Here is a 67,637-nt window from a genome sequence, read left to right on the forward strand (position 1 = left end):
CTTCAACTTGAACGTTTTAGGAGCGTGGACGAGAAGTGAAGACTGAGTAAATTACTTCGTCCGTAATAGTAGGAATTCTAGTGAGCACGTGTTATACCTGCAAAAAAATAGATTAGAATTGACTGTTGAGGATCCTTGAATCACAAAGGATCCTTATTTCCGCTGATTGTTGCTAATGATACTTGACTTCCGAGAATCAAAGATCCTGGTCCCAACAATAGGTATTTTTGATTCTTTGTTTTATTTAATTGACGGAAAAAGACTAATTAATGAAATACATATAACAAAATTGCCTACAAGTGATTTCAAGGGTTAGGGGTTAGGTGCTGTTTGTTTTTTATAAAAAAAAAAAAAAAAAAAAAAAAAAAAACAAAAAAACAAAAAAACCTCTGTGCAGGCTCTTTTGCCATTTGCAGACTATTTTCTCAAAGGCGTTCATTAAAAAACGTCTGCACAAGCTCTTCTTGGTGCAGACTTGACTCATCCACTTATGAGATCTTCTAAGATCTGCAGAGGTTCACACCCTACCAACACCCACTGTCCACCACCACCCCACCCATTGTTCGCCACCACCATCCACCACCCACCCACCATCCGACACCACCCCCATCACCACCCACCGCCCATCGTCCGACACTCCCCCACCCACTGTTCGCCACCACCGCCCACCCACTGTCCTCCACCACCGTCCGCCGCCACCACCATCGTCCACCACCACCCACCATCTCTTTCTACCACCACCGCCGCCGCCACCATACACCACCACTGTCCGCCACCACTACCACTGTCACCATCCAACACCACCACCACCCACTAGCACAGTTTGTACACCATTACCGGTTTATTTTAGCAATCTACAGACGTTAAAAAATTAACAAACAACCTTCTTCTTGCATACTGCAGGTTTGGTCCACCTCTTCTTTTACGTATGCCTGCAGATGTGGTCTGCCGACTGCAAACATTTTACCTCTTAAAAAACAAACAACACCTTAGTGCACAATAGACGTGCGAGTCATAATAATAGAACCAATTAACACAAGCACTATACAAATAATATATGTGGGTATATGTATATATGTGATGTATGTGTTACTGTGTATGTGATATATGTGTGTGTACATGTATTTTGTATGTGATATGTATGTATATGTGATGTGTGTATTTTTATGTACGTAGATGTGATATATGTGTATCTTTTTTTCATTTTCTGTATTTACAGAAGAATTAAATTATATTTTTAATTAGTTATTTGTAAAAGAAAATTCATTATCCACATACTATTTTGTAGGTAACATGTCAAAAATCTCCATCACTGATCCATCTCCAATGCTCTTTGCTGATCCATCAGGACTATTGCCAGTTGTAAAAGCTACTGACTTCGTGTACACTCCGTCTTTGAAACTCTAGTCGGTGACATATCGATAAATTCATCGGTCAATATTTGTCATTAAATGCATTATCGATGCCATGCATGTTTACAACCGGAGTATCCTCGGCAGGAACCAATTTCACCGGCAAATTAAATAACGAGTGATTTGTCTCTCAGTAAAGTCCTTCGTTTGGTAGGTAATTAATCCAAGTGTTGGCTTTGAAAGTCATAGGTATTAAGGGCTTTAATTGTAAAAAAAGTTAAATAAATAAAGTTAAGTGTTATATATATATAAGATTAACATATTTGACAAACGTCAACGACATTTTTAGATGAATACATACTGTGAGATCCATGAGTTTACCGTACCACAATTATCAGGAACAATTTATGTCATAATTTTTTGTTAACACCTCAAACAAACATGTGAAAACAATTAACATCAACAACCAAGATTTAATTGTATATAATTAAATAAACTCCTCAAGGAGGATTAACATTTTATAGAATACAGAATATAACCAAAGCTTTAATTCCTTACAAATTTCTTCATAATAAACAATTAAAAGATTTATTTTCCAGTTAACCATAACAAGCTAACTTAATGATGCATAAGTCGAACGAAGCAACGACGATAATGTATTAACATGAGCATTAGAAGAACCCGATAATAGCAAGCAAGAATACAAGAACGCCAACGATAAAGAGTTGAACCGGAATGGTAAAGGGAAAAACGAAAGGGAAAAAAATAGTAATGACTCCGAGAACCATAATCGGTATGAGGATGGAGGCGAGGATCGGGCTCAAGAGTAGGAGAAGAAAAAGTCCCATGATTGAAATGATTAAGTTCGCAAGTGTTTTCTCTTCTGATCCATTGATATGAATTATATATAGAGGTGTTACGTGAAGGATGCGCTTTATTTCCCATGAATTTGGCATGCCCTTTAGACAAACGTGTTTATATACTATGCAGTTATCAACGAGAATATATGGTTTTGAGTTATGTTTAAAAATTATATTTCTTTTAAAAGACTCATAATCTACACTATAGTAAAACCATATAGTCGGAATTGAATTCAAGCTTGATATATTGCGATCTTTAGCCCAAATTGTCGCTTACTCTGTGGTGCCAGTTGAGCTAAAGCTAATATAGGCTTTAAAGTGTTTAATTAGTTCCAAAGCCCATCTGCCCATGCAGAAGATTGAAATTCATGAAAACTTGAATTCAATTTGAAGTGTCAATTCGGTTTAGAAAGAAAATTAAAATGTGTCCAAAATTCAGTTCAACGGGGAATGAAAACGGTTTAGTTCGATGTGTCTAAAATGTTTTTAGTTGAGTTGGCCGGCTCAGAGCGGTTTAGCCGTCGAACCAGTGTTGTTCAGACCGGTTTTGTGTAAATAAATATATGTAATTTTATGTTACTTCCAAGGTTTGAACTTAATACTCATATAAACACTAAAGACCTTAACAACTCTTCTATGAAGGTATTTGTGTTTTTTTTTTTCCTACAAATATATGTTTAATACCCTTTCTAGCACTTCTTTTTGCTTACAAAGTGTGTTTTTATATTTTGTTTTTTATGAACAAATATACATCTAGCATTCAAAGTTTATGTAATATTTGAATTGTTTTGGAATTATATATGACATCCTTGGGTATAAAACCGGTCCGACCTCTGACTCGGCAACCCAATTAGTCTGATGTCCGGTCCGGGTGTGGAAAATAGCGGTAGACCATTTGAAGTGATGGATAGGGGTAAGAAAAGTGCCTTGTCGTTAGGAATTACATGTAGAAATAAGTGACATGCATAGGACTTCCCCTATATACCATTTGAGGAAATTGTGTTTAAACGTTGAGATTGGGTAATGGGATTGTCAAAAGGCAAAAGTATTAGGTAGTGTTTGTTATGAAGGAATGGAAGGTGGAATGTAATAAGTCATTCCAAAGGAATGAAAAAAAAACATGTTTGGTTACCATGCATGAATGGAATGGATCATTCCAAATGGAATGAAACTCCTTCTATTTTTAGAATTTTCATTCCTTTGGGTATGAGTGTTTTTTTTCATTCCTTCAAGGAATGAAAAAGTCAAAAAGCCAACATCATTATTACTATTATAAAATTATAATTATATTATTATTATTATTATTATTATTATTATTATTATTTTCTAATTATAGTTATTATATTATCATTATCGTTTTGTAGATTATAATATAACTATTATTATATTAGAACTATTACTACATTATCAACATATTTTATTTTTAAATTAGATGAGTTAACATTTCACAACGTATATACAGTTTAACGATCTCGTTGCAGCACGAGGTCCTAAAAATACTTATCATGAATATTCATATATTATTAATATTATTTATTTTTTTTTATTGTTATTACTAATAAAAATATTAATAATGATAAAGTGATTAATCATTCCATTCTTACATGGTAACCAAACATGACAATAGAATGGTAATGATCCATTTCATTCCTTTCTCCATTCCATTACCACGTCCATTCCATTCCCTCATCTATTCCATTACCCCGTACCAAACATACCCTTAAAGAAATGATAATTCTTGACAAAAAGATGCAAGGGTGATCAGGGTGTTCTCGGGATAGGCCTTCGGGTTAGTCGGGTTTTTGGAACACCCAGCGCTGCCGATGGTTCAGTTTTCAAATTTGTATCTCAAATTCTTTTAAATTTGTATATCAAATTCTGTTTCGTGAACCGATCAATTTTGAAGGTTTAAGACTTTTAGTCATTGCCAATAGTCTCATAATTTAAAAAAAGTTGACCTATAAAATAATCGGTGCCCGGTAGTATCCACTGTACACATGGGGTATGGAGAATGTGTTCGACTCATCTTTGAGGCCAGTAGGTGAGAGATGATCACCAATACTCGACGATCATGCTCAAAGCAATGGCTTATAACGATTTGCGGTTTCGGCGTGTGTTCTTTGGTCCGACGGACTTAAACAACGACATCAGCGTTGTCAACCAATCTCCAGTATTTACTAACAGATGCTTGGTAGGGGTGTTCATCGAATCGAATAACAATTTTTCAAGTTAAATCGAATCGAATAATCCGAATAATTGTTTTTTTTATATATTCGTATTCGATTAAAAGTTGAACTATTCGATTCGTATTCGTATTATATGCTCAATTCGAAATTCGATTCGAATTCGTATTTGAAATTCGAATTCGAATCGAATTCGAATAAATTCGATTTTCATTCGAATTAATACAATCTAACTCAAGTTTACCTATGCCAAAAATTCAAAAACCATAATCATAATTACAAAAAAAACATATAAATTTAAAGTAGTTATAATATCACATGATATAAATTCAAAACTAAACTACAAATAGTATAAATTCAAAACATTCAAAACGAGAAGTAAATAGCATCCATATTAGGTTTAGTAATTTGTTACGGACATTTATTATTTATGGATTTGACACAAATAAAAAAATATTATATATATACATATATGTATATATAATTTGAATTCGAATTTCGAATCGAATCAAATAATAAATCATAAATTCGTATTCGATTAATATACTCGAATACGAATCGAATCGAATCAAATTCGAATTTTTTAAAACCGAATTCGAATCTTAATAATCGAATTCGAATCAAATCGAATTTCGAATGTTTCGAATGCGAATCGAAATCTGAACCCCCCTAATGCTTGGTACCGCGCCTAGGTGTCCATTTCATGTAAACGGGTGACAATACCAACATGGCTCCTATCTTACCTATTTATGTTTGTGAAAGCGTTCCCATGTCTAATCGTGGCATTTGAAAAGAAGTTTAAGAAGGTGCGATGCCAAGCAAACCTTAGGATAAGTTTTTTCATTTATATAATTTAGTTTTTTTTCATATTTGAATTTTTTTAAAAAAAAAAAACGAGTTTATATTTAAAAACCCCGCTAAATTTTATAATTTCACTCCAAAGTAAAAATAACATGAAACCATTTTCGTTTTTGCTATATAAGCAAAAACTATGTTTCTTAGGAACAAATACTATACTACTAAATCGCTAAGCTCGTGGTAAGAAAAAGCCGTGTGCTATAAATAAATAGATGTCATGAGGTTGCTGGATAGTTGGGAAAGACAAAATCGTTTACACACTTGAAGAAACACTAAGCGACCCCGGGCAGATTATGGATAATCTGGGGGTTAAATAGATGTTTCCCACGAGGGTTATGTCCGGCAAGATGGTTCTTCTGATGACCTGCAAAACATACACCGTGAGCTCGTCACTGAGAAGGGGGGGTACCTCCTTGTGACCACCCTCCGGCGTGAGAATCAGACTAGATTGCTCTGAATATAAGTGTATATATTGAGAGATTGCTAGAGAGAAGATAAGATAATGAGATAATAAGATAATGTAATGTGTCCCTACCATTCCAAGGTGTTGGAGTATTTATAGCCGAAGGTAGATTTCCAAGAAGGTACAGCCGGCTGAATAGTGTTCCTGTTCTGCCAACTGTGGGCTACGCACATGCCATGCTGGTAGTTGGTGGGTAGGCAGCGGCTGATAGTGACCAGGGCGGCTGTGTACTATTCTTTTCCACCAACTGCAGGCTATGCACGTGCTACGACAGGTTGGTGAGTAGGCAGCGGCTAATAGTGACAGGGGTTGGTGAGTAGGCAGCGGCTGATAATGACCAGGCCGGCTGTGTACTATTCCTTTGTCACAGTGAGCTGTCGCTGCTTTGGTCAGACTTTTTGTCCATACCTCGTCAGGTACAGTACAAAAGGTCCTCCAGTAGCGTACGGACTGGCTCATTTGGGCGGGAGTATTCCCGGCTTTAGGCGGGAGTGTTCCCGGCTTACTCACTCCTTCTTCAGGTGACATTACTGAATTATTTAAGAGTTAAGTGCCTTGTGCGTGTAGCCTTGCTGCGCGGGTAGCCTTCCCTGATGGCTAGTATCCGTTGATGCGGGAACAGGCGGAGTACGTCGACCATTGGGAGGCTTTTCCTGCGGGAACAGCTTGCGTACTGCGCGTAAGGACGTCACGTCTCTGAGCATGGTGGTGTTGCGGATCCAGTTGGTTTCTGCGCAGACGTCTCTCTTCAAGGTGAGTCTTGCGAGTTTAACCTTTGCGCAGACGTCCCTGTTGAAGGTGAGTCTTGCGGTTTCAACTGCGCAGACGTCCCTCTTTGAGGTGAGTCTTGCGGGTCCAACTGGGCTCTGCTGGGACCTACCTCTTCAAGTCCCCCCAGTCCAATGTTCTTCTCATGAATTGTTAATAAGTGAGGTGAACTTTTGGACTTAAGCAAAGGGTTTTGAAAAAGGTTTAGTTTTAAGGTTTTTCATGGGGATTCTTCCCACGGAAGTCCTAATGTCACATGCAGAAATTCCCGACTTTTCTGCTTGATCTTTGGGTATGATGCAGGTAGGTCTGTAACCTCCTCGTAAGTCAGGAGCGCTGAGTTCCACTTGTGTAGATTCTCCATGAGGTTTTGGTAGTTTTGAACATAGTGATCAATTATGTTTAAACAACCAATTCCATCTTGGAGCTTCAAACAATCTAGTTCTCGACGTTCCCGCTATGCGGGGATGTTATTCCCGTTTCCGCAAGCATGGCCCAGAAGATCCTTCTTGGTTTCAATTCCCTGCGGAGTGCTAGGTATGTGAAGGGTTTCGCCTTGACACTGTACCCGCACTCATCTTATAGTTACTTTACTTCCAAGGTATTCCTGGCTTCAATTCCCTGCGGGTGCTAAGTATGTGAAGGGTTTTGCCTTGACACTGTACCCGCACCCGTCTTATAGTTACTTGTTTACCGAGGTATTCTTGGCTTCAATTCCCTGCGGGTGCTAAGTATGTGAAGGGTTTTGCCTTGACACTGTACCCGCACCCGTCTTATAGTTACTTGGTTGCCAAGGTAAGGGGTATAGTCCCGCTTACTTTTGAATCTTTTTTGAATCTTTTTGAAATTTGAAGAGTTGGTGAAAGGATAAGAACAGTCCAAACTGTTGAAACGTCGTCCGGCGGTTTCTTCTGACAGTGTCAGGACGTGCAGGAAGTTATGGCGACGTGACAGTATATGGTCATTCCTGACGCTTTTTCAGGCGCGTGGGCGCGAGTTTTCGGGCGCGTGGCCGCGAAGTTTACGGCGCGCGTTTTGTCAACAGCTGTTGCCAGCTTGCTTATTCCACGTGTCATAGTTTCATTGCACCAGCGTTTTCCTCTCTCTTCCGCATTAAATTCATCGCATTTATTGCGATAAGTATATAAAGGGAGGAGAGGATGCATCTCAGCTCACAGTTTCACCTCTCTCTTCTTCTAAACGATTTCCGGCGAATACTCTAACTTTTCTGTCGAGCATTCTCCTGAAATCGTTCTTCTCTACATCCAAAACATGTCTTCTGTTCATGATCTTGAGGCTACCGCCGAGGAGTCTGACGTGTATGCCGAGAATCCGTCGTCTACTTCTTTTAAGGACGATAAGAGTACTGCTGGTGAGTGCCAGTGTGCTCTTACCGTCGATCTGTACCAGTACATTGTTAGGAAGTTCATGCTCGAGCCTTTCGAGCCTGAGTTTCCTAAGCCTCATCAGACGGTGTACGATGCTCCCAAGGGCAAGATAGGGGTGTATGCCGCCTTCTTCATGTATGGGAATCTCAGGTTCCCATTAACGAAGTTTGTGTACCGTGTTCTGGAGAGACACGGTGTACATCTGACGGAGGTACACCCAATGGCGATCGCCAAGATTCGCCATTTTGAATGGGTGTGCCTTATTCTGGGCGTGGAGCCCCATGTCGACCGCCTGATGACCTTCTATTCCTGGAGGTGCATCCAGGGGTGGTATACCTTGGTCACCCGGATCAAGGGTTTGAAGATTTGTGCTACCGAGCGCAGTCTTCGGTCTTGGAAGCGGGTGTTCTTTTACATCTCTGCCCGTGTCGTCCCTATTGCGATGACATTCAAGAACGGGAGAGCACTCCCCAGCCTTCACGCCTCCAACTACTAGGAGGCGGAATGGTTTGCCAAGATTTCTAGGATCCAATCTCCGGTTTACCGCTTTGCGGAGTCCGGGATGGTGATGCTCGGGATGAGCCGGGTGTGGAAAGATGCTGGGGCGGAGACGCCACAGATCCCCATCGTCCTCGAATACGGTTTGAGCTCTATCCCTTACGGTATGCTTCATCTTCTTTGCTGATTTAAAGTTTTCTTCTGACTGTTTTTCTTTTGTTTTCAGAGGGAAACGACCTACAATCGCTCCTGCATCCGCGGGAAGCTGGTTGTCCCGCTCGGATGGGTACCCGTGCTCTTGATGAGAACGAGTTGCCCATCTTGGAGCAAACGGCAGATCGGTTTGTGGAGGTCTACCCGCCGGGCCACCCGATTCTGAGCGCCACGCGGCCAGGTAAGGAGTTATTTAACCCTCGCCCTGTCAATGCTCAAACCTCTGCTGGAATTCCTCTAATCTTGTCATCTTCTGATGAGGAATCCGCAGATGGTCCTTTCTTGGTGAGGAAGAAGAAGGCTGCTGGCGCGAAGGGCAAGGCGAAGGTTGCCTCTACTGCCGATCCGGTGAATCGGTCTGACTCAGAGACCGAAAGCGAGGAGGTGGCGGGGAACCCTGGTGGTGGTGAGACAACAGTCTCGGAGGTTGAGACAGCTGCCACTGCCGCGCGACCAAGTTCTACGACGGTGACCGACGTGAAGAGGCCGGCTCCGTCGGTTTCGTCCCCGCCGGTCAGAACCTTCAAGTTGAATAGAACTCGTATGTATAAATTAATCTTACCCGCAATTTCTTTCCGCCATTGTTTTTAATATCTTGTCTTCATGCAGGCGTGGATGCTACCGCATTCCAAGGTGATGCGGGGAGGAGCAGCTCTGGACCCAAGACGGTAGGTTTGGTCAACCTACCCGAGGCGATGACCCAGGCGGCTGCGCCTGCTTCAAGTGTTGGTTCAGTTGCTCACTCGGTTGAGGCAGCTGTTCCAACTGTGACGTCGTCTCCGCCGGCTGTCAGTGCCATATTCACTGATTCCTTCACTGAGCCGGCGGTGAGTTTTTCTGCGGGCTCTTCCGCAGCGGCGACCACGGTTGTGAGTTCACCTCCGTTGGTTCCTACGACGGCGGCTTCAACCGCGCCTCCGGCACCGGCGACCACCTCGCCCCCGGCCGGTTCAGCAGGTATGTTTGGGGTTGAGGCGTCTAGCCAATCTCTGCCTCCCTCCCATCTGCCTGACCTCTTGGATGGATATCCGATAGGTCGGGTGATGGGTTTGGCGGCTACAGGCCTGTCGTCGACCCTACAGGTGCGTAGGGTTATTTTGGCCTGTTATGTTTTTTTTTATCATCTTTTCCTAACTGCTTTTTGTTTTCGCAGTGTCTGATTCGAATGAGGTGTTTGTTCCGCGGTGGAACATCCGCCGGGGAACCACCATTCGGACGGCTGTGGATTGCGTCAAGTGGGCGCGCCACGCCGCCCCCAGTGGTGCACTGAGAGAAGCTATGTCGAGCTACCAAGAGGATAGGCTGACAAACAAGCTTCGAATTCTCCTTGCCCGGATGCAGCCGCGCGTCGAGCTGCTTTGTCGTGAAAACGACAAGTTAAAGGCGGCTCGTATCCAAGAAGTAGCTCAGGCGCGGGCTATCCGGGAGGAGAACAGGAGACTCTCCGCCGTTGCTGCGGAGAAGGAGAAGGCCTTCAAGGCCCTCGAGGTTGAAGTTCAGGCCCGTCTCGAGGCTCGTTCCAAGGCTACCCAAGCTGTTAATGAACAGCTTCGGTTGGCTAAGGAAATTGCACGGAACGCAACTGAGAGGGCCACCAAGGCTGAAGCTGTTGCTGAGCCTCTACGCACTGAGAATGAGGAGCTCAAAGCCAAATTAGAGAGGCTCTAGCAGGCTCATGATGCCTTGGCCATGGAAGATGCCAAGAAGCTCCAAGAGATCTTGGACCAGAAGGGGGTGCTTGACCACACTGAGCGTAAGCTAAAGGGCGTCGAAGAGGCTGCAGCCAAAGATGTGTTGCTTGCCAACCTTACAAAGAACGAAGCCGAACGCGCCCGTAATGAAGCTCAAGCTGCCCTCCAGGAGGCTCTGGTTACCAAGGAATGGCTTCTACGAGAAGCGTTGTCGCAGGTATACATAGCTTCATAATATCTTTACGCTTTTCTTTGTACTTAGAAAATGTTTTGATACTTGTATTTTTGTTTTATAGGTTGTGCATCGGGTCTTCACGGACACATCATATGACGATGCCATGAGCGCAGCCCTCAACGCTTCTCATGAGGATGGGGAATGGCTGGCTTCCTGCTTGGTCTAGGGTTCGTTGAGAAGGGCATCCCGCCTTCCAACTTCCCTTTATATGATGTGGATACTGAAGCTGTATATGACCAATCAGTGAACCAGTATGCCGCCTTCCCGCACCCGGTGGTGGAGAAGGTGAACGAAGTTGCTGCTGCTGATGATGGGCTAACCATTCTCAAGACCTTCCTTGAACCGCCACAGCCAACTGATGGTGCGGGTACAAGTGGGTTTGGAGGGAGTGGCCCTGAAGCTTGATCTTTTAAATCCTTTCCCACTGTTAGGATAGATTTACGTCTTTGTATAGATTTATATTCTTGTAGGCGGGTAGATACCCGGCCATTCTTGTAACAGTTGAATTTTTATGGAATATAAATCTTTTGTGCGGGTAGGACCGTCATTCTTGCTTTATAAACGTTATACGAGTTGCTCATGCATATTATAGTTTAATTTGGCACTTGTTTTGCCGCATAAACAATATATGATTCGCTTGTGCATACTTTAGTTTAACTCAGCAATTTGTTAAGTACTTTGAATAAGTTAACCTTTCAACGTGGTAGATAATAGGTTAAAGTTTTGCTTCCTCTTTCGTGATTATGCGGGTAAGACCGTCACTTTCACTTAGTAGGATGGCTAAACTTTACCTATATCCGACCTGCGTGAAGGTTTTCCTCATCATTTCCTTAGAAATTTTGTAAGTGTTTTGAATAACTTATCCGTTCGACGCGCGGTTGTCAATAGGTTAGTTCGGTTTCCTCAATCATGATTTGTGCGGTTAGGACCGGCACTTTCATTTAGTGGGATGACCCAACTTTACCTATAACTGACATGCGTGAAGGTTGGCCGTTTTTTGTGTTTATGCGGGTTTTGCCGCCTTCCACACGCAACGATTTCTTCACACTTATTTATGCAGTGAAGACCGGCATATCAGTGTGGAATAAATTAACCGTTCGACGCGCGGTTGTCAATAGGTTAGTTCGGTTTCCTCTATCATGATTTGTGTGGTTAGGACCGGCACTTTCATTTAGTGGGATGACCCAACTTTACCTATAACTGACCTGCGTGAAGGTTGGCCGTTTTTTTTTTTTTTGTGTTTATGCAGGTTTTGTCGCCTTCCACACGCAACGACTTGCTTTCCCACTTATGTACGCGGTGAAGACCGGCATATCAGTGTGGAAAGTTCATAAGTATAAATGTAAGGCCAGCGTCAATGTGATAAGGAGAATCATTTCCATTAGAAGTGGCTCTGGGCCTTTTCTTTTACAAGTTTGGAATTGATCTACATGCAGACTGTGTAATTGAGCTCCCTTCCATGTTATTGGGAGTGTCATCGAGCCTTTCGAGCCGATATGCACTTGGTTCGGAATCTCGTTGTTTACGCAGTATGTAGTCTCCGACATTGAAGCTGCAGTTTTATTCGTGTTTTCCCCAACTGGGGTTCTACACGCATTAGCCTGCTCAGCGTTCATTACGCCACGAGGTGCGTGAGCGTCCCATCTCTGACAAATGCTTCGAAGATGTCCTTCAAGTCTACGCATTCCTCGGTGTTGTGGCCTCTTGTCTTGTGGAAGTCACAGAATTTGCTCTGATCAGCGTTGTGACGCTCTCGGATTATTGGAGCCTTTGGCCATGGGAGTCTCTCGGTGTCGAATATCTCGGTGACGCTTTTGGTGAGTGGCGTCCGTCTGGAGTTCGGGTTCGACAACTGCATGTTATCCTTTCCGCCTAACCGAGGGTGCGAGCCGGATGAGGTGTCAAAGTTTACCTTGACTGCCAAATACCTAGCTTCCTCTTTTTGTTTAGTCGGGCGGTAAGGACATTGTTTTCTCTTGTTTTCTGGGTGTAGAGGTTTGTGCTCTGGGGAAGATCTCTACCCAGTTGCCTTTCCGTTTCCGCGAAACGTTTAGCTGCTGTCATGATGGCATCCCATGTGGATGGCATGCCATCTTTACCCGTTAAGGTGCGGATGAGCTCTGGGTCCTTCGCGCCCTGGATGAAAGCAGCGCGAACAAGATCTTCGCTAATACTGCCCAGACTTAGCTTCTTTGAATTGAAGCGCGTGATGAAGTCTAGTAAAGACTCATCTTCTTCTCGGATGCAGTTGAGGATTGTCCATTGTTCTTCAGTGTACTTCCTTTGTTGACTGAAGTGTTGGCTGAACTTCTGTTGGAAGTCTGTCCAATCGTAGATGTGGTGGACCGGTAAACGGTCGAACCACGCTCTGGCTGCTCCAACCAGCGTCATCTGGAACATATAACACCACGTGGTTTCCGTCCAGTTGCTGACGGTTGCCCCCGCTATGAATCTGTTCAAATGATCGTCTGGGTCGGATATACCATCATAAGTGCCGATGTTGGGCATCTGCTTGGCACTCTTCGGGGCGATTGCTTCCGCAATGTCCCTTGAAAACTTGGACGTTCCCGCATTTGCAACAGTTGGTCTAAAAGCTTTGGAGAAGTCACGTGGGTTTCTACCCGCGTTTTTTGGTTTGAAAGTTTCTCCAAAATTCCTTCTCGGTTGGAAGTCCGTTTCCTTACGCTTCCCTTTAGCCCTATGGCGAGGGTTTGCGTCGGTGTCGGATTCCTCCGAATCATCGTCCAAGTACTCGCACTCATTGCTCATGTTGAGCTGTTGAGTGCTTCCGAATTCGTCAGCCTGTTGGAGTGAACGTAAGCGTTCATCCAATTCAGCTTGGAATTCCTTTTGACGTGCTTCCGCCCACGCTTTAACTTGATCAAGTGTTTGGTGGGGGAACCTCGTCTGTCGTCTTTCCGCCTGGGTATCAATGAATCCCAGGGGATGATTGTTTACTGCACTTGCCCCGGCTCGAGTGACCGGGGTAGTGTTTGTAAAACGTGTGTATTCGTCGGTGTTCCCCCTAGCTGGGGTTGTGGTTACCGGGGTTTCTTGGTTACTCCCTGGCCTGGGGACCGGAGTAACGTTAACCATCTTTCCAGAAGTTTTGAAAAAACTGAAAAGAATAAGTTCTAGCTTTTATGCACGGATGGCGCCAATGAAGAAACACTAAGCGACCCCGGGCAGATTATGGATAACCTGGGGGTTAAATAGATGTTTCCCACGAGGGTTATGTCCGGCAAGATGGTTCTTCTGATGACTTGCAAAACATACACCATGAGCTCGTCACTGAGAAGGGGGGGTACCTCCTTGTGACCACCCTCCGGCGTGAGAATCAGACTAGATTGCTCTGAATATAAGTGTATATATTGAGAGATTGCTAGAGAGAAGATAAGATAATGAGATAATAAGATAATGTAACGTGTCCCTACCATTCCAAGGTGTTGGAGTATTTATAGCCGAAGGTAGGTTTCCAAGAAGGTACAGCCGGCTGAATAGTGTTCCTGTTCTGCCAACTGTGGGCTACGCACATGCCATGCTGGTAGTTGGTGGGTAGGCAGCGGCTGATAGTGACCGGGCCGGCTGTGTACTATTCTTTTCCACCAACTGCAGGCTATGCACGTGCTACGACAGGTTGGTGAGTAGGCAGCGGCTAATAGTGACAGGGGTTGGTGAGTAGGCAGCGGCTGATAGTGACCAGGCCGGCTGTGTACTATTCCTTTGTCACAGTGAGCTGTCGCTGCTTTGGTCAGACCTTTTGTCCATACCTCGTCAGGTACAGTACAAAAGTTCCTCCAGTAGCGTACGGACTGGCTCATTTGGGCGGGAGTATTCCCGGCTTTGGGCGGGAGTGTTTCCGGCTTGCTCACTCCTTCTTCATGTGACATTACTGAATTATTTAAGAGTTAAGTGCCTTGTGCGTGTAGCCTTGCTGCGCGGGTAGCCTTCCCTGATGGCTAGTATCCGTTGCTGCGGGAACAGGCGGAGTACGTCGACCATTGGGAGGCTTTTCCTGCGGGAACAGCTTGAATGCGTTTAAGGACGTCACGTCTCTGAGCATGGTGGGTCCAGCGGATCCAGTTGGTTTCTGCGCAGACGTCTCTATTCAAGGTGAGTCTTGCGAGTTTAGCCTTTGCGCAGACGTCCCTGTTGAAGGTGAGTCTTGCGGTTTCAACTGCGCAGACGTCCCTCTTTGAGATGAGTCTTGCGGGTCCAACTGGGCTCTGCTGGGACCTACCTCTTCAACACTAAAATACCAGAATACAAATCCTGTAAAATAAAAAGAAAACTGCTTAAAATATTAAAATATAAATAAATAAATAGGTGTGTAAAAATAAATTGTTATGGCCTATAGGATTATTTCAGGCCCCAAAAAAAAGAAAGCCCATTTTCGGCATTGAACCCGAACTCGATCTTCACATTTCATCTCAACCCGAAAAAAACCCCAATCAACGATGCTTGCACTCCGTAAAACCCTAAAACCACCAACCATCTTCACCGTCACCCACCGGCTACTCACCACCGTCAAACTCCCGGAACCAGCATCCTCCACCGCATACGACGACCTAATCTACACAGCCGGCACCAACCGAGACTTCGCCACCGTCCGCCACCTCCTCAACCACCGCTACACCAACGGCTTCTTCACCACTAACAACACGTTCAAATTCATCTCATCCGATCTCTCTATTCTCGAAGACGTTATAAAAACCGTTTCAGATCTCAACGAATCACACTCTCGCAAAAAAGCTTACGAATCGTTAATCTCTCGCTTATGCAAGTTAAACTTCATCGATGCAGCTTTACACGTGGCTGAAACAGCTTCAACTGCGGTGGCTGACGGAAAACACACCGCCGACGCCTCCACGTTTCATCCGATCCTCAGCTTCGTTACACGGAAGAAGGATTTTGACCTAGCGTGGCGCGTGGTGGACATCATGAAGCAGAACAGCATCGCTCGTGACGTCACGTGCTATAACTTCATGCTGACGGCATACTCCGTCACCGGAGACTTGAAGTCGAACGCCGTCGTGTTGAGGATAATGGATGAGGAAGGAGTGAAGGCGGACGCGCGTACCTATGACGCGCAGGTGTTGGGCGCGTGTAAGGCGGGAAAGGTGGACGGTGCGATTGGGATATTGGTGAGGACGGTGGAGGATGAGGTGGAGGCGTTGTACGCCACGTATGCGCATGTTATTGGGAGTTTGGTGAAGTTGGGCTATTGTGCGCAGGCGGTTGAGTTTGTGGTGGGTTATAGTGGGAAGGATAAGAGGTTGGATTCGCATAATTTTGGGTTATTGGCTGCTCGTTTGATAGGATTAAAAAAGGTGGATGAAGTTAAGTATGTGTTGGAGGAAATGATGAAAAGAGGGTTAGATATGGATGAAAGTTTGCAAAAGTATTGTAACGAGAATGCTTTTTTATCTTACATTCACTATAAGTTGTTGTAAAGGGTATAAATGAGTTGATTATGAGCTCGAGTGTAACTCGTTTAACTTATAAAATATTGAACTAGGCTCGTTTTGACTTACTTTAAAGGTCCGTATGTGAGTGGTTTCCAAGCTTGAGCTAGACTTGACTTGTTTGAATTTCCAATTAACAAAAATTAAGTCATCTGAATCACCGTTTCGAGATAAGATTTACATCGGTCGAATCGTATCGTATTTCCGATCAAAAGCCCTAAAACATCAGGTTGAAACTTGGGAGAAAACATAACGGTGTTAAGTGTTTTTTAACGGAGGATCATTGAGAAAAAAAAATAGTTGAAAGTTGGGACCGCTGGTAGTGATTTTTAGAGTTAAGATTATTATCGGTCAACACACAAAAGTTGTAAATATATTTATATTCCAATTTGCCATTATATTAATCCTTATTTTTATTTTCTAATAAGCATTTACATTTATTTTAGTATATATTTATATATCATTTATTTGTTTTTTATTATAATTTACTATATAATAATATTATTGCGTAAATATAGTAAATAAAGTTTGATAAATGATTTCTGAGCTTAGCAAGGCTTGTGCTTGTTTATTAACAAGTTTATTTCTTTATTTAAACTAGCTAAAACATTGATTCAATTCAAGCGGTGTTGAGTAGGGATGAACAAACAGGTAATATAGTAAGGGGATTTAGGAGATGTTATGAGAACCACTAATAAATGATTGATATATATGATTCAAGAAAGCATGATAAGTAAATGAATGTAGGCCAGTAAACGAACCGAACGTTCAGGAACTATTCGTGAACCGTTCGGCAGGAAGTTCGTTTATTTAATAAACGAACGAACATGAACAAAAAATTTGTGTTCGTTTAATTAAACAAACGAACATGAACACATGTTCCGTTCGATCATTTATATTCATGAACGTTCGTTTATGTTCGTTTATGTTTGTTTATTTATGTTTGTTTATGTATTAATAGAACATAATTAAATATTATCTAGATAGGTAATCTGATTAAAGGTTTTTATATTTGTTAATTTGCGTTCATTTAAGTGTTTTCATTTACGTTTATGTTTGTTTGTGTTCATTTATATTTGTTTATTTATGTTCGTTTATCTTTGTTCAATTATCTTCGTTTAGATTTTAAACAAACGAACACAGGTATCCCTTTTATATAAACGAACATGAACATAAATATTTGTTCGATTAAGTGTCCGTGTTCTTTTAAAGTTAAATGAACGAACACGAGCATGTCTTTGTTTGTGTTCATTCGATTCGTTTACAGACTTTCATTATTCACATTGATAAATACATTGGTCTCAATCTATAGGCTCTCCCGATTTTTGTTGTGTTTGTGAACCGTTCATTAACACATTAATTTCGTTAATGAACGAACACGAACACAAAATCTCGTTCGGTAAGTGTTCGTGAACCGTTCGTGAACACATTATTTTCTTAACAAACGAACATGAACAAGGCTTTGTTCGTGTTCGTTCGGTTCGTTTACAGCCCTAAATGAATGGCTAATTGCCTCCTCTACGTTGAATGCTTCATCCCCTTTATATATCTAGGGGATGAGTTACAAAAGAAACATAGAATATTAATCCTCTTTGGTCTTTTATTTGACTCATAGCTTCTTCCTTTTTTACCCATGCTCTTGTTGCATCCCTTCTTTCTCTTTGCTCGTATCCTAGTTGAGCATTGCTTTATTTACCTTTTCTCAAAAGTATGACTAGACCCGTAGTAAGGTAATCTCATTCTCCTAGTTATCATTTTACCAACAGCATCCTTCTCGGGGCCTTATAAAATATCTTAATTGGTAGTTGTTATGATGGGCCTTCGTGTTTGGGCCTAACCATTTTTATTTTAAATTTATGATCATCATGTTATTTCAAGAAACTAAAATTATTTTCTCAATGTTTTGAATCAAAATAGAATATTTTGCATTAACAGCTATGAACGTTCTTATGATCCGTTCATTGTGATCTTCAAAAACTGATAATCCATTAAATGTTATCATAATTAAGTTGAAGATCATAATATTTTTCATAATGTGCCCGTATATTTTCCAAACTATTCATACCACACAGGCTCTGAAACTTATAAAAACCACCGAAAAGACAAACACAAGCTCAAAGCACCAACACTCTTGATCAAAACCTGAATAGGAAGACACGAAAACCTCGATAGTTTAGCTGAAGTTCTGATACCAATTGTAGGTCTCGTGAATGGATCTAACAACTAAGCTTGGATCAATCCGTAGTCTCGGTGAGCAAAAATCATCAAAATTATCCGGATCTCAGATCAAGATACAATAAACACACACACACACTTTTAAAGAAAGTAAAAGGAGAAGAAGGAGAGTATTTGCAAACGTTGTAGAGTATGGCCTTAAGCTCTAGGTTTATTTCTTTGAGCCATTTACCAATTGGAAATTACATGTCATGGCCTTAGGCTCAATACAACTTAAGCTAAACGAAAGCAAATTGCATAAGTACATGATAACTCACATCTAATACAAAAGCCTATCACACGCATAAACAAAATGACGCCTAACACATAGTATGACTACAACATATATTTATGCCCGCTTTTTATGCCGGTTATTGTATTTTTACCCATCAACTTTTAAAAGTTGACAATTTTTGCAAGTGTTACATGTTTGAATTTTAAATGACATTATACTCTACACATTTAATTTTAATAAACCTTAGACTTCATTATTTAAGATTTTGTTTAATGACCAATGTTATTATAAACCAACAAAGAACCTGACCATCAAGATACTAGACAAGAACAAATACACCAAAGTACATATTATCGTTATTAGATACTATATTAATTCTAACCCATAGATGTGGGCAAATAAACCGCTTACCGAACCGACCCGAAAAATCGAACCGAAACCGAACTGGTTGAAACCTATTATGTAGAAACTGGTTTTGAACCGATTGAAACCGTAGGTTTGGAACCGGTTTGTAATTTTCTCCATCAAAACCAGTTAATCAAACCAAAACCAGGTAAAAACCGGTCAAAACCCGAACCGAGACCGATCAAAACCTGAACCAAAACTGATTGTAACATGGTAAGAAATCGGTTCCTAAACGAACCGAAACCGATCGTAAACCGATGTTGACTTTTGTTGACTAAACCAAACCGGTTTTAACCCAAACGTTTTTACATGCATCTTACATCTATCTTTTCAGTTTAACTATCCTGGCACAACACTTTTAAAAGCTAGTTCTAACTTCTAAGTTAAAAACATTTACTTTAGTAAAAGCTATGATATTAGTAGACTTGTTAATTGACATATTGACAGGTTAGTTTGACTACTCCTGCCGTTAACGGTTGTATTGTATCCCACGCTTCTTCCGTTTCCGTCCAACCCACCCAAAACCCGTTGACCGTTAAATCTCCGGTCAGATGGACGGCCATACTCACTCTCATTCCATTTCAATGCTTTCTCACCTTCCACATATTATTCTCTAACAACCACCACCACCGTCCACGTCACCATCCATGTCCACCAACCACCACCACCACACTTCCCGCCATCGCGGCTCCGGCAGAGACGACTGCTGGACCGAATCCGAAACCGAAACGTTAGTCAACTCCTGGGGCGACCGTTACGTCCACCTCAACCGCGGCAACCTCCGGCAAAACGACTGGTCGGACGTCGCCGCCGCCGTCAACGCCACGCGCGACCGATCCAAGCCGCCGAGATCCGACGTGCAGTGTAAGAACCGAATCGATACTTTAAAAAAGAAATACAAGCTCGAGAAATCGAAACCTGAGCTGTCGAAGTGGCCGTTGTTTCACCGGATGGATGAGTTAATCGGAGCTGGTAACGGTAACGGTAACAAGAAAGCCGGTGGCCGTGGTGCCGTTGAATCGAATTCGAAACCAAACCCTAACCCTAACCCTAAGTTGAAATTGGGGGTGAAGGTGGAGAGTTTGGATTGGGGGAATGGAGAGACGGCGTATGCGGAGTTGGCGCGGGCGATTGGTCGGGTCGGAGAGGTTTACGAGAGGATGGAGAGGTTGAAGCAGGAGGAGATGATCAAGTTGGAGATGGAGAGGATGGAGTTTACTAAGGAAGTTGAGGTTCGGAGTATGAATATGTTTGTCGAAAGTCAGGTTGAGATTGAGAAGATGAGGCGGGAGAAGATGAATAAGAAGAAGAAGAGGTTGTCTGGTGTGGATTCGTTGAGTTCAGGTATTATATTACGCTCGCTCTGATATCAATTGTTAGCGTATATGTTTCATAGAAATTTGATGTCTTTGTTACTTAGCATTTGGTATAACGTTTGCTGGTTGGTTGTGGTTGCGGAAACGCTGATATATTATGCTTACAAATGACATAATGATGTGTGTATGCTGATCTGATATAGGCTGAGAACATGATTAATAAGACTGCTTTCGCTACTCCAATCCTTTTTGATCGTTTTGCCTCAAATTCTAGCAATTTCGCTACTCCACCCTTCTCCCCTGTTCACGGTTTGGTTTTTGACTGTTTATGTGTCCAGTTGACGGTTTGGAACTTGGAACCAGCCATGTAAACCAAACCATCCATTTAGCCTTTTTTTCACCTTTTTTTTTCCTTTTTAGCATATGCAGTTAAGTATATGTATGGCATTCATTAGCATCTTTATAATTTTAAAAATTTTAGTGCAAACTACTTTGGCCCTTTTTTTTTTTTTTCACTCTTGACTTTGGAGTTATTTATATGTATTGTATTCAGGAACCATCTTTATCGCTTTAAGATATTTAGTACAAAGCAGCAATTTTTGTTGGGTTGGTTTGTTTGTTTTAACAGACTTTCACAATTCTTTTTATCAAAACCGGACAGTGAACACTCTATTATAAACATTGGCTTGTAAACAAGCTACAATTGTTTCTGGGTACAATTATGAAAACCGGATTATAAACTCCCTGTTAAAAACATTGACTTGTAAACAAGCTACATTGCTGTTCTTGGGTCTGGGATTCAATCCAATGCTGGATGCTTTGGTTCTTGTTTCATGAATGATTCACTTTGAAGTGATAAAAGTTGGGTCAAAAGATAATCTTTATAGGTTATTAGGTTAATATTTCTGTGATGATCTTGTTTGGCTTTGAACGTTCTGTTTATCTTCAACAGGAAAGAAACCGCAGCAATGATGAAACAAAACCAAGCTAATCTAGAGATCTCACTACAAGATGGTATAATTGTTGTACCGTATAGTATCATTTGTGTAACAAATTTGATCGTAGATGTTAATTGATTGTTGTTTTATATTGTTCTTTTTTTTTCTTCTTTTGTACATAATGTATCCCTTATGCTTTTGTATTGTCATGTATCCTGTGTTGACTTTTAAAGTCAACTTTTCAAGTTGCTATCTTATATTGTATACAGTAATGTAATCTCTTGTATTGGACAATTGTTATTGATGTATTTATGTAATTTTAGCAAAATTCCTACATTCACATTGTTGCTAGGATTTATTATTATTATTATTATTATTATTATTATTATTATTATTATTATTGTGGAGTTTGGCAGTTAGCGGTGTTAATCGGGTCAAGCCGATTGGGTTTCGGGTTGATTGGGTTGGGGTAGTCAGGTTCTATATTTTTTAAATAAAATCTAACCCACAACCCGACCCTATCAAGGTTCAGGTTAATCGGGTTTCGGGTTAGTCGGGCCGGTTTAGTTAGGTTAATCGATTAACTCCATATCTTTAAGTTGATTTTTGTGTTGGTATGACTAATGGGTTATCTACAGAACCAGTTGTTCATTCAAAGGGCCGGTTTTTGTTAATGATAATTATTTATGATGTAGCTTTGATAATTTAATATGTTATGGTGGAGTGTTGACTAAAATTCATGCATCCTACTTTCCTTTCTTTCTCATCCCCGATACATTATTTTTCTAATCTTCTTTTTCTTTTTTCCTTAAAAGAGTATCTCACAAATATAAAAATTCAGGTCCAGATGAAGGTGGCAAACAAGGACTTCCCGGTCTCCCCATTGTGGGTATAGCTCGTTTTGCATGTTTGTAGAATAGGTCTGGAGAGAAAGACTAGGTCCGGCGAAAGAGGTGGGGCCACACACAAACATTATTATTTTTTACTATTTATATAATTTGATATGATATGCTGAAATGGAAGTTTGTATGTTATTGAAGATGCTTTAAGTGGTGCGGCATTTAAATAATATCAATTTTATTTCTTTAATAAAAGAAATAAATTTATTTAATAGTTAAAATTGTAATTTAATAGAAAATTCATTTCAGTAATAATAAAAGCTACAAAATAAAACAAAACTACAATAGAAAATAAAACAATAAAAAATTAAAACAACTTATAGGTCAAGTGTGGATACTTGAAATATGCTTAACAAGATCTCCAAAAACTCGTTTCACTTCTTCTATGTCTGTTCTTCTGCTTAAATATATTTAATATATCGGAGACCAAAAAAGAATATATTTCACAAAGCAAGCTTGGTATGGGTATATCTGTCTGCAAGTCGATATCCATATTCATTATATGATCTACTTACTTGGAATGAAGTATCAAGCGTGTTTGCATTGAGCACATCCTTGTTTAATGTTGGCCATTGATTGAAAACCTTAATGTTGTTGGGACCCATGACACCAAAAAAATGCATGCTAAAACCATAGATCTTGCAAGCTACCGCCTTGAGCATAATCATAAGGTATGGGTGAGAGCCTCTCATGAACTGACCCCCGATAACTCGTTGACAATTTCTCTAAGCCCAATGTATAAAATCTGAGATTGCCTAGCATTCCTAGAAATCCATGCCTTGATTTGTGTGCTGCGTATAAAACCTGTGCATTGCTCGTTGTTGGTTTACACAAATATTTATGTCCGCATATTTGAAAAATACGGGCAGAAAAATCGATCAAGTAATTCACATGAAACTCCTAAAGCCATCATAAGTACTCTTCTCATGTCTGAGGATGAAACATTTCTATAACAGGATGAAACATCTTTTTCCTCTAGTTATTGTTATTGTATAATTAGGTTAAAACATTAAATATGTATATTTTTTTTCATATATATATATATATATATATATATAAATTTGTGCCTCTGAAAATTAAATGCCCCGACCGGTCACCCGCATCACTTTATGCCCCAGCCGGCTCTGACTCCACTTTTAACCGTTAAGAGTGCCTACAAAATCCCCCTAATCCAATGTTTTATTGTTTTTCACAACATTTTCCCCTTTCTACCCAAGCCATTTATTGAGTTTTAGCGCACCTGCTAATAATAATAATGATAATGATAATAATAATAATAATAATAATAATAATAATAAATCTTTCCTCAATCCTCATTCTCAAAAACTAAGCTCGCTCTCTTAGGAATGAGGTTAATCTATTTAGAAACTCGTACCGAAGGAAATCTACGCCCAAAATTATCATAATATCCAGATCGGTAAACCAAGATAATTGAAACTGTTGGTGAAGAACAACTTAAGTAGATGATTAACTAAAAGGAGCTAAACACTCTCTTTTATGACGTTTTGATAAAGGTTTTCTCTATTTATTGAAAATCAGATGTTAGAAGTTTGCCTATTGAAATAAATAAACAAAAGTGACAAGTAGTACACTTTGAAGATTTGGCCATGACAACAGCCAATAGGCATTAGAGGGGAAATGAGGATTTGGCCAATGCATGGTCTCAAGTTTGAATCCAATTATAATCAGGTTTTACCGTAGTGGGCTTTCGGGCAATGCGTTTTCCTGGAACAGGTATCATCGGCTTGGGCAACCGAACGTTGTTTGCGATCACGAGCGTATGAGTTGCCTTTTATCATGAGTTGCCCTGGGTAACCAGACTTTATTCATTGATTGTTAACAGAAAAAAGAAAAGAAGAAAAGGACACTCTTTGATTACAACCTTTAACCTAGCTTGTAAATTAAGAACACTTATTACATGTATTGAACTTCCTTCTACCTTCTCTTCTTTAATTTCTTGTTGATCGATTTGATACAATATTTTATGTGAGGATAATCCCGATCATTCTCCTACATTTTTTTTATAGTTTTAGGATTAAATACGTAGTGTCAAAACTATGTTTAGTGTTATAGTTAGTATGTAAACAATTAGAAGGGTCAAATTGTACCTAGGCTAACATGTTAACTAACTAAAGCTACTTCGGGGGTGTTTGGGATTGCTTATTTTCATCAACTTATAACTTATTAACTTTTTGAAAAGTAATAAGGTGTTTCGGATTGTTTATAGGAATATTGGCCTCATATAATCCCAACTATGGCCCATTGGCAAATATAAGGACCAACTACCGAAATGGCAAAATATAATCTCAACTACGCATGTGGGTGGAAAATTAACGGGAAGTTAACCATCCGTTAGTTTTTAGTGACGTGGCAGCTGACTAGTCATTAAGCAGCTGATCGGGATGCTGACGGAGCTGCTGAGTTGTCTATTGAAGAAATTAGAGCTTGATGTATGTTAACAGCTCAACACACTTCTCCATTACCCAACACAACTTCACCAAACCCCAAACCAGTTTCAAAATCTTGATTTCAAGATCTCATAAATCCGGCCAACCATTAAATCCGGAGTCTACCATTAAATATGGCCAACACTTCCACCACCACCGTATTAGTTACCACTTACCACTACCACCTCAACACCATCGCTCATCTACCAGCACCACCACCACAACCACACAACATCCATCATAGATTCACTACACCCGTATGAGCCGACCACCATTACCAGATCTGGGTTCAATTCCGCTGGAAAACTTATTATTCTCAAACGATAACGCCGATAGGCCCAGCATCCAGCCCATGAACTCGGGTAAAAACCCATGGATATCATTAGTACTTAAATCAATAGCTATTAACTAGCTATTTCGCCCCCAGCATGCCGAAATTTGAACCCACCAGAACTGGTTGTTCGCTATGGTTGGCTGGCGCAACGACAGGTGTGTAAAAAGCTCCGGCGATAGGGTTCCGGTGAGATGGTGAGGGTGTACGAAGATGGTTGAGGAGGAGGTGGTGAGGGTGTACGAAGATGGTGGTGATGGGTGGACGGGGCTTATGACGGTTGTCAAAGCAGATGATGATGGTGGTCGGAGATGGTGAAGTGGTGGCCGGAGAGAGAGTGACGAGAGAGTGATGGGTGGATTTATTATTATTATTATTAATTATTATATTATTGTTGTAGATTATATATATATATATATATATATAATTAATATCCCCGTCAGCATCCTTGTCAGCAGCCCCGTCAGCAGGTTAAGAGACACATCAGCCGCCACGTCACAAAAACTAACGGAAGGTTAACTTCCCGTTAATTTTCCACCCACATGCGTAGTTGGGATTATATTTTTCCATTTCGATAGTTGGTCCTTATATTTGCCAATGGGTCATAGTTGGGATTATATGAGGCCAATATTCCTTGCTTATATTGTGAGAGGAAAAGTTTTATAAGTTACACTTTTACAACTTATTAACTTAATGAAAAATTATAAGGAGGTAAAATAAGGAATCCCAAACACCCCCTTAGTTCACAAGGCACAAGCTGGGGTTTCCTTGAAACGGTGCGTATAAACACGACAAGTCGATACTTATATATTTGTATGGATGATAACAAGCTAATTAAATTGATAAAAGTTAAAAGTATGAACTAAATGGGAAAATGATCAACCAATAATTAGATGATCAAAGTTAGGGGAACACAAATGATCTTTTTTTTTAATATCTAAATGAGACTTTATGAGACGGGATGCTAACCGTCCATACTGATTTTGATGCTACAACCCTGATTAACTCACCCAGAAATACCATAAGAAGGAACCCCACAACTGTCGAAAAACCATTTTGAATGTGGTTATGAACTTGAAATCTCAAACCTTAACCTCATCACCCAATACCATTAAACTAGAAGGCCAACCGCATAAACTCAAATGATTAAATTATTGTTTTGGTCCATTATTATGTTGTAATAAATTGACATTTGACAATTTAAACCAGCTCATTTTTTTTTAACTTTTCCATAACAATGTTGTAAATATCGGGTGTGTTTGTTTGCGGGTGCTTTGATGTGTTTTGATGTTTGGTTAGCTAGCTTTTTGCTAGTATTTGGTTTTCAATAAATTTGACTGTTAAAAAGAAAACAATAAGAGAAAATTCCTAAAATGTCTCATTAATGGAGAAGGATTCCATTTTTGTCCTCCTAAATAAAAGTTTTCAGAAATGTCTCATACAAGCACGTCTTTGACGACGCGTTAGGCATCAATGCGTCTTTCACGGCCTGTTTGGCCACCAAACACGTGTTTCACGACATGTTAGCCTCCAGCGCACATCTTTTACTACCTGTCAGCCTCTAGCACGTCTTTCACGACCTATTAGCTTTAACACGTCTTTCACGACCTATTAGCTTTAACGCGTCTTTCACGACATGTTTGGCCAATTAATTTTTTTTAATATTACATTATTATAATTAATGTAATACATATTTGTTATTTCTCTTATAACTTGTAATATATAAATTAATATATAATTTAAAATATGTCGTTGAGACGTGTTTATTTTTTCTACGTGTCATAAATTTTAGTCAAAACTGAGTGTCAAATTGATATCGAAATGTTCAATAAATATTTAATAAAATTTGACCAGTCTCGTTTTAAGTAAAATTTATGCCAATACGTAGATAAAAATAAGTAAGTCTCAACGGTTTATTTGGAACCTCATAAAACTTTATGCATTATGAAAAAACCAAATATGAGTAAAGTTAATTATAATAATGTAATATTGAAAAAACAATTAATAGGGCTAACATGTCTTGAAAAACGCATTAGAGGCTAACAGAGGCACAGTTGGAGGCTAACAGGCCGTGAAAGACGCGTTGAGGCCTAACACATCGTCAAAGACGTGTTTGTAGGAAACATTTCTTATAACTTTTATTTAAGGGGACAAAATTACCTCTCTCTATTAACGGAACATTTAGGAAATTTTCCAAAAAAAACAATGTGATAAATTTTAAACGAGGAGGGAGGGAGAGCACTCAGAGCAGGGCATGGATATGTTACATTTGGAAGTGACTGGATGATGTGTTGACCAAAGCGTTCAACGTGCTTGTTCTTGACATTTGTATATTGGGAAATGTTGATTGGATCAAGTTGAACAACTTTCAGTTCTGCTGCATGGTGGATGATTATATAATATGATGTAATGTTGTCAGGGTTTGTTTTCTTGAGAAACTTAAACTAATATATATTTGAAATCGAATAAACATTATTAGAAGAGAAATTAACATATGCCAACGAGCATTTGGTCCAGCACTTTTTCTTTCCAAGTCATGTGGATTTAAATCCTGTGATTGTCAAAATAAACGTGTAATTTGGCCTCGTTCAAAAAAGAAGAAAGACAAAACATATAACTAGATAAAAAAAACTTTGTTTGATTTATAGTTTAACCAAGTTATAGAAAACTACAGATAACATTGCAAGTGAAAATTAAAAGTTTGGTTTAAATTCTATATGTGAGTTTCTTTTTCAAATTTACAGATTTAGACGTGCAAAAATAAAGAAAAGCGTAACCGTCTTTTAGACCGGCGAGCTTTTATCCCTTTGGGTTGGAATTTAACGGTGTGTTTAAGGATATTTTCCCGCTAGTTCTAAAGAAAGAACAAAAACTCAATGTGTCTCAATGGGATGTACAAAAGTACGTTTGACAAAAGCATGTGGAGATCACATTATCTTTAAAACCTTTGTGAGAGTTATTTTGTTTTTTCTTTAACAGTGTTTAGAACTACCTCTAATACTCTGGTAAGCTTTTCTGAGACGGAATGTTACGTAAGAACATCATCAAGAAGGAAACCCACCACTATAGAAAAACTCACTCGAGTCAGATTTCGAACCTACCATAAAGATCTCAAACCTCAACCTCATATTTTTAGACCAGAAGATCAAATGCAAAGAGTTATTTGAGTATAAGTAATTTTCCCTAATTAATATTTGAGACATCCTGACACCTGTATGACCCCCTACAATACTTGGATCATTAAGTGAAAATGGCTTGAGTTGAACCAAATACAAACCAACGATAGCATAGAGTTGTTACTTGTTAGTAGTACAATCCAAGACAGATAGAGAGCCAACATTTGTCATAAAAAGTATATTTTTCAGCACAAAATATAAATATCATACCTTAAGAATCTCACCTGATCACACCCAAGACTTTTGTTTACAAAGTCAGATCTAGGGTTGTACTAGTAGTACTCTCATCTACTTTTGCATGCTTTGATCTTCTAACACTACTTTGGTTTTGAGTTGAATTTGAGGAAAATAATCAATCAATCAATCAATCATACCCAGTAAAATCCCACCGACAGCAGAGCTATAGGTAGGGTCTGGGGAGGGTGGGATGTAGGCACACCGTACCTCTATCCAAAGGAATAAAGAGGTGGCTTCCAGAGAGACCCTCGGCTCTAAGAACATGTGTATGAAGCAAAAAAAGGAAATCAAAGTTTAACAGTTATATAAAAAACTACTACTAATTATAATAATATTAATAAAAATGTCACAGTTTAACCGCAATATAAAAGCTAATAATAACAATAATAAAATATGTAAGGGAAATACCATTATGGTATGTGACCTAAATAAGTTAAGTCTAAGCCCTAAGGTATGTGAGGAAAATAATGATAGTGATAAATCACTCTCATCAACCTCATCATTTTCTGTATTATCATCTTCTCTAGTATTGATTTGTAGTGAAAGATTTAGATAGTGATAAATCACTCTCATCAACCTCATCATTTTCTGTATTATCATCTTCTCTAGTATTGATTTGTAGTGAAAGATTTAGATCAAGATTAGGATTTTCTTGACCTTGAAGCTGGTCGTTTGCCTTTCTTTTCAATAGCGTTTTCTCTTGATCATTGATGATGATATCTTTTTGATCTCCAAATTTTTGATCTCCAAGTAATCTTAACCGCGATTCTTCGGTGTTATATTTTCTTTCATCGGTTCTCAAATTAGAAATGTTATTTTCGAAGATGAATCTTGGTGCTCTTGAACCATAAACTCCATGGCTAGTTACTCCATTTACATAATGGTTGTAATCTTGGCTCATGTGGTTATTCCATAGACTATCGGAATGATTATAGACAGGAAATAAGTTAAGTCTAAGCCCTAAGGTATGTGAGGAAAATAATGATAGTGATAAATCACTCTCATCAACCTCATCATTTTCTGTATTATCATCTTCTCTAGTATTGATTTGTAGTGAAAGATTTAGATAGTGATAAATCACTCTCATCAACCTCATCATTTTCTGTATTATCATCTTCTCTAGTATTGATTTGTAGTGAAAGATTTAGATCAAGATTAGGATTTTCTTGACCTTGAAGCTGGTCGTTTGCCTTTCTTTTCAATAGCGTTTTCTCTTGATCATTGATGATGATATCTTTTTGATCTCCAAATTTTTGATCTCCAAGTAATCTTAACCGCGATTCTTCGGTGTTATATTTTCTTTCATCGGTTCTCAAATTAGAAATGTTATTTTCGAAGATGAATCTTGGTGCTCTTGAACCATAAACTCCATGGCTAGTTACTCCATTTACATAATGGTTGTAATCTTGGCTCATGTGGTTATTCCATAGACTATCGGAATGATTATAGACAGGAAATAAGAAGAATGAGAATACAAAATTGGTGACATGATTTAATATTAAAGTTAAAAGATCAGAATTCAAATTCTTACCTAAAATTGGGAAATGGTTTTTGTGTAAGACTTTGGAGCATGGGAAGTTGGCTAAGGTTGTAAATAGGATGATCATCACCTTCATAGAGAAGCCCTTGTTCTGAAACTACTACAAAAATATACATTATGCGCAAGTTTATTTACAAATAAGTTTATTTATCATTAAGTTCTGAAAGTTAAAGTTATTAGTATTTTGTAATTAAGGTTTAGTTGTATATAAATCATAGGTCACATATATGTTTTTCTAAGGTTTATTTCCTTGTTTATTTAGGGTACTCCTCAATTATAAATTCATTCACAATATACTACGAAAAAAATTCCTACTAAAGTTTACGATGCAAAATATTTTGTTGGAAATTCCTACGCATTTCCAAGGATACACCCAGACGATGATAGAAAACCCTAGTTTAGTGGCCAAACAGTGACAAACGGTAATTTCAATGAGATTGATTTTTTTTTTAAGAAAACGCCGTCTTTTACAAATTTTCGATGAAATTTGACATAGAAAACTAGTAGCGTCAAATATTCCTCATCCACTCTAGAATCATAACCCTAATTTAAATTTTCTATACATAACTATTATGTAGTGGTACCTTGAGCTGCAGGATCTTCAAACTTCTTGCTTCTATACATCTAATTAGACAAATTGAATTTGTCAGAAATTATGAAGCACATATGAAAAATATAAAATAACATATAAAATCAAATTAAATGAAAAGAAAATAATTACTTGAAGATGGCTCTTGACATGAGAGATGCTAAGGCCTTTGATGTTCATCATCTGGAGAACTAATTTTGGCGTTGCTCCTGTATACATCATGCAAGTTTTAATCATATAACCAATCATTAATTATAGAAAATTATCTAAATAAACTAATTACATACTTTCTTGACCTCCCAATTTATCAACAGCATGAATAAATCTGAGATGGAGTTCGGGTGTCCACCGGAGCCTAGGGTTCTTGGAACGAACATACGGTCTCACATAACCCGATTTAGTCTTCTTTTCGCTCTCTTCGACGGTGCTGTTGCTCGAGGTTGATCCATTTTTGGGTCTGCTTGTACTAGGTGAATTATGGTTAACCTGTTCTAGTGGGACCCCATCATTATCATCATCTAGATCTTGTTCTTCTTCTTCTAGGCCTGGAAAAATATCGGTTTTATTTTTGTTGTAATCTTGTTGTTCATGATCTTCTTCACTAAAGCTATCACTTCTCTTCATTTCTATATGTGGTAACCTACCAACTTAAGATTGGATGATCAAGGGACGCTATATCTATCTCAACACACACACCAAAGGTGAATTAATAAGGTGAAGATGATTCTCTGGAAGATAGAAGCTTGGGTGAGCTTTAATTAGCAGGCAGAGAAAGAAGGCAGTAAATGCAAGGATTTGCCCTAAGAATCTAAACTCTCCCTATTTCTCTCCTTGTGGTGCACTTATATAGCAATGACTTTAACATGAAGGGGTCCATTGCATAATAAACATTATATATGACTTCTGCATAATTTTTTTATATAATATAATCAAAAACCTAGTATTTGTTAGATCTGTATAGTGAAATGTTTTGGACAGACCTCATTGGTTATATATAGCAAATTAAGGAAAAAGAATATAACATGGTGACTTTTTTTGGTCATACCTCATCATTTAATTGACTTACAACTTAAGACTAGCGGAATATTGGAATATAGTGTTTTAGAGTTATAACGTAGAGCTTACGGGTCTGTTTATCTCTATATATTTTTTAATTAACCAGATTGAATAGAACATAATCAATCAGTATTATCATTGTCTTACATGTTATCAGAATTTAGCCTAAGCTCTTTACAATGTTATTATATCTACATAGCACTTCGTAATATTTATGATTTTCATGGTATACATTAATAAACATGCAGTACTCCTTTTTCATGTTAGAACTTAGAGAATTTCTATCACAATCAAAAAAAATTTTCTCATATGTATTATACGTCACTGATATTTATGAAAATGAAAAAACCATATGTTTATTAAATATATGTAGCACGAGCCAAATTTATATTCTCGGTACTTATTGCACGTGCAATCAATTATATATTATCGCATATCTTTGGCTCGTTAGTTACATATATGTACTTATTACACATGTAATCAATTGTTCATTTAGGTTTCTAACGGAAAAAACACAAATAACCTTTTTATTTATTTATTTATTTATTTTTTGGATCTAAAGCATTTTAATATTAAATTAATTAAGCTTCATTTTATCTTATAATTTTGTATAAAGCATTTTAATACTAAATTAATTAAGCATCATTTTAACTTATAATTTTGTATAATATATCATTTGCATGTTATTCATTAATGTTCTAACCAAGTTTAAATTAAAACTATTATTTCATTTCTCTCTCTTTAACAATATATACTATTAAAAAGGAGTTGTTCAAAATATTATTTCCTCTCTAAATCTTTAAAAACTATTATATAATTTTTACTCTCTAAAATATAAAAGTAGGAGTTGCTAATTTGGTACATGGAATTAAAAAACATTCTCATATATGATTAACATTAAAAAAATAAATAACTTATAATAATGCAAATTCAATTTAATAAATGCAAAAACTTTGAATTCCCACCAAGAAATCAATAATTCCTTGCTCGTGTGGGCAGCCGTTGGAATTAATAGAAGTGGCCTTTGTTTTATTTTACAGATCCTTTTTATAGTTAATTCACGAGGTTCTTGAGATATAAAATCACAGCTTAACAAACCATTGAAAAAAAAAATACTTTTAGCATGGAAAGGAATTAATATCAGCATTCTCGTGATCGTGTGGAAAGTCCCAAACTTTTTTTTTTTTTAACTTTTTTCTCTTTTGGAGGTTTATGAATTACTAGTTTTAGAGCCATGTTACACACGGGATAATTCAAATTATAAAATTATAAGTAAAACAGATAATTACATGACGTATATAAAAAAATATATATATTACATCTATGTTTGTATCTATACAATGTATACATAAATTGATTTTATTTATATCACAAAATGGTTTTTTTAAATGAACTTAATAAAAAAAATATCCGTGTAAAATCGTACCCGATAATACTTCTTTCTACTGAAAAATTCATTCTCTGTGTCATATATGTATAATTGAAAGAATTTTGGTTATGAACCAGTTTCGAAAATAAGACTTCTCATACGATAATAGTTCTAACCACTCGGCCTAAATACAAAAGAGGCGTTACCTTTATTGATATATTTATTAATTTACCACCCATCAAAAGAAAGTAGGATATTAAATTATAACAATGGATGTTCTTCAAGAATTATGTTTTTCTGAGTTACACCATAAAAAAAGATTTTGATAAGTTTTAGAGGGCTTCTCGACTTTGTCATAATGACAACATAAAAAATAGCATGTTAGAGCATTCAATTTTGTGAATATTTTGTTTCATTTGAGCATAGTTTTGCATGACATGCTTCCCATACAATGTTCTGATCACCATTGAAGAAAAAATTAATGTTGACATCAATATTTGAAATTTGATAAAAGTTAGAAGCATTGATCTGCATGGGGGTGGTATGTCGAAGTGATTAATGTTGACATCAATATTTGAAAATAACTTAGTTACTACTGATCGCAGTGATATTTGAAAATAACTTAGTTACTACTGATCGCAGTGATATAGCTCATCGCCCAATTACTGAATATTGTTGGTCACCTAGTTGCTGATTATAGCAGTTGGTCACGTACGTACGTAGTTACTACCAATATATATCATAGTTACATTTTATCATAGTTCCTTTTTATGGATCAGTTCCAACTAATTATAAGTTTCCATTGAGGAATAAGTTCTTAACAATGGACCTTCAACATGATGTTTCTACCAAACAATAAAATCTGAAGCAAGGTCCAAAGGCTTCCAAATACTGTAGTGAGCTTTCGCTTGTCATGAGTGCCACTCGTTGACCGGTCAGTGAAAGGACTCAGCTCCTTGCACCCCGTGCCAGAAATCAAAAATCAGAAGAGTGACTTCACATCTTCTAACTCATATATGTGTCATTCTTATTATCATTTGGTTTAATGTAAATCCTAATTAACTAAAATGATATTTAAATTACCAACATGTAATGTCTTTGTTGAATCTGACTCACACAATGTTGCATTGTGAAATTAATAGCTCGTGCATCAAAGAACTAATAATAAAACTTGGGAAATACGATGACGAATTCTGATTAGGGTAGATTTCGACTCGGCCTTCATCGTAAGGGGCTACCAACATATTAGAAATGGACGTAACTTTTAAAAAAAAATTTTATAGTTCATATTCTACAGATTTACAATTTGAAAGAACCAAATTGGGATTCCTGTTTTCTCACAACCAGCCGCATGAAATTATCTAGTCGTCTTGAAAGCCTTTCAAACAGTGGCAAAGCTTGAACTTTTATATTGGGGGCGAAAGTCAAGTTAAGACAATCTTTTATCAAAATGTATTTGCATTTGTCAGGAACATAGATAACCCCACTAAGAAGAGGCCCAGTAAGAGACTTTGAGTCAGTAAGTGACTTTGAGCCAGTAAGTAATGTTTAGTTGAACCTCTGAATGACTCTGCCATTACGACTATTTTACCCATCTAAACTACTTTGTGCTGAATCGATTTATGTGTCCAAATCAAGCAAAGTTTATTCTATATTTTTATTTTTCTAGCAATGGTTGTTAACAAACAACATAAAAATTGAAAACAAGCTCTCTTTGGAGGGATCATGTTCAAACATACAATCAGGTATTAGTAACGGACTTGACGACCTAACAACCAACAGTTATACTTAATGTTACTAATATCATAACAAAATGTAATAAAGAGTCGCGATAGGCGCTAAACTGAAGTTCTTGATGTACGTGTGGCTGTAAAAGGTGGCAGGGTCCAACGCCTGTGAGAGGAGACCCTTGCGGCTGTGACCTGTGAGATGTGATTAGAATTATGCGATGGTATAAGAGGTTATCAGGCAAAGGGTATACACCATACGAGTCTTATTTTTCTTTCAGCTACTTTTTTATACTTAATTCTTTTTATTTTCATTCAGCTACTTTTTAACCAAATGCAGTTAACTCTAACCAATTAAAAGGTAGATAGCTTTTTAATGGAATTATTAAGAGGCTACCAAATAAAACAGCCCTTAACTCATAAAACGTGTTAGCTTAAAATTTAAAATATCTCAAGTTCAATACCTGTAGTTTAAAAAAAACTCTATAAAAAATACTCAACTGGTCAAAGCATGTCACCAGGTTCAACAATAAACCCCACTAAAATATTAATCGCCCACCATAGGGCTCGAACCAACGACCACAAGGTTAAGAGCCTTGCGCTATACCAACTGAGCTAGACGAGCTTTTGTCACTATGCTCAAATAAAGCACTCTAAAGATAAATAGATCACTCTATACTGTCATAATTTCTTCAATTTTCAAAGATTGTTTCATCATAAATTCAAACAATCAAGGCAGACATTATTATGTAATTGAAGAGGTAGGTCCCAGCAGAGCCCAGTTGGACCCGCAAGACTCACCTTGAAGAGGGACGTTTGCGCAAGGACCAACTGGTTCCGCAGGACCCACCATGCTCAGAGATGAAGACCTTACGCGCAGTACGCCAGCTGTTCACGCAGGGAAAGCCTCCCAATGGTGAAGTACCCCGCCTGTCCCCGCAGCTGCGGATACAAGCCATCAGGGAAGGCTACCCGCACTAATAGCAAGGCTACACGCACAAGGCACTAACTCAATAATTCAGTGTCACCTGAAGGAATGAGCAAGGCGGGAATACTCCCGCCCAAATGAGCCAGTCCGTATGCTTCTGGAAGATCTTTTGTACTATACCTGCCAAGGTATGGACAAAATAGACAAGATCTGACCAAAGCAGCCCATGAACCAATCACAGGGTGACAGCTCACCGACAAACAGTACGAGGAGCATGTTCTAGTACTGTTTGTCACTATTAGCCGCTGCCTACTCACCAACCCTTGTCGTGGCACGCACATAGCCTGCAGTTGGTGGAAAAGGAATAGTACACAGCCGGCCTGGTCACTATCAGCCGCTGCCTACCCACCAACCAGCATGGCACGTGCGTAGCCCGTAGTTGGTAGAATAGGAATATTATACAGCTGGCTGTACCTGCTTGGAAACCTACCTTCGGCTATAAATACTCCAACACCTTGGAACGGTATCATCATCTGGTATTTTACCTTCACTAGCTATTTCTCTCAATATACACTTATATTCAGAGCAATCTAGTCTGATTCTCACGCCAGAGGGTGGTCACAAGGAGGAACCCCCCCTCCTTCTCAGTGACGAGCTCACGGTGTCTGTTTTGCAGGTCATCTGAAGAACATCCTTCTTTGCCGGACCTAACCCTCGTGGGAAACATTACTTAACCCCCAGATTATCCATAATCTACTCGGGGTCGATTAGTGTTTCTTCATTGGCGCCATCCGTGCATAAAAGCTAGAACTAATTCAGTTTTTTCAAAACTTCTGAAAAAATGGTTAACGTTACCCCGGTCCCAAGGCCAGTAAGTGACCAAGAAACCCCGGTAACCACAACCCCAGCTACTGGGGGGAACACCGGCGGTTACACAAATTTTACGAACACTACCCCGGTTACCCAAGCCGGGGCAAGTGCAGTAAACAATATTTCACTGGGGTTCACTGATGCCCAGTTGGAGAAACAGACGAGGCTCCCTCGCCAAACACTCGATCAAGTTAAGGCGTGGGCCGAAGCACGTCAGAAGGAATTCCAAGCTGAGTTGGATGAACGCTTGCGTTCACTCCAACAGACTGACGAATTCGGGAGCACTCGACAACAGCTCAACATGAACAGTGAGTGCGAGTACTCGGACGATGATCGGGAGGAATCCGACACTGACGCGAACCCTCGCCATAGGGCGAAAGGGAAGCGTAAAGAAACGGACTTCCAACCAAGAAGGAATTTCGGAGAAACCTTCAAACCAAGGAACGCGGGGGGAAACCCACGCGACTTCTCCAAAACCTTTAGACCAACTGCTGCAAATGCGGGAACATCCAAGTTTGCAAGGGACATTGCGGAAGCAATCACCCCGAGAAGTGCCAAACAGATGTCCAACATCGGCACTTATGATGGTCTATCCGACCCAGACGATCACTTGAACAGATTCATAGCGGGGGCAACCGTCAGTAACTGGACGGAACCCACGTGGTGTTATATGTTCCAGATGACGCTGGTTGGAGCGGCCAGGGCGTGGTTTGATCGTTTACCGGTCCACCACATCTATGATTGGGCGGACTTTCAACACAAGTTCAGCCAACACTTCAGTCAACAGAGGAAATATACTGAAGAGCAGTGGACGATCCTCAACTGCGTGAGAGAGGAAGATGAATCTTTACTAGACTTCATCACTCGCTTCAACTCCAAAAAGCTGAGTCTGGGCAACATAAGTGAAGATCTTGTTCGCGCCGTTTTCATCCAGGGCGCCGAATACCCAGAGCTTATCCGCACGTTGACGGGTAAGGACGGCATGCCATCCACATGGGATGCCATCATGACGGCTGCCAAGCGCTTTGCCGAGACGGAGAAGCAACTGGGTAGGGACCCTCCCCAGAGTACACATCTCTACACGCAGAGGACCAGAGAAAACAATGTTCGGATCGCCCGGCAGAACAAAAAGAGGAAGCTAGGTATTTGGCAGTCAAGGGTAAACTTTGACACCTCATCCAGCTCTCGCCCTCTTGTTGGCGGAAGGGATTACACGCACCCTTCAAGCCGAAAACACCGGTGGACGCCACTCACCAAAAGCGTCACGGCGATATTTGCCACCGAAAAACTCCCATGGCTAAAAGCTCCAATGATCCGGCAACGACCTAATGCGGATCAGAGCAAATCCTGTGACTTCCACGGGACAAAGGGTGACAGTACAGAGGAGTGTACATACTTGAAGGATATTGTTGAAACATTCGTCAAGGATGGAAGACTTGCACACCTTGTGGCATCAATCAAGAATGGAGGAAGGAATGATAACCGGTATAAAGGCAACGGACGAAAGCCGGTTGACATCAGCATCCACATGGTTCATGACAACATCAGAGGAAGAAAAAGACGAACGACAGAACCATGCGAATGGAAGGAAGCTGAGGTGCGCTTCCCGCGAGTGCCAGGAGGACCCAGCAAGGAAGGCCCTATCGTCATCAAAAGCCAGCTGGGGCATTACATAACTTCCCGCACTCTTGTTGACAACGGCGCCTCGTCAACGGTTATGTACAGGCAGTTCTTCGACAAGCTAGACGACGAAGACAAAGAACGCCTGGAAACGGTTTACGCCTCAATGGAAGGGTTCGACGGCAGCACAAACACACCCTTGGGTATCCTATCTTTCCCCGTCATTCTCACAGACGGAAAATACTCCCGCACAGAAGACGTGGACTTCGTCGTAATGAGGAAGCCACATCACACATACGACATTCTCTTCGGGAGAGACGGGATGGCAAGATTCAACGCCGTGGTATCTTCAGTCCATGGCATGATAGGATGACCAACTGCTGAGGGTGTAGCGATGATCACCGGTATCCCCCAGGTATGCATCGCATCCGTCTCATCTAAACCCAAACCAAAGATGGCTAAACCAACCAACACCGAACCAGAAAAATGGGCCCTCAATGGCAAATACCCTGACCAGGCTGTTACAATTGGCCCAACAATCGCTGATCCTACGCGCACCTTACTCAAACGCTTACTACAGAGAAACGCTGACATCTTCGCGTGGACACCAGCTGACATGACTGGTGTACCTCGAAGTAAAGCAGAGCATAAGCTCAAGTGTGACCCGGCTTTTACGCCAGTCATACAAAAGCGCAGAGTAATGGGGGCGGAACAGGCTAACGCGTGTAGAACTCAAGTCAAGGAACTCCTTGACGCGGGCATCGTACGCGTTAGTAGATATCAAACATGGGTTGCAAATCCCGTTATGGTACCGAAGGCTAACAAACAATGGCGCATGTGTATGATTTCAAAGATTTAAACAAAGCATGCCCAAAGATTGTTACCCGTTACCCGAAATTGACCTCAAAGTGGATTCATTAGCACCGTTTCGCCTTAAATGCTTCCTTGACGCATATAAGGGGTACCATCAAATCCACATGGCTGTAGATGATCAGGACAAAACCGCATTTCGGACGCCCGATGGCACATTTTGTTATCAAATGATGCCATTCGGACTTAAGAATGCAGGGTCCACATACCAACGCCTGATGGACAAAGAGTTTCATGCCCAAATTGGGAGAAACTTGGAAGTCTACATGGATGATTTGGTCATCAAAAGCCCTGAGCCAGAAGCGATGTTGAAAGACATCAAAGAAACTTTCAACACACTCAGGAAGATAAACATGAAACTCAACCCGAGCAAGTGTTCCTTTGGGATGGAAGAAGGGAAGTTCTTGGGAGTCATTGTTACTAAAGATGGCTTCAGAGCGAACCCTGAAAAGGTCGAAGCCATTATCAAAATGGAATCACCTACTACCATCAAGCAAGCCCAGACACTGAATGGACGCCTAGTCGCACTTAACCGCTTTTTGTCAAACCATGCGGATAGGTCGTTCCCATTCGTGTCAACATTAAGAAACTGTTTAAGAAAACGCACTTCCGCTGGACACCAGAAGCGGAAGCAGCTTTTCAAGAAATTCGGTCACGCTTGATCGAACTCCCAACGCTCACAGCACCAGAAGCGGGGGAGGAATTAATCATATATCTTTCTGCCACAGATAGAGCAACCGGGGCAGTCCTGCTAGTAGAGCGGAAAGGTATCCAGATGCCTATTTACTATGTTAGCCGTGTCCTAACAGACGTAGAAACCCGGTACTCCACCCTGGAAAAATTAGTCTTAGCACTTGTACAAGCTTCACGCAGACTAAGACGATATTTCCAGGGTCACCCAATCACCATTCTCACCAACTTCAAACTCGCAAACGTTCTAGGCAAACCCGAATTATCGGGACGTCTAGCCAAATGGGCAATTGAGTTGGGGGAATATGCGATAAAGTACAAGCCAAGACCAGCTATGAAAGGCCAGGTCCTGGCCGACTTTATTGCAGAAGTCCCCGCTTCGCGGGAGAGAGTGCCAGGAGGAGGCTCAACCCTCCCCAGCACAGGAAATCAATGATGTCTGGCGACTCTACACTGATGGAGCAGCCAGCAACGAGGGTTCAGGCGCAGGGTTGAAATTAACCAACCCAGCAGGCCAAGAATACACTTACGCTATTCGACTGGATTTTCCAAGTACGAATAACGAAGCCGAGTATGAAGCATTCTTGGCAGGGCTGAGAATTGCGCGTAAAATGGGAGTGAAAAACTTGGAAGCCCACGTGGATTCCATGTTAGTAGCCAACCAGATAAACGGAACGTACACGGCCGTGAACGACACAATGGCCATGTACCTCGCACAAGCAAAAACCCTTATGCGCGATTTTAATGATTGTAAAGTAATACACGTCAAGCGTAGCGAAAACAAATCTGCGGATGCGTTAAGCAAGCTTGCATCATTAGCCTTCACCCATTTGGGAAAGGACATCCGCATTGAACTCCTTGAAGCACCATCAGTCCCGCACAAGGAAATTTGTGTCATCCAAACCGGTACAGAATCGTGGATGACACCAATAATAAATTACCTTGCAGCGGGTATACTACCAGAGTAAAAAACACAGGCAAGAAAAATACGTTGTAAAGCATTAAACTATCAACTCATCGATGACATCTTTTACAGACGTAACTTTCTTGGCCCACTCTTAAGATGCGTGGGCAACCAAGATGCTGACTACCTCCTACGGGAAGTACACGAAGGCATTTGTGGAGTACACGCAGGTCCACGCGCTGTTGTAGCTAAGCTAAACAACGCGGGATACTTTTGGCCGTGGATGCATACGGATGCGCTGGCATACATTAGAAAGTGTAGGTCTTGCCAGCTCTACGCACCCAACACGCATCGCCCGAGGAATGAACTTGTTCCAGTCACCTCTTCATGGCCATTTCAGAAGTGGGCCATCGATGTGACAAGCACATTTCCTACAGCAGCAGGAAACGTTCAGTTCCTAGTGGTAGCCATCGACTACTTCACCAAGTGGATAGAAGCAAAACCCTTAGCCCAAACAACCGCAAAACATATTAAAAAATTTATTTTGGAATTTATTATTTGTCGTTTTGGACTTCCACAGACTTTGGTGAGTGATAACGGCACCAACTTTGCTGACAAGAAGCTACAAAAGTGGCTAGAAGAACTTCAAATCACCCACACCTTTACCTCAGTGGCACACCCGCAAGGTAACGGTGAGGTGGAAAGAGCAAATAAAAGCATCGTCGAAGGCATAAAGAAAAGACTCCTGGAACACAGATCCGGCTGGGTAGACGAAGTTCCACACGTCCTTTGGGCAAACAGAACGCTGAAAAAGGCCAGTACGGGAGAAACCCCGTTCAGCCTCACTTATGGCACTGAAGCCATGGTCCCAGTCGAAATTGGTTTGCCCTCACCAAGGGTCTTGATTCAGCCAGAAGACAATGATGCGGAAAGACGGTTAGACATTATGCTAACCGAGGAACGCAGAGACTTAGCCGCAGCGCGTGAAGAAAACTACAAGCGACAAATGCAAAAGTACTACAACACGCGGGTAAAACTCTGCAACTTCAATGTAGGAGACTACATATTGCGTAACAACGAGGCTTCAAACCAAGAGCGCCCAGGAAAACTGGCACCGGTCTGGGAAGGACCGTACATTATCAAAGAAGTTTTGGGAAAAGGCGCATACCGGCTCGAAAGGCTCGATGGCACTCCTATCCCAAGAACATGGAACGGAGCTCAATTACGCAAATGTTACATGTAGATCAATTCCAAACTTGTAAAGAAAAGGCCTAGAGCCACTTCTAATGGAAATGATTCTCCTTTCACATTGTGTTGATAGCCTTACCTTTATACTTATGAACTTCCCAAGCTGATATGCCGGTATTCACCGCATAAATATGGGAAGAAGTAAGTCGTTGCGTGTGGAAGGCGGCAAAACCCGCATAAACACATAAAACGGTAAAAATTTCTAAGGAAAACCTTCACGCAGGTCAGCTATAGGTGAAGTTTGGTCATCCCAATAAATGTAAGTGACGGTCCTACCCGCACAATCATGATAGAGGAAACTGAACATTGACCTATTGGCAACCGCGCGTCGAAAGGTTAACTTATTCAAAACACTTAGAAAATTTCAAAGGAAAAGATGAGGAAAACTTCCACGCAGGTCAGATATAGGTAAAGTTTAGCCATCCTACTAAGTGAAAGTGACGGTCTTATCCGCACAATTACGAAAGAGGAAGCAAAACTTTAACTTGTTATCTGCCACGTTGAGAAGTTAACTTATCTAAGTACTAAAGAAATTGCTAAGTTAAAACAAAATATGAGCGAAATAAACAAGGCAAGGCATTAACAAATAATTTTTATTCCATCAACATTCAAACATTACAAGAATTGCTGGGTACATACCCGCATACAAGATTAGAAGTCTACAAACATAAAAATCTACTCTAATGGTGGAAAGGGATCTAAAGTATCAAGCTTCAGGACCACTCCCACTTGGACCCGCACCATCAGTAGAGTGTGGCGGTTCAAGGAAAGCTTTGAGGATAGCTAGCCCATCATCAGCAGCAGCAATCTCGTTTACCTTCTCCACCACCGGATGCGGGAAGGCGGCATACTGATTCACTGCTTGGTCATACGCAGCTTCAGTATCCACATTGTAAAGAGGGAAGTTGGAAGGCGGAATGCCTTGTTCAACAAACCCTAGACCAAGCAGGAAGCCAGCCTTTTCCCCATCCTCTTGAGAAGCGTTGAGGGTTGCGCTCATTGCATCGTCATATGATGTATTCGTGAACACCCGATGCACAACCTAAAAAACAGAAGTATATCAAAAACTCTTCAAAGTGTAAGGAAAAGCGTAAAGAAATTGTGAAACTGCGCATACCTGCGACAACGCTTCTCGAAGAAGCCATTCCTTGGTAACCAGAGCCTCCTGGAGGGCAGCTTGAGCTTCATTACGGGCGCGTTCGGCTTCGTTCTTTGTAAGGTTGGCAAGCAACACATCTTTGGCTGCAGCCTCTTCGACGCCCTTTAGCTTACGCTCAGTGTGGTCAAGCACCCCCCTCTGGTCCAAGATCTCCTGGAGCTTCTTGGCATCTTCCATGGCCAAGGCATCATGAGCCTGCTGGAGCCTCTCTAATTTGGCTTTAAGTTCCTCATTCTCGATGCGTAGAGGCTCAGCAACAGCTTCAGCCTTGGTGGCCCTCTCGGTTGCATTCCGTGCAGTTTCCTTAGCCAACCGAAGCTGTTCGTTAACAGCTTGGGCAGCCTTGGAACGTGCCTCGAGCCGGGCCTGAACTTCAACCTCGAGGGCCTTGAAGGCCTTCTCCTTTTCCGCAGCAACGGCGGCAAGCTTCGCATTCTCCTCCCGGATAGCCCGCGCCTGAGCCACTTCAAGGCTACGCGCCGTCTTTAACTTGTCGTTTTCACGACAAAGTAGCTCGACGCGCGGCTGCATCCGGGCGAGGAGGATTCGGAGCTCGTTGGACAGCCTACCTTCCTGGTAGATGGCCATGGCCTCCCCCAGTGCACCGCTTGGGGCGGCGTGACGCGCCCATTCGACGCACTCCTCAGCAGTCCAGAGGGTCGTTCCCCGGCGGATCTTCCACCGAGGAGCGTACACCTCGTTGGAATCACGAACTGCAATAAAACAAAAAACAGTTAAGAGAGAGAAATGATGAAAGGGATATAGGCCAAAATAACCCTACGCACCTGTAGGGTCGACAACAGGCCGATAGCCACCAAACCCATCACCTGAACCTAAAGGATATCCATCCAAAAGGTCAAGGAGACGGGAATGAGGCAAGGACTGGCTAGACGCCCCAACCCCAAACGTACCTGAAGGACTGGCCGTAGTCGCAGGCGCCAGAGGAGACATGGTGGAGACTGCCGTGGTGGAAACCAACGGAGGTGAACTCACCAGAGGTGAACTCACAACCGTGGCCGCGGCTGCGGAAGAACCCGCAAGAGAAATCACCGCCGGCTCAGTGATGGATTCTGTGAAAATGGCACTGACGGCCGGCGGGGATAATGTTACAGTTGGAACAGTTGGCTCAACGGGATGAGCAACTGAACCAGTACTGCAAGCAGGCGTAGCCGCCTGGGTCATCGCCTCGGGTAGGTTGACCAAACCTACCTTCATGGGTCCAGAGCTGCTCCCTCCCGCTCCACTCTGGAATGTCGTAGCATCCACGCCTGCACGAAGACAAGATATATAAGTATAATAGCGGAAAGATATGAAGTTAAAGTTATGTACACATACGGGTCTTTTTGAGCTTGAAGGTGCGAACAGGCGGGGACGAACCCGATGGAGCCGGCCTCTTCGTACCGGTCACCGTCGTCGTCCTGGGCTGCTCGGAGGTGACAGCCGTTTCAACCTCCGGAGCAGTGGTCTCAACACCACCTGGGTTCCCCGCCGCCTCTTCACTCTCGGTCTCCGACTCAGACCGGTTCACCTGGTCGGCGGTGGAGGCTACCTTCGCCTTGCCCTTCCCGCCAGCAGCCTTCTTCTTCCGCGCAAGAAAAGGACCATATGCGGATTCCTCATCAGAAGATGACAAGATTAGAGGAATTCCGACAGAGGTTTCAGCATTCAGAGGGCGAGGGTTAAATAGTCTTTTACCTGGCCGCGTGGCGCTCAGTATTTCGTGGCCTGGCGGGTAGGCCTCCACAAACCGATCCGCAGTCTGAGCAAGGATGGGCAACTCGTTCTCGTTAAGAGCGCGAGTACCCAACCGAGCGGGACCGTCAGCTTCCCGCGGATGCAGGAGGGACTGCAAGTCATTTCCCTCTGAAATAAAAAGAAAAACAGTTAGAAAAAACCTTAAATCAACAAAGAAGACGGAGCATACTGTAAGGGATAAAGTTCAAACCGTATTCAAGTACGATGGGAATCTGTGGCGCATCCGCCCCAGCATCCTTCCACACCCTGCTCATACCGAGCATCACCATCCCGGACTCCGGAAAGCGGTAAACCGGAGTCTGGATCCGGGAAATCTTGGAGAACCATTCCGCCTCCTGGTAGTTGGAGGCGTGAAGGCTTGGGAGAGCTCTCCCGTTCTTAAATGTCATCGCTATAGGGACGACACGGGCAGAGATGTAAAAGAACTCCCGCTTCCAAGACCGAAGACTGCGCTCGGTAGCGCAGATCTTCAAACCCTTGATCCGGGTGACCAGGGTGTACCAGCCTTGGATGCACCTCCAGGAGTAGAAGGTCATCAGGCGGTCGACGTGGGGATCCACGCCAAGAATGAGGCACACCCACTCAAAATGGCGGATCTTGGCGATCGCCATTGGGTGTACCTCCGTCAGGTGCACACCGTGTCTATCCAGAACACGGTATACAAACTTCCTCAATGGGAACCTAAGATTCCCATAGACGAAGAAGGCGGTATATACCCCTATTTTGCCCTTGGGGCATCGTACACCGTCTGGTGTGGCTCCGGAAACTCAGGCTCGAACGGCTCGAGCATGAACTTCCGGACGATGTACCGGTAAAGCTCGATGGGAAGAGCACACTGGCATTCGCCAGCAGTGCTCTTATCGTCCTTATCGGACGTAGACGTCGGGTTCTCGACATCCAAGTCAGACTCCTCGACGATAGCTTCTGGATCATGAGTAGACGACATGTTTTGGAGGTAAAGAACGAATAATATAAAACGAAACCGGTAAAAATATAATTATAATTATCTGGTGAAGGTCTCTTTACACGAAGCATCTCCACACAATGAATCTCCATCACATTCCAAATCGTGGATGCCTCTTTGCAGGTCGTGACCGGTTTTCTTTCGCTATTTTTCGATTCTAATCCGATGAACAACAAAATCCAGATCTTGGGTTGAATTATGCATCACCACCCAGTAGTTTTTAAAGATCATTAATTCATGGGTTAATCATAATTAGGAGGTATGTTATTCAATCATGCATTTACATCATAATTTGTAAAACACAATTTACGTTTTTTAATTTTTGTAAAATAATTATAATTATATTTTTACCTGTAACCATATTGTTTTACAAAAATTAAAAAACGTAAGTGGGTTTTTTATACATTGTGTTACAGGTATGACCATTGTGTTTTATTAAATTGTGTTTTACAAATTATGTTTTATCATATTGTATTTTATAAATTGTGTTTTAACATAATGTTTAATGTTTTTTTCTCCATTGTGTTTTACGTGTTTTACGTTTTAAGATAGTCCCTTAATTAATTGTGTTTTAGCATGATATTTTTTATATTGTGGTATTCTTTTTTTTTTTTCCTTTTTTTTTTCACCATTTCATCCTTCAATAACCATGACCATACAACCACAGTGCACCAACCATCACCAAGAGAAATCAACAGTCACTGTCGAATCATCACCACCACAAACTATTACCAAGATAATTGTGTTTTTCTTTTTTAACACATCCACCGTGGCAAAAAAGCATATGCTGTTACAGTCGATTTCGGCGGCCACCACCACCACGAACAACCACCGCCACCCGCCCCGCCGCCACCACCTCTATCAGTCGCTGACTACAGTTCACCGTCCCCAAATTCTAATTAATCTTGAAAGAAAGTCGTTTTCCGTTCACCTCTGCTGTTGAGTCCACACGGCCACATTGCTTGAGAACGTAATCACCTCGCTGGAATCAACACAACGTTTTTCCGGCAAGTTGCAGGTCTCGTGTTTTCCGGCGAGGTGAACAATCTGGATGGTGAAGGTGAGGCTGGTTTCAACTGTGATGGTGGCGGTGTCGTCGGTGGTAAAGAGGTAGCGGTGGAGGAGGGAGGAGGTGGAGTTGGTGGAGAGGGAGGTGAAGAGAGTGGAGCTTCGGCGAGATAAGGCCATCGTCGCACGGCAACAGTGGTTGTTTACTGAGATCTAGTATTTTCTTGTAAGAGGAATGAGGTGGGTCAAGATGGTGGATGGAAGTGGGTTTTTTTAATACCAAATTACCCTCCTTCCTAGCCTTTTTATAGTAAAATCATTCTTCCTATTTGAATCCAACCCTTATTTATAATTAATAAACAATTTTATAGTAAAAAACATAAACGGGTCATGAGTCATCAAATCTAAATAGCTTTTAAACGGGTTATAACATATAATTTATTTATGAAACACTTTCATCACCAATCCCTAATTATATTATTAACTTTCTTACAATAAAGAAAATTAAAATTCAAAAATTAATATTAAAAAACGAAAAATATAAAACAACAATTCTCTCAAGCCATCAGATTGTTTTATTTGTAAATGAAGGCTTCTCACGCACTTGACCCGAATTCACGGGTAAATGTTTCACCAAACTCAGATAGCTCTTAAACGGGTTATAACATCTCATTATATTAAAAATTAATCTAATCAAATATTTGATATGAAAATCCTATAAAATAGGGATATGTTAAAAATTAATATCCTATTTTATTTAAAAAAAGATATAATATAATTAAGAAAAAATTTTATAATAAAGAAAATAAACGGGTAATGGGTATTACAAAACCCAGATAGCTTTTAAACCGGATTATACATATCATTTATTTGTGAAACCATTTTATCATCAAATCTCAAATACATTAATTATTAGCTTTATTACAATAAATAAAATTAAAATCCATATATATATATATATATATATATATATATATATATTAAAAACGAATAATGTAAAACAGCCCCCGTAATACAGGGGATAAAATCTAGTATTTATATATTTTTTTGGATTTTAATTTATTTATTGTAAGGAAGTTAATAATATACTTAGGATTTGACGAGAAAAAGGTTTCATATATAAATGAGATGTTATAGCCCGGTTTAAAAGCTAGCTGGGTTTGGTGAGACCCGTGAGGCAACGACCCGCTTATTTTTTATATATATAATTGTTTCTTAATTATAAATAATATATTTTTTTAATCTGAATATTAATTTTCAGTATATCCCTATTTTATATGATTTAATATCAAATATTTGGTAAGATTAATGTTTAATTTAATGAGATGTTATAACATGTTTAAGGGCTATCTGGGCTTGGTGAGACCCATACCCGTGAATTCGGGTCAAATGCATGAGAAGCCTCCATTTACAAGTAAAGCAAGCCGATGGCTAGGAAGCAACCAATGAACTTTTAAAGGTTTCGTTTATATGTATTTAAAATAAGATAAGATGTTATATTTTTGTGTTCCCCCACCTTTTTTCATTGATCAATAATAATCCTAACTAAGAATATTTTTATTGATGGTCTCACCTTTTAAAGTTTTTTTTCATTGGACATTTGGTTAAGGTTAAAAAAAAATTAACGTTGTTAAGTGTTATCCGAATTTCAAACTGATGTCTCAGGGCTTAATATATCGAAAGAATGATTCGAGCAGATTGATGTATAACTTACCTTGAAATAGTGCTACACACAATTTTATACTTTTATTTTTGTTAATTGGATGAAGCACCTTTTCAAGATAAGTTTTACATATCGACTTCCATGCTCTTTCTAATTAAAAGCCCTAAAATATCTAATTGAAATTCAGATAAAACTTAGCGCCATTAAATTTTTTTTATGTCCAATGAAAGAAACGGTTTTAAAAGGTGAAATCACCAACAAGAATATTCTCAATTGGATTTATTATCAGACAATAATAAAAAGGTGTGAATAATAAAATCCAATTTGCATATTTTGCACGTGATTTTTTTATGAAGACAATTGAAAAAAACACATTATTTTATTTTATTTTATTTTATTTTCTATTTCTTTAGTTATAATTTGGGTTCATGAATACTTTATGAGTAGTTTTTGTAATGAGTGAGATTTTTAATATTTACATTTATGTTTTCGTTAGTAGTTTTGAATCTCATTTCCAAACCTTTTAGACATTTAATCTTTTGTTAGTGGAAAAGAATATTGTTAATTGCTAATTTGTGATCCAAAATCACCATCAGGTTGAACACATCAAATTCATTATCTGCTCATGGTTCTTTACCCAAAAAAAAAAATAGTGCAAAAGGTTTGTTTGATTAAGAAATTGAACAAATGCGAATAAGTTGCAAATTAAATTAAGACAGAATTACAGAAACTGTTCTTTATATTTCATCCAAATTTCACTCAAATCCAACAGCGTTTGTCCTTTTCGCATAACCCAGTTAGTTTTTCTCGTTAAATCAAATCATGTGCATTGCACATGAGGGTATATTAGTCGTTTTACCATTTTTTTAAAATATTAATTAAAAAACATATATATTATACAATTCTCTCTCTCTCTCTATGTTACTTGTAACATCTCGGATTTTTCGAACCTGTATTCATTTACGAACGAAACATTTTTTATATCTTTATTGTTATTAAAAATCAAGTAATTATGAATATTTAAGTTTCTAATAATTCACTTTAGGCCCTTGTACTTCAATCAATGTTCAAAACCAATTTATATTAAAACTAGTTCAAGTAATGCCCAAATAACAAAGTATAGGGACCATTATTGCCAAAATTGCAAAACCCACCCTTGGTTCACCGGAGCGCCGCGCGGCCGGCGTCCCACCTGCTGTCGCGCGCCGCCATGAGACACCTACACAGATTCATTAACTTTAGTTCGTTCGTTAACTTGTTTAAGGCATAAAATCGTTTATTTTAAGCATGTTTGAGTGAATTAAGGACCAAGTAATCATAATATAACTAAAATACAACTTCTAGTTCGTTTACCCTTGCCCAAGATCAGATCTTTATGGATCTTTTGACGATTCTTTCTTTAAAACGTATTTACTTGCTTAAACGGTCTAAAAAGCCTATAATTAGTTCGTTTTATGTTTTCCTATATAAACAAGACATAACCATCTGCTGTAAACTTTAATCAAACCCTAAAGATCATACTCCAGCCGTCCTACCTTCTGCTCATCTCCAAACCCTTTGGTTTTTGCGTATTCGTTAAAGATACAAGACTTGGTCGTTGACTTTGCTTGCTTTAGGACCTTTGACTTCCGTTTCTCATCAATCCTTTCACTTTCCGGGTAAGTTGTAAACTGTAAAATCGTTCATACACATTCCCTAGTCAATAAACTTCAATCAATTTCGGTGGTTGAAGGGTGTTGACTGGTCAATTGCTTTAAAACCCGATAAAGGGTAAAACAGTCAACAAGTTTGACTTTGCATTTTCTCATGCTTCCGGTCGGATTCAACGTTCGGTCCAGAAGACTTTTATTTTTGTAACGTAATTTTAAGGCTACTTCCCAAAACCCGACTTCCGACTCGCTGTTCGGATTCTGGTCAGTACAAGCTCGCTTAAACGTTTAATTCAACATAACTAGAGTTCTACTCATCCTTTTGGATTGATTCCGGCGGCATTAAGTTTGTTTTTATTTATAGTTTCATATCACAAAGTTTCAGGTTCTGATTAGTTATCTAGTTTGACGCGTATTGGACGACTCGCTTATCCGTTTACTCGTTTATTCTTAATTATATTCACTTGCCTTCCATCTAAGGTGAGTTTTATCATTCCCCTATTTTACTCGATTTTCATAAACGTTTTGGGGACATATGCTTATATAATACTATATATACATATCTATATATATATACATATCAAAAATAGCAAACGTGTAATTATGTGTGATAAATCAGATCTACTTATATGCTTATGTGTTATTGTATTGATTCGCTTGACATATCCCCATGTATTGGGTTCTCATTCTCATTGAACACCGCCCGATTCGCTTGGCAACAGTCTTATTCTCATTATTTGCTCATGATTGATTTACCGGCGCCCGATTCGCTTGGCAATGGTTTAATCGACAACTTATTTGCTTATGGTTTGATTTCATTACCGCTTTATTACGTTTTTCTTATTTATCATATTAACATTATTTTGGTGTCAAAACTTGGTGGTAAACTCACTCAACATGTTTGTTGACAAAACTCTATTTTCTACGCATATGCATGTTGCTTGAAGTTGAAGGATGGACACATAGAAAGACTTTAGGGTTATATTGAAGACAACCTTGAATTTAAATGATTGTATTTATTTATTTGAATTGTTTCGTTGTATTTGATTATTGTGTGTGTTATTTGAACAAAATAATTAATTAGATATTGTCATCTATATGTATGATAGTATCTTCGAGCTGTGAGCAATCGGATCACGCACCGGCATTTCCGCCTTAGGTTGGGGTGTGACATTACTTCTGCTGCCGGGATGCTTCCAAGTCACTGGAGAACAATCATGAACCCATTCTCACGGTCTGATGTATGGTTGAACGTGACAAGAAAAACAGTAGTAAAATGGGTTTGTCGGAAAACCGTATCTCGCCGGAAAATTCATTCTTCGTCAGACCAATAGGTCGGGTCTTTTAACAACCTTTGTTGTTCACCGTTTTGCACACCCACCGTTCCACATCAGAGACCGCCACCGCTGCAATAGTTGTACGGCGGAATCCTAGACCGTTCATTCTGCCGCCGCCATCTCTGTCGTAAATTGGTTGGCTTGGCTCTCAGCCATAGCTGGAGAAGCCATCTGTTGTTTCCAATGGTCTGGTCAAAACCCACAAGCAAGATTGAACTCAAATCTAACTCAGATCCGGCTTCACCTCGATTTGGGGTTATTGGTTTGAATAAAATTGACCTTAGATCACACTCTATGGTCGAAATCTGGGTAGAGAGTCAGATTTTTTGTTACGTTCAGTGGTGGTGGTTGCGTTCGTCGGAGATGGTGGTGATGGTGGCGTCCGTTTGAGACGGTGGTGACGACGGTGCCCGTTGTAGATGGTGGTGGCGGCGTTTTTCTTAGTTGATGGTGGTGGGTTGGTGGTGGTGATGAAGGTGAAAGATGGTGACGGGGATTGGAAGGGTTGGAGATGGTGACGGGGATGGAAGGGTTGGAGATGGTGACTTTGTCGGAGAAGACGGCGGCGGCGGTGGCTGCCGGAGAGCTTGGTGGTGGCCGCCGGAAAGCTTGGTGGTGGCTATGGAGGAAGAAGAAGAAGAGGGAGAGAGAATATAAATATTTAATTAAGTTTTTTTTATTGTTTTTGTTTATTATTAAAATATTTTTTTTTAATTTAATAGGTAAAATGACCAATTTGTCCTCATGTGTAAGGCACATGATCTGACTTAACGAAGATTTTTAACGGAGTTAGACGAAAAGGACAAACGCTGTTGGATTTTGAAACGTAAATGACAAAAAAGATCAATTTTAAAGATAAGGGACCACGAGTGAAATTTAAATGAAAGATAATGGATAATTTATGTAATTTTATCTTAAATTAATAAAAGAAGCCCACAAAAATGCAAGACACCTAAAAATCAGTTTGTAACCACAGAAAGCAAGTAACCACTTCCAGTTTAGTTGTTTGTTGATTGTTAACAAAATGTTTCAAAGAACAAGCTACAATCACACCAAGTAACAAAAATAATATAAAAATGTAACAAAAACATTAAACGCCCACCTTGGGGCTCGAACCCACGACCACAAGGTTAAGAGCCTTGCGCTCTACCAACAGAGCTAGACGGGCTTTTATCATATGGTCGAGTTGGATACTTCATAAAAGAGTTCAAAGTCCATTTCAGAGTGTGGTCTGGCTGTAGAGCGTCGGACCTCTACACATACAGTTAAATGGGTCTGTGTTTATGTTAATCCAGCTTTAACTATTTAGATATTTTAATGTTGAAATTTGTACATGAAAGTTAACCGGCCAAGATTAACATAATTGCTAAAAAAGTAAATAAAATAATATGTAATTCAAATTTTTTCAAAGTATTAAGATCTAACAAAAATTATGGTCAAACTCAATAGGATCATATACACGTGTGGTGTTAAGTTCATGTGTGTGACAAGATTTTCGATCTGGTTCAACCCACAAACAGCACTAGTTTTCATGAAAAGAACAAGGGAAAAAGATCTAGAATGTGATCAAATCCGTCACAAACAAAAAAAAAAAATGTTGTCATTCAAAAGACAATCAAATAATATTAAGAACGCTTTAAATATACTTTCACCAGAGGAATGCATCGATGTTGGATCCCAACAATGATTCATCCGATTAATTTTTATGAAAATTAGAAATTAAAAACCGTTACCTCCTGAATAAGATATAAGATATATATGCACATGATGAATTATCTTCAAAAACAATCACGGGGTGATTAAATTGGTGATGAATGAAATATAATATAAAATCTGGATTTTGTTCTTCATCGGATTAGCATTGAAAATATCGAAAGAAAACTAGCCACGACCATTAAAGAGGGATCCACGATTTGGAATGTGAGGGTGGTATGTTCATAAAATATCTGTCTTATCCTTAAAAATAGTCAACCACTGACATAGGTAACGTTTTATTTTCTAGATGGTGCTAACCAATAACGCAATAAGCATTTTTCAAATTCAATCCCAAACATGCTCTTATATCTGTGTATGTTCTAGGATTACTTGCACTTGCTAGTTTTCTTTTTCGTTTTATACAAGTTGACCGTTCAAAAAAAAGGTAACTTATTTACTTTTTTATTAACAACTCTTTCAAAGAAATATAACTTTACGGTTCTTATGATCATACCATAAACACGAATAACGTAAATATAATAAAAAAGCTCTCTATTCCTTAGTTTGGATGGTTGAAAGATGGATGTTTTCACATTAAAAACCAGACCACCTCAATAGGCCTTTTCTTCTTAGGTTGTTCACTATGGGCGATAAAGGGGGCGATTTGGGGAGCGAACACCGTATAGAGGTGATTGGGAGGGGGGGGGGGGGTGGAGGTGGGCCATCCAACTTTTCTCTCACAATGGGACGTTATGAAGAAGGGCTTCAAAGCCCCGTTCCTACGTGACGATGACGTGAAGGGGCTTGTTGCCCCTCCATAGAGGATGGTCTTAGCATTCACCATGTTAAAGAACATACCGCCTCAATAGGCCTTTTCTTCCTAGCATTAAACCTCATACCATCATGACACAACTCCATCAAAATCAATAGTTAATTTGATAATTTTGTTATTTAACTGGTATAACTTTCAACATTGTTTATGAAATCTTATCCTTGACTACACTAAACTAAGGGTGTAATCAGACAATCATATAATTAACTCAATCAAACAATAACACAAAAACAAATACGAATCCAAGTTGCCACAACTCAATAAACATTCTATGTCAAAACTGAATACATGAAGTTGAAGGTCTACTAATGAGTTGGCACCAACGTTGACAAAAGTTCTTTCAGCTTCTAAAACTATAAATCCTAAACATAAACAGAAGTAGAGCATGTCTATGTTGGAAGTACACCTGAGATGGTTTTGTGATTTAGATAAAACTTTGAAACAAAAACCAAGTCGTGTACAAACCCGATTCGATTCTTCTCTTTCCCATAAGTAATCCATAAAATTAATATTAATAAAAAGAAACTAATGACAAAACCTTAATAACAACAAATACTATGTTGACCTCTTTGACTGATTACTTTTATCATAGTCACCACCTCAAAACTGCACCATTTCTCTACCCGCTACCGCATCTGAACTTGTACTTTTTACACCCAACCAGCCATCGTCGCCAAACAAATGTACAACTGGTCAAGCACAGTCTCAAAGCAAATCCTCAGTTCCAGTTAATTTTGCATACTCGTCTTCATTAATAGCACCTTTTTTAAGTTTCTTCAAAAGCCGATACTCTCTAGTAAGTTCTTCGTCATCCTCAGCTGACTGTACAGCTCGTCTTTGCTTGGCTGTTCGCTTCTTCATGATAGGTACAGGTTTCTTCGCTTTATCTTTACCCTTGTGAGTTTTTTCTTCTTGCTGCTTCACCTCTTTCTTCACTTGCAAGTTTTTCTTTCTTTGTTTCTCTCTGTTCTTATCCCTGAACAATAAAAATTTGAGTAAATTACATGAATGGTCCGGTTCATGTGATATGTTTCATTACCCAATTGCACGGATGGTCCCTGTGGTATAGTCATAATCGTGGGTATGGTCTTTTGTTTTTGAAAAATTACATCTATAATCCCATATAGCTGGAAAATGTAACATGGATAGTCCTTGAAATGGATGAGCGTTAGTTTTCTCAATTAAGTGCGTGTGAAATGATTAAATTACCTCCATATTATGAAGTATAAAATAATACATTAATTAATAAAAATGAGACGCACCTTTATTAATTAATGTATTCTATTTTTATCTTTTTTAATATGAAGTGCTAATTTGGTCATATCACATGCAATTAACTAGTATAACTATTGGCCATCCATATCAAGGACCATCCGAGTTAGACTTTCAAACAGTTCGGGACCATAGATGTAATTTCTAAAAGTTAAAAACAATACTTGCAATATGGGTATATCACACAGACCATCCATGTAATTAACTCTAATGAAAAAACTTACTTGAACTTGATCTCCTCCAAATTCAAATCTTTAACCGCAATAAAACCATCAGTAGAAAGTGAGTTTTGCTTTACTTCCGACATTGAAGGTAACTGTAATAAACCATATCCCATGCCTAATTTTCCAATCTCTAAATCTTTCCATCTGATTATATAAAAAAGCAAAAAGATCAGACACATATAAAAACATGTAAGAATTAAATTATTAAATATAACCTGAGAATGAAATTGCAGTGGTGTTCTTTATAAGCACGAATGTAAGATACAAACGCTCTTAATCCTTTTTCCATTACATCGCGATCCTTTTGTGCAGCAGCACGCAACTGAACACAACAGTTGTGTTTAGAAAACGAGGGTATAAAGGTCTTTATATAAGTTTTTAGAGATACTTACATGAGGAACCACATCAAGTGCCTCTTCAGAAAACATACTCTCTTCTATTGGAATCCTTTTAATACGCAAAAATTCTACATACGCTTCCTCCTATAAGAAATCAACCAATATAAAAAATAGCTAACAGTCTCAATTCAAAATTTTAAATTATAAGGCTCATTTCAACCCAACTCGACTAGACGTGTTTAGTCACGTATTAAAGTTTATCCATTTTAACCAAACCTGTTTTGCCTAGGGATGTAAACAAACCAAGCTCAGCCTCAAGCACTCATAAGTTAAACGAGTCGAGCTCAAGCACTTGTAAGTTAAACAACATGCTCGAACACTCGCAAGTTAAACAGGCTGAGCTCATGCTCAAGCACTTGCAAGTTAAACAAGCCGAGCTCATCAAAGCTCGAGCTCAGCTCACTTACACAGTTACACCCCTAATCTTGCCACCTATAGGAAAATGAATGAACAACTATTAAGCTCAAAAACCTTTGGTAAAAGAAACACAATGGCACTTCCTTGTCGACCTAATCTAGCAGTCCGTCCAACTCTATGAATGAATACATTAGGATCCTGAGGTGGGTCATACTGCAAACATATAAAACATTAGTAAATGATGTACATCCAAAATCCTGAGTTATTATGTTTAAATAAAAAATTAAGCAATTGATTGAATGATTTACCTGCACTATGCAGTCAACGCCTGGAATGTCAAGCCCACGTGCTGCCACATCAGTACACAGAAGAATGCCACCCGACAGAGATGTAAATGATGCTAAAGCTTTCTCCCTTGCTGACTAGATAAGATAATATGCAGTTTAAAAATAAAAGATTATAAAAGTTGTTTTTCAGTGACTAACTGGTTATAAATGTTCATACTGCATTCTCACCTAGGGCTGTAAATAAACCAAACATTCAGAGAACCTTTCATGGCGAGAAGTTCGTTTACGTTCATTCGTTTAATAAACCAATGAACATGAACAGAGACTGCACTCGTTCAATTGTGTTCGTGAACAATTCAGTCATTAAAGGGATTTTATATTTTTTTTTTATCTTTTTAAGTCTAGGTAATAATACTAAAAAGTTAACTTTTTATGTCTATTTATTTTTATTTAGTTTATTATCTTAAAAAAGTTGATTCTACTTTTCACGTTTACAAGTGTTCATTAGTGTTTCGTGTGTTCATTTGTATATGTTTATAAAAGTAAAATCTAACACAAAAAAAACTGTTTCCTTAATAAGAAAGCACAAACGAGAAGTTCTGTTCGTTACGCATTCGTGAACAGTCAGTTTGTCCAATAAATGCTTAACGAAATGCATCCCTAAAACTCTTACCTGCTTCATCTTCCCATGAAGGGGAATTAACGACAGCCCTTTTAACGCAGCAAGACGTGGAAGTACAACTCCAAAATAATCCACACATGCACAAGTCATAAAGTACCTGCACACAAATCATTTCATAAATCATAATTACCTGTTATTATAAATTCTGATAAAGCAGTTTCTTTATCAAAAACCGTATGATAAACGCACTCACACTATCATCTTTTTAGACTTATTCTTAAGAAAGAAGTCCACTAACTGTGACGATTTCTTATCCGCTTCACATTTAATAAACTGCAATTTACAATGTCAGAAAACCTTATTGATAATAATATTATACGAAACAATTTCTAAAATATGAAACTTTGGGTGCATACATGCCTCAATATGAAGACCAGAAGGTGTTTTTGAAATTTCTGACGAAGAAGAACAACCTAATGATTTGGTTTCTGCACGAACTTCAACCCTAACAGGATTCCTTAAACCGGCTTTTGCTAATTCTTCAACAGCTTCAGTTTGAGTGGCTGAAAACAAACCAGTTCTTCTAAGCTTTGGTAAGCAAGATATTATAGAATTTATCTGCTTCTGAAATCCCATATCCAGTAATCTATCAGCTTCATCAAGAATCAAAATCTGTAAACCAAAACTTTGTTATTCAATCATTTTTACATAAGGAAACAATAATATGAACAGTAGCAGAGGTTTAATTACCTCAAGATTACGAAAATCCAAGATATCCATTCGATCCATGATGTCATGTAGTCTACCAGGTGTGCCTATTAACAGATTAGCTCCTTCATCTTCTATCTTCTTCATGTCTGATTTAACTTCTGTTCCTCCAACAAGGAGTACAGGCTTAATATCTGGAAGTGATGAAATGAACGGTTGTGCAACATGAAAAATTTGTGATGATAACTCTCTTGTTGGAGATATGATGATCCCCAAGACCTGCAACAAAAGAACGCATAAACCTTAATCCGCCTAATTTGCAACAATCAGATTCACAATTGGATAAATTTAAAACTTCGTAACAAGTTACAACATCAAATCCATGATCAGGATTCCATTATTAACATTTCTCCAAGAAGTGGAAACAAGCCGAGCCGCTCATGAGCTACTCAATATCAGATCGATAAAAAACTCAAAACGAACTTCTAAGAACTCGGGCTCCCCAAATAAAGCTCATTTAGTTATCTAGCACAAGCTTCAGCCTTGTATGGAGAGCTCCTTTAGGCTCGTCAAACCTTAGTGAGCCATGTGTATTTTTAAGTTTGACCTCTTTTCGACTTCTATGTACTAATTTCAAACCACGCAGCCAAGCTCAGCCGAGCTTCGTCTCGGTTAACATATTGCACAAGCTCGAGCCAAGCTTAGGCTCACTTAGGGGGTGTTTGTTTTTTCACAAAAGATCTTCCTGGCCTCTTTTGTCTGCGCCGCGCAGACCACGCGCAGACATTGCCCTCTGCAGACTGTTTGTTTTTTCAAAGACGTTTCATTAAAAAAATGTTTGCGCGCCCTCTTCTTGGTGCAGACTTGGACCTTCCACTTCTCACTTCTTCCAACCTCTTCTCAGCATATCCAACATATCAGTGTGTACTTTTCATATTTATAATTTTCAGATTTGATAATTTTTTTAACTTACATTCAACCTTATTATTAGTTTAGGTATAATGATTAGTTTAATATTCACCATTCTTGTAATTGTTCAATTATTATTAATTTTTTGTTGAAGAAAGTTTGTAGAAAGGATTGATATATTGAATGTTGTTGTTGCTTGTTTATTGTTGCATGTGTTCGATTATTATTAATTTTTGGTTGAAGAAAGTTTGTAGAAAAGTTACCTATAATGAATCGGTTTATTTAAATTTCTGTTTATTATAGCACTCTGCAGACGTTTAAAAACAAGCAGTCTTCTTCTTGCATACTGCAGATGTTTGGTCCACCTCTTCTTCCACAGATGTCTGCAGACATTTTACCTCTTATAAAACAAACAGCACCTTAAGGTTTTTCTCAAACTATATAACAATAATTAATGCCGTATGAGCCGCAGAGCTTGATCTAGATAAAGAGCTTGAAGTGAGCCAAGCTCAAACACTTGTATGTCAAAACGAGCCGAGGCTCCTCTCCTTTACACACCTAAGTTTTCCTCAATAATGAAACACATAAACCCTAACCAACCTAACGCGTAATTTTCTAAGCTAAAAACTCGATTCCATTAATAAAATCAATAATTGTGGAGCTAGTTTAGGCTCATTAAGCCTTAATGAGCCTAGTGTACATTTAAGCTTTACTTCATGTAAGCTTTCTACGTATTAATTTCACACTCCATACCCAAGCTCAAGGCAAGCTTTGGCTCATTTAAGTTACTACGTATTAATTTCGAGTCTAACTTAAGCTCGTTTAACGATTTTCTCAAAATATATTAAATTAATTAAAAACGTGTGTAAATTAATTTAATAAATATAAACAACTCACGAGCCGAGCGCGAGCTCGAACAAACCTGGTGAGGTTTAACAGAAGACGTGCGGCGGAGTATTTCAACAAGTGGAACCACAAACGCTAGGGTTTTACCGGATCCTGTAGCGGCGTCAACGGCTACGTCCTTGTATCCGCACAGCAAAGGTATAGTGGCGGCCTGAACCGGAGTGCAGAATTCGAATCCTGAACCGGATAAGGCATCGAGGACTTGTGTGGAGAGTGGTGGATTGAGGTCGGAGAATCGAGTGTCGGTTAATGCACGGTTTGGATTTGAAGGTTCGGTTGCCGCCATGGTTGTACGGACGTAACGGCGGTGGAGAAGAAGAAGTAAAAGGGTTTGGGGTTATGCTTAGCGTTTCATTTTGGATACCTATAAATTTGTTTTTTTAAATATTTGGTACTCGTAGAATAAGAAAAGGTTTAATTAGTTTACAAAGTTACCGTATGACCAAACGTAGTGGAGCTGCCATCTTCTTTAATTCTATTTGTCCATTGTACTCCTAGTAAAATTTTTAGAGTGTTTTGAACAAAATGCTTGGAGAGAAATTGAAGATAAAGCGCCCCGAGGGGGTGTTTCCGACGCTTTAGGGGCTTTTGTATCTTCCATGGCTCCCAGTACACTTGGTCTAAATATTTTCATTCGGTCTTTGCATGTAGTTTTTTTGTTTTCTTATGGAGTCCTTTTATCAAGGTTTACAATATCGACGAGACGAAGATATGCAACATTGATTACTTGCATTTTTTTCTCGCTTAGAGTTAGCGCGTTGAGCCATGAGCAAGGGCGGTTACTAAATGAGTCAATTTTGAGCTCAAGTTTTCAGTTTGGTAGGTGGTTATAAGCCTCTTGGAACTAGCTCGTGTATTACTGAGCCAGGCTAACCATGGTTTGGCTCAATCTTAGCTTAAACCACATACTAGAAACTGAAATAACTAATCATAAAATGGATATAATTCTTGGTGGTTTTTGTGTTATTAAAATATTTTAATTTGTCGGAATTTACTCAACACCAAAGGGAAATAAGAAACACTGGTAAAAGTTAGGACGCTCTTTGATAATTATTCGTATTTCATGCACCAATGAACTGAGGATTCAAAGGGACAACGCCCTCTTGGTAGGGGTTTAGGGGCACGCCCCCAGTTGGGGACCAAGAGCAAAGACCCTTGTGGGATCTCATTGTCCAATCAATCAATAGTGCTCATGATGGATTAAATTTGCATAGCCCTGTTGAATAGTATTGGAAGTTGATTTAAATTTGCATTGTTGACGAAAATTTACATGGAAACTAAACATCATTCTTTTAAGTGGTAATCATTAGTAGTAATAGTGGAAATTTGTTCTATTAGTGGTGATCATTGTTAACACATCTAGTGGTGAGGCATGAGAAAAGTGGGATGAGGGCAGAACTTTATTCTACATTAATGGATAGAAATGTTACTCCCACTAAGATCCCCGATTCCAAAACTTATTTTACGTGAATAGTATAGTGATCCAAACAAAATACAATGTGCTAATAAAATCAAACAAAAACCATACAAAAATATCAATAATGATAGTAGTAAGCTATCGCTAGCATAAAGTGGTAACTATGGTAGCAACAACCAAAAGAGCAAAAAGACAAGAAAAGATAACACTTACCGCACTAGCACATATAAAAGCACATATGCATTCCCTTGATCCATACCACAAGATAAACAATAAGGCAAAGCTAAGCAAATGTTAAGGCCCCAAGACAAGTCAGGTAGATAATACTAACCTAACTGAAACCACCTACACTTATATTCTTGTAGCGTATTTACTCTATTCAGAGTAAGTGTGCGTTTGACATCGTGTGCAGACTTTTTCTTCACTCGCTATTGACGTGTTAATTTTCATACTACGTATAAAAAAATTTCAAACGAAAACAAATAAATTTACACTACTGAGAAAAAAACAAAGTGGGGGGGGGGGGGGGCATTATGCTTCGCCCATGGCATCAATGACCACCCAAAACCACCGTCGTCAGCCTCTCCAAGCCGCCTTCTTTTTTCTTCCAAAAATCCTAACTTGATCATGAATTTTTAAAAACCAATTAAATACCCCCAACTGATTTCCCTTTAAACTTATATCACATTAGTTTATATCCCATTTTTGGACTAATTTCACCGGTACCCATATTCTTTGTGGGGATATAGCGGAATGCGATTCACAAGAATGCAAGGAAACTCAACATGAAGTGTATGGTACATGCAACATATGAATGCACAGCTAACTCACACACCCTTTAAACTTCTTACTCCTAAATCCATACATTTGTTCATAGGCGGACTAGAACACTCATAACACTTGGGAATGATTACCTTTTCACACACTTTAATACTGCTAGGCTACAACATACCTAGGCGAGGGTACTAGAAGGTAATGCTTTGAGGATAGTTCAAAAGCAGAGAGATCCCCACCGATGATGTGCTTCCATGACCTGTAACAACCCAAAGCATCTTCTTTCTGGTTTCCTCCAACATCATCAAATACGAGGCTAATACCATACTCTCTTACATTTGCACGATCCGCCCCTCCACTATCATGAAAAATATAAGGTTCTCGTAAATCTACAATATCTTTAAATTTTACACTAAACTGAATGCTAACTTTATCACCATCTTCAAACTCATTTTTGTTAAACATCCAGTTGCTTAACCAAACTACAACAGCTTTACGACCATGCTTAAACTGACTGTGTTCCATGGCAGCAAACATCCTAGGCTGGTATGTCCAGGAGGAGTTCTTTGCCAGATTGCTTATTTTAATTCTTGAAGGGCCAACATCTGACGCGTTTGAAATCGTATACACGATGCATACGTTTAGCCCTCGAATTTTACCCTTTTTAGAAGATGAATCCAAGGTAAACGAAGACCCGCTGCTTCTATGAGTAAACCATTTTGGAACCTCTTGCCCTTGAAGATATGTGCTGAATATTCCATGTTCATAAAGCATCTGTCCATATAAAAGTTTTATTAGCTTATATAACTTACACATATAAATGCATATTATAAGGTGGAAATTGAATATATGTAAAGAGACAACCACCTGTGCTGGAACTATTCTTCCTGGCCAAATGTACGCTCCATGCAAATCGGCTTTCAAAAATCGGTAATGGTTCAAATATTCTATATTAATCCACCCCAGACCATGTAGTATCCCTTCATCAATTTCTGATAAAGCTTGGGTTTTAAACTTGTACTGAATCTCAGTAAGGGCCAAGCAATCGAAACATTTGAATACAGGTAAAGCTAACTTTTCTGGATGAAATGTTATTGTCTCCAATGATGAACAATTGTCTACTTCCAAAGAATCTAACAGGATTGGAGCACACAAGACATTTTTCAGGTTAAAGCACGCATAAAAGCTGAGTATCTTCAGCCTACTAAGGCTTCTCACACACTCGGGCATGGAATCAACTCGGTTTCTATCCAAATACAACTCCTCCAACATTGAAAGGCTACTAAAATCTAATGGAAAAGATTCATTATACAAATTACAATTTTTAAGAGACAACTTTACTAGTGATCTTGGTAAATAACTAACAAAAGACTTGGAATTTCTCAATACCATGTTAGAGGAGGAGGAGGACTTATGAAACTTCATGTTAACATTGTCAGCGTTTAGAATTTTAAGCGATTCCATATCCTTCATTTCAATTGGGAATTCGCCAAGATTCGAACAACCGTCTAATAAAAGTTGAGTAAGGTTCTTTAACTTTCCTATGCTTCTCGGAAGTTCCTTCAACTTATCACATTTACTCAAATCAAGGAGTGCAAGTTTTTTACAATTTGCGCCAATTGATTCACAGACCTCAACCAGACTTGTGCATCTTGCTAGTATCAACCTTTCAAGTAAAGGAAGACCAGAGAAGTGACCCACTCTAACAAGTGCATGGCAACTACTTAGATTAAGAAACTTCAATGACCCGAGAAGCTGATAAATTAAGAAATAAATAGAATCAAGATGCATGTTAGCGTGACAATGTAATTTAACAATGAGTAGCAAATAAGTAGAATATATCTCTAGAATTTTGTACCTTGGGCTTCTTCCAAAGCTGTTGTAGTTTGCTATTAGACATGTCAAGAGCAACCATATTCTCCATTTGTAAATCTGAAGGTATACAACTCAAAGGGAATCCATGCATACATAACCATTTTAAACCTTGAGGAAAGTTCTTGTAGGATCCACTTAGTTGTACATAGTTAAGACGGAGCAGTCTTAAGTTGCGCATCTCATTTAAAGCAAGTGTCTCAAAGTCACCTTTTGTTTTACGAGACGAGGAACACAATCCGGAAACCCAACCAAATAACCACCAAAAAACAGAGAGCAGTAATATGTGAACCCAACTGGATGATGAATATGATCTAAGTCCAAACTTTTTCATATTAGCACTACTTGGTTTTTTCGATGTTCCATTCTTAAATGTTCTCATGTCAAGGACAAGCCCTTGAATTAATGTTGTTCCCTAAGAATAAAAGACTAAAGTTATATGTATATACATAGTAATATTAATTAATCAAAGTAGACACAATAGATATACTTGATTTTACCTGTTTAGTTTGCAACACATCCAAACACTCCTCAGGATGCCATAATATACTGCGCTTCCATGGTTTCTTAGGTGATTCTTGCCGGACTATATCTCTCCCCATCTCTTGAAGAAGTTGATGCATCATCAGCTTATCAGAATATCCTATAGTGAGAAGGCATCTATTGATGAGAACCTTGATCCCTGATGATTTGCATATACCACAAGCTTTTAATATGTCCTCGGTACACTTTCGGTCTTCACCAATGAATAAACAAGCAATATGTTTAAACAATTCCTTGTCTTTTTCAGATGGCAAAGTGTCAAAACTTACTTTTAAGACTTTTGTAATATCTGGATTTATTTTGTTCTTTAGTGATTGTAAGATATCATCCCATGTAGCGTCTTCACTACGGAAAGAACTGCCCAGAACTTTAAGAGCCAGCGGATGCCCTTTGCAATAATCTACAACCTTCATTATATGTCTTTTGTCACCTTTGTTGGGTTCATTACGTCCGTAGGCATGCCAACTTAAAAGACGAAGAGATTCCTTATCATTTAGGCCTTGAAGCATATGCTTAACATGCTTTGGTGGAACTTGTGCCTTAAACAACCTACATTTTTCCGTTAACGATCCATCTTTAGATGTTATTATGATTTTGCTTCCCGGATGAAGGCCTTTTGTCCCGATTAACGCATCCAACTGCTCTAACCAATTTATACCATCAAGCACAAGAAGAGTTCTTTTCCTTATAAGTGATTTCTCAATCTTAAAGGTGGCTGCATTAACATTGCTTATGTCCATCCAAGTTAACGCTCGAATATCTTTAAGGAGTTGTTTTTGTAAATCAAGTAGTGATCCATTTGGTGGTGCGCCCCTCCTCTCGATATCTTCAAGAAAGCAGCTTCTATCAAAGTCAAGATAGTGCAACTGAAAGACATAGTTTGCTAAGTATGTCTTTCCAATTCCAGCCATTCCCAATATTGTGAGAATATCAGTGCTTTGCCCAGATTTATCTTTCAAGAATGAAGTGATGGTCCGAACGGAAGCCTCCATACCTATTAGTTTCGGGATTTCACTCCTTTTGTGTATATCTAATCTGCAACTTATCTTTTTAACTATACCTTCAATGAGTATAGTCTCTCTCCTGGAATAGATTCCATAAGAGAATAAGACAGTAGTAAATAGATGAAATAAGCTCATCAGCATCATGGGTTTGTGCGTTAGACCCTTTCGATCTTAAATATTTTCTTGATTTTTTATAATATAAAAGCATGTGTAATTTCATACACTTTCCCAGAAATTAATATAGCTAGAAGATGGATCTAATTTCTAATGCAAACAACATTTTCGGTGCAAAGTGTGCGAACCGAATGAAAAAAATAAACACACGGTAGCCTTTTAGTAAATACTTGTATAACGTAACTACTACATTACAAAAAAAACTAGAGTAATAAAATTGCACTACAAATATACAAGTAGTGTAATTTATTACGTTAACTAGTGTACTACACAAGTATTTACTAAAATGTCACCAATTCTTCCTTTCGCTTCGCTTCTCATGTTTTTGAGTTTGTATGTTAACCACACCCATAAAAAAACAAGACAAAGGAAGTGATTAATTACCTGCCATTTGCTTCTTCCCCTTTTAAATCAGCAACTTCTGTAAGTGCTTTCTCCCATTGTTTTATCTTCTGAGCCCATAGACATCTGTTCTCTTCATCCAACTCCGCCTCCATCCTCCGTTTATGCTTTGCCATTGCTTCCCCAAAGCTGTTTCGTTGCTTCCTAACATGGGTGGGCTCAACATGATAAAAGATAGGGAAAACAATATGTTCGGAGGTCCTTCGTTGCTCCATGATGAGTGCAAGTTCATCAAGGCACCAAGTGGAAGATGCATAGTTCTGGGACAACACGATAACAGAAGCTCTAGATGATCTAATCGCACTCTCCAGTTCCGGTTTTAAACACTCTCCTATCTGAATCTCCGTATCGTCCAAAAATGTGTCGACTGTGGCTTCCAGCAGTGCCTTGTGCAGATGATCAGTGAAATTATAGCGAGTATCCGTGCCTCTAAAGCTTAAAAATACATCATAATCGTAAGTAGAAGGAGACTCGGCTGAAATTTCGGTAAGAAGAACCATGGTGAATAATGAAAATAAGCAAATTCGAAACGGGTTTGTAATTCTAATGAAGCAAATGGTTGGATATTAGATGATCGGAGATGAAGTTGACTCTGTGGCGTCAAAAGTCATCTGTAGTATATTTCCTGGAAACTTAGTTTCCTTGTTAATAATAGTCGACTAGTTGTATTTTAAACAACAAACATACCAATTAAAAATCTCACCAATAACAAAGTTGTTAGGGAGATCTGGGGAGGATGGGATGTAAGTAACCCGTACCTCCATTCCAAAGAATAGAAAGGCTGTTTCCCTAGAGACCTCCGAATCCAAAACCATATGCATAGGACCAAGTACAAGAAACAAGTTCAACACTAAACTAAACTTGTTGGCCATTAAAGGAAAGCATATACATATCATAAATAAATAAATATATAGGTAATAGTAAAATAATTAAAGTACTGGTAATAAAAATAGTTACAGTATATTAGTAATGAATAATAAATATATACGATAAAATACTGATTCAAGAATATGATATTATAGTAATATATCATTTATCACCCGAAATAAGGTAAAGAAAAGCCTGGCATAATTCTACCCAAAACTCTGTATTTCTCCTAAAAATCCTTAATCTTAATCCTACGTCTCCAAAAATTTATCCTCAACCATGTCCTCAAAGAGATGCAAATCTATCAAATCATGGTTAATCCTCTCGGCCCAATTCAATTTACGTCGTCCTCTATCCCTCCTCACCTCAATATTTAAAGGGGTTGTATTTTATATACAACCCCTTTAAATTTTCTTTATATAATATCTTGCCTTAATAGTTGAAGTTGTATTTTACATGTAACTTTTATAATAGGCCCTCTAAAATCAAGCGTTACGCATCATCATTTTTAAAGCACCTTTTTTTTTTATCAGAAAAGCATAAAACTATCTATTATGTTTTAATGATGTCCAAAGAAATCAGAAATCCCCAGAATGTCCACTTAAGAACCGAACCGTCGGTCCGTCCCTTTTATATTTGTTAGCCGTCTGATTTGTAATCCAATAAAACCAAGCCACATGTCAACAAGTTGTTTGGTCTGGCCATTTTTTTTTTTTAAATGACGACTTATTCAAGCATTAAAAATAGCATCGGAAGTCACGTTTGCTTTAAAAATCAGTGTGGTCGATTGATTCGGACCTCCATTTTTAAACCCTATATGTTCCTTTCACATCCCTTGCCTTTTTACACGTCTTTTTCAGATATTTTGAACAAAAAGTTTACATTTTTACCCTTTTTCTTTAATGGTTTGATTCAATCCACCAAAATCATCACTATGTATTGTAGTTGACAACTTCTGTTGTAAAAGATCAAAATTTTAATTCGAGATGACATGAATACTTACACTGTTTTAATTATTTCTTACACGGGCATGGCTCTTTGTCTTCGAAGATCCCTAAGCTTGTAAGCGTTTAATATTATTTGTTTTGTTTTATTATTTGTTTTAAATAGTAATATTAAATTTTCAATATTAATTTTTTTTTTAACTTTTTTAGCCATTTATCAAAAGCCCGGCGTATTTTGGAAAAAAAGTTACGGAAGTTTTCCACGGATTATTTGGCAAAGGGGATGACTTCCTACAAAAGGATTCTTTAATG

The 67,637-nt window shown here is 39.1% G+C and overlaps 4 protein-coding genes, 2 non-coding genes and 1 pseudogene across 6 annotated transcripts; 2 read left to right on the forward strand and 5 right to left on the reverse strand.

Annotated features, from left to right (window-relative positions):
- The first annotated feature begins 14,919 nt into the window (after window positions 1-14,919).
- LOC143556409 (pentatricopeptide repeat-containing protein At2g40240, mitochondrial pseudogene) lies at window positions 14,920-15,962 on the forward strand (annotated as a pseudogene).
- A 3,476-nt stretch (window positions 15,963-19,438) lies between these two features.
- On the forward strand, window positions 19,439-21,290 carry LOC143556397 (trihelix transcription factor ENAP2-like). Its single transcript, XM_077045727.1, has 2 exons — window positions 19,439-20,172; window positions 21,097-21,290. The coding sequence occupies exons 1-2, from the start codon at window positions 19,476-19,478 to the stop codon at window positions 21,114-21,116; spliced, it is 717 nt and encodes a 238-aa protein (XP_076901842.1). The 5' UTR covers window positions 19,439-19,475; the 3' UTR covers window positions 21,117-21,290.
- Window positions 21,291-29,209: 7,919 nt separating this feature from the next.
- LOC143556411 (uncharacterized) lies at window positions 29,210-30,925 on the reverse strand. The gene is made up of 5 exons (XM_077045736.1): window positions 30,589-30,925; window positions 30,434-30,510; window positions 30,297-30,336; window positions 29,704-29,809; window positions 29,210-29,603 (listed from the first exon to the last, which is right to left on the reverse strand). Exons 1-5 carry the CDS (start codon window positions 30,923-30,925, stop codon window positions 29,210-29,212), a joined length of 954 nt encoding a protein of 317 aa, XP_076901851.1.
- A 4,080-nt stretch (window positions 30,926-35,005) lies between these two features.
- On the reverse strand, window positions 35,006-35,078 carry TRNAK-CUU (transfer RNA lysine (anticodon CUU)). Its single transcript has one exon. It is a non-coding gene; the product is annotated as a tRNA-Lys (tRNA).
- A 17,135-nt stretch (window positions 35,079-52,213) lies between these two features.
- On the reverse strand, window positions 52,214-52,286 carry TRNAK-CUU (transfer RNA lysine (anticodon CUU)). The gene has a single exon. It is a non-coding gene; the product is annotated as a tRNA-Lys (tRNA).
- A 1,958-nt stretch (window positions 52,287-54,244) lies between these two features.
- LOC143556406 (DEAD-box ATP-dependent RNA helicase 18-like) lies at window positions 54,245-59,658 on the reverse strand. Its single transcript, XM_077045733.1, has 11 exons — window positions 59,345-59,658; window positions 57,556-57,792; window positions 57,226-57,477; window positions 57,059-57,138; window positions 56,857-56,962; window positions 56,205-56,318; window positions 56,011-56,109; window positions 55,534-55,623; window positions 55,357-55,463; window positions 55,142-55,285; window positions 54,245-54,621 (listed from the first exon to the last, which is right to left on the reverse strand). Exons 1-11 carry the CDS (start codon window positions 59,612-59,614, stop codon window positions 54,351-54,353), a joined length of 1,770 nt encoding a protein of 589 aa, XP_076901848.1. The 5' UTR covers window positions 59,615-59,658; the 3' UTR covers window positions 54,245-54,350.
- Window positions 59,659-61,667: 2,009 nt separating this feature from the next.
- LOC143556412 (disease resistance protein RML1A-like) lies at window positions 61,668-66,101 on the reverse strand. The gene is made up of 4 exons (XM_077045737.1): window positions 65,497-66,101; window positions 63,871-65,017; window positions 63,378-63,806; window positions 61,668-63,274 (listed from the first exon to the last, which is right to left on the reverse strand). Exons 1-4 carry the CDS (start codon window positions 66,012-66,014, stop codon window positions 61,682-61,684), a joined length of 3,687 nt encoding a protein of 1,228 aa, XP_076901852.1. The 5' UTR covers window positions 66,015-66,101; the 3' UTR covers window positions 61,668-61,681.
- Window positions 66,102-67,637: the final 1,536 nt, after the last annotated feature.

The sequence above is a fragment of the Bidens hawaiensis genome, unplaced genomic scaffold (assembly GCF_021521415.1).
Source record: "Bidens hawaiensis isolate Kalapana, Puna unplaced genomic scaffold, B.hawaiensis_p1.1 tig00018570_1, whole genome shotgun sequence".
Lineage (NCBI taxonomy): Eukaryota > Viridiplantae > Streptophyta > Magnoliopsida > Asterales > Asteraceae > Bidens > Bidens hawaiensis.

Excerpts from the sequence above, each read along its gene's own strand:
- LOC143556397 (XM_077045727.1), top strand. The coding sequence starts at position 19,476 with ATGTCCACCAACCACCACCACCACACTTCCCGCCATCGCGGCTCCGGC. Across the intron at positions 20,173-21,096 it reads TGTGGATTCGTTGAGTTCAG|GAAAGAAACCGCAGCAATGA; the intron begins GTATTATATTAC and ends TATCTTCAACAG.
- LOC143556411 (XM_077045736.1), bottom strand. The coding sequence starts at position 30,925 with ATGAAGAGAAGTGATAGCTTTAGTGAAGAAGATCATGAACAACAAGAT. Across the intron at positions 29,810-30,296 it reads TGAAGATCCTGCAGCTCAAG|TTTCAGAACAAGGGCTTCTC; the intron begins GTACCACTACAT and ends TTTTTGTAGTAG. Across the intron at positions 29,604-29,703 it reads AAACCATTTCCCAATTTTAG|TCTATGGAATAACCACATGA; the intron begins GTAAGAATTTGA and ends TCATTCCGATAG.
- LOC143556406 (XM_077045733.1), bottom strand. The coding sequence starts at position 59,614 with ATGGCGGCAACCGAACCTTCAAATCCAAACCGTGCATTAACCGACACT. Across the intron at positions 56,963-57,058 it reads AAGTCTAAAAAGATGATAGT|GTACTTTATGACTTGTGCAT; the intron begins GTGAGTGCGTTT and ends ATTTGTGTGCAG. Across the intron at positions 55,624-56,010 it reads TTGTGTTTCTTTTACCAAAG|GAGGAAGCGTATGTAGAATT; the intron begins GTTTTTGAGCTT and ends GATTTCTTATAG.
- LOC143556412 (XM_077045737.1), bottom strand. The coding sequence starts at position 66,014 with ATGGTTCTTCTTACCGAAATTTCAGCCGAGTCTCCTTCTACTTACGAT. Across the intron at positions 65,018-65,496 it reads GGGGAAGAAGCAAATGGCAG|GAGAGAGACTATACTCATTG; the intron begins GTAATTAATCAC and ends AATCTATTCCAG. Across the intron at positions 63,807-63,870 it reads TAAAATCAAGTATATCTATT|GGAACAACATTAATTCAAGG; the intron begins GTGTCTACTTTG and ends TTTTATTCTTAG.